This window comes from Dromiciops gliroides, chromosome 4 (assembly GCF_019393635.1).
Source record: "Dromiciops gliroides isolate mDroGli1 chromosome 4, mDroGli1.pri, whole genome shotgun sequence".
NCBI lineage: Eukaryota > Metazoa > Chordata > Mammalia > Microbiotheria > Microbiotheriidae > Dromiciops > Dromiciops gliroides.
The window spans coordinates 128,763,653-128,830,667 of record NC_057864.1 but is presented as its reverse complement, the minus strand read 5'-3'; the positions used below and the strand labels follow the sequence as shown (position 1 = coordinate 128,830,667).

At 40.7% G+C, this 67,015-nt stretch overlaps 3 pseudogenes; 2 read left to right on the top strand and 1 right to left on the bottom strand.

Moving 5' to 3' along the window:
• The first annotated feature begins 25,988 nt into the window (after nt 1–25,988).
• Nucleotides 25,989–26,354, top strand: LOC122726309 (annotated as a pseudogene).
• Nucleotides 26,355–27,024: 670 nt separating this feature from the next.
• On the bottom strand, nt 27,025–44,743 carry LOC122754696 (annotated as a pseudogene).
• Nucleotides 44,744–63,379: 18,636 nt separating this feature from the next.
• LOC122755781 lies at nt 63,380–64,065 on the top strand (annotated as a pseudogene).
• Nucleotides 64,066–67,015: the final 2,950 nt, after the last annotated feature.

Below are 67,015 nucleotides of genomic sequence, written 5' to 3'. Positions count from 1 at the left end.
CTGTTACTTTCCAATAGCTAAAGGAGAAGGTGACTAGAGATATAAATTACCTTGAAGTATTGATGAACTTAGGTGCCTGTTTTGGGAAAGACATGAGAAGAGACTGATGACAGTGTTAGATTAATCTAGTCTGAAACTTTCAGTCGATAAGTCCAAGTTTTGCAGAAGCAGAATGGTATAGTGGAAAGAGAGCTGGCCTTGAAATCAGGAAGACCTAGTTCTGACCTCTGATATGTACTGGTTATATGATCTTGGGAAAGTCACTTAACCATTCAGTTCTCTAGGCAACTATATAAGAATATAAGTTGCAGAGAAAGAGCCAAAGCAATTAGTAGAGGTTGTTTCTTTACCTGGGAGGTCCCTATACCAATGAAATCACAGGTCCAGTCCTGATCCTCTATCCAGTTTTACAGAACATCTGTCAATTGTGCGGGTCCCATAGTATCTCAGCAGCAAGACACGAGGACTAATCTTGAGAAGATAGCAGCAGTCTTTAATTGGCTATGTCCAAAAGACCTTCAAGAGCTAAATCCTTTTCTAGCTTTTGGTGGCTACTCTTGCAAATTTGTTAAGAGCTATCATACTATTGCTAAATCAACCAATGATATAACTTGTGGATTCATAATTTAAAAGAACCAGAGAAGTAGAAGGGCAAGGAAGGTCCAAGTGTTCTGAATCTTGCGGAGCCATTTAGAGATTGTAAGACAGACAAAGGTGAAGGAACTTCACCTTGACTTGATTGTTTCCCACATGCACCAATGCTGGCCCATGTAGATCCAAGCAAGGCTTTTGTCCTGCACGTGACCCTAGGGGGCTTGGTCACAATTTTTTTTTTTGCAGGGTTAAGTGACTTGCCCAGGGTCACACAGCTAGTAAGTGTCAAGTGTCTGAGGTCATATTTGAACTCAGGTCCTCCTGAATCCAGGACTGGTGCTTTATCCACTGTGCCACCTAGCTGCCCCAACACAATTTTTTTTTTACCAAGAGTTTAAACTGATAATATTCATGAGCAGGAGACTGATTGATAATGATAATACACAAACTAGTGCTCTTGGCTTTGATGTGAGATGTCTCTGAAAAGTTAAAAGAATATGTGTATGAAGCTAAATTTCCAGTTTGTACTAACAACAATCCACTGACAGTGGCACCTCAACCAGTGCTGAGTCAGATGCTATGTGCCAGAGATAGATAACAGCACAGCTAACTAGGAATTCAGGATACACTAATATCCAGGGAAAATTAATATAGATGCAGATACTCTGTCCCAAAGGCTATATGGGACTGAAGTTTTTGGTGATACCTAAAGGAATCAAGGCTGTATGTGATACCTGGGAAGCCAAGTCATTATCAAATGGAAGTCTATTCGAGAGTTGGGGACTCCTACCAGACAACATACCAGTAAGGTATACAAACTGTGTTTTATTAAGCCAATGCTTTCTGCTTTTTCCCTTTTCTGTGGATGACTGATGGCAAGAGGTGATGGCTGATGAAGTGAGACCAAAAAAATTATGCAAAAAGTGACACCAGCCAATAAAGAAATGAAGCTAAAGGACTCAAATTCTATTCCTAAGAAGACACTTCACTTATGAGACAGTTGCAAAGCTGTACAATGGAGTGTTGTACCAGACACTAATTATTCCCAAGCATGGTACCAGGAGTATGTCACTCTATGGCTATGAGAGCATTATATGATAGCTTGGCATGTAGGAGTTGAGGGAGACCTAGAGCTTGTAAGCAATAAATACTAAAGGCTTAAGATGGTGCTAAGAGGCAATATGGCATGATACTTAGTGAGCTGGCCTTAGAGAAAGGCTCCCAGTCCTGACACATACTAGCTATGTGATGTTGGGCAAATCACTTAACCTCTCAGTGCTTTAAGCAACTCTCTAATAAAACTGTGAGCTGTAGAGAAGGTGCTGACTTGCATTGTTAGAGGAAGCTTCCTGCCCAGGGGTTCCCTGTACCAATGAAATCACAAGTCTAGTCCCTGTCCCTCTTCCTAAGATGGCAACAGATGTCATTAAGAAGTAAGAGACAGGGGCAGCTAGGTGGCGCAGTGAATAGAGCACCAACCGTGGAGTCAGGAGTACCTGAGTTCAAATCCGGCCTCAGACACTTAATACTTACTAGCTGTGTGACCCTGGGCAAGTCACTTAACCCCAATTGCCTCACTAAAAAAAAAAAAAGAAGAGACGTAGACTTATTATATTCAGAGAAACATGCTACCAACTTGTGCTACATCTTTGAAGAATATAAGTACTAACAAACTTCTGAATTTATTTACATTTTCTTTTTATCTCTGAAAGCAGATAATATTAGCTATGTCTTAGTGGTGACTACTCACTTCACCAAATATGCTTAGGCATAACCAAGCAAAAACTAGAAAGCTTCCATGGTCTTATAGGAGAAATATTTCTCTGTGTATGCATTTTCTCCCAGGATATATTTGGATCAAGGTAGAGACTTTGAGAGGAACCTAATTCAAAGAAACGTTAGCTTTGGCAAGTTACAAGTCTAGAACTATACCTTGCCATCTCCAAGGAGATAAACATGTTAGGAAAACTGAGAGGTGAGAACATCAAAATGGATTCTACTTTGTAATTGATTCCATTGTATATCACTGCTGACATTTTATATAATTGCCTAAGTCACGTTTCTTTGTCTTTGAATTAAATTCAGAAGTTCAGTCTTCCTCTCTGAGTTATGTTTAAAAGTTCAGTTTCTCTACAAATCACTGAATTAAAAGAAACCTGTTATCTCTATACCAATATCTATCCTTGTACAATTAGAAGAAACCTTTTATCTATATAACATTAGTTATTCTTGCAGGTGGATTAAATTAATCATAATTTCCTACCAAGATGGAAAGAGGAGTTGTTGCTAATCCCCATATTCCCAATTTCCATCCATTCATATTGTTCTGCATGTCTATGATGCATCTGGCTATTGCAACAAATGATATTGTCTTCCCCATCTATGATGCTGCCTTCTATTTTTTGGATGCTCCTTTTGTCTATAAAAATGATCCATCAACTCTCTTTTTAGGTCTTAGTTTGCTGAAGAGGCTGAGACCATGTTTATTCACAAATTCACACTTTGCTAATAAATTGATTGTGCTTGAAGTTTGTGCCTCAGTTTACCTTGATTTCAATTGCAACAGTTGGTAAACCATCTAGGAGCAAGGGAGGGAGGCCAGTCCTCAGGGCAATCTTAGGTAGACCCTCTGGAATGCTCCCATAGAACTTTTCACTTAGGGATGAGTGTACTGAGGACCTGACTCTCCCCTCAGGCCCAACTCTTCTGAGCTAAGGTAAAGCCCCCACACTGCTGGGGGAGTTGCAATTTTGCTTGTTTGTTTTGGTGCACTCTTTGTGCTTAGTGTGACTATTTGGCAATAATTGGCAAATAAAAACCTGGGAAATTCCAATAAGGAATGAGACCCTAGGAGATTTTTTTTCTCTTCAAGGGGTGCTCACAGCATAGGTTGGGAAGGATCATATGGTACACACCATCAACACCTCTTCAGGAAAGTCATTAATAGGCCCTAGGAGAATTTTTCTTCAAGGGGAGCATCCAGCTCAAGCCACAGAGATATTTCCCATTCAAGAAGGGGTTGGGAAAGCCTGGAAACAGGGATTCATTCCCAGTCAAAAAGGATGTAACTAAAAATTTAGCGAAATTGGCCAAAGATGTGTAAGAAAAGTCTCAAATCTGGCTTGAAAAGGGACTTACATTTGTGTACACTAAATGATTTGGTGGGGGGGCTCCATCATTGGTGTTTAATGAATTTGAGTTTGTTTTGTGGTGACAACCTCTCATTTCATTATATTTGATTGCTGAAAAGAGAGAGATGGTTTTTGGGTCCTTTCCGCATACTATCCCATCTTAGTCATAAACTGGATACTCATAATAGAACTTAACCTGTCAATAGCCACAGCTATACTGGGGGAGTGTGGTATGATGAGACCAGTTGTAGAAATTAAGAGTCAGTAGGGGCACTCTGCATCCTTCCAGGAGGGTCTTCATTGTTCCAGAAGCCCCAGAATCTCTAGGTATCCCATGGGCCTTTCCTTAAATATAAAATGCAAACCCATCCTAGAACTATGTTTGGCAGCAATGACCCCAACGCTATCTTGAGCATGGTCTTAATAGCAAGGGTTGCCAGCTTGAATACTGTGGACTCTCAGGAGGGATTCCTTGTTAGAGATTTCTGGGCTCCATCTAGATCCATGAGCAAAGGACCAGGTCTGTGACTAAGGCTCCCAAAAGCAGTCACTCCCACTTGGTGAGTTTTACTGAGTATCAATGGAAATCAAGGGCTAAAGGACTCAGACAACCACATAACCCCTTGGAGAGAGGGATTTCTGGGGGATGATTAAAACCTTAGTTAAGCAATCCCCAAAACCATATCTCTATGCAATTAATTATACATATCATTCCATTAGAAATCGAACTAGTGAAGATCTTTGTAATAGAATCAGATGTGTAACTTCTCCAAATTGAAAGGGTACCTTGCCTGAAAAGAGGGTTAAAATTCAGCCCAAATGAAAGAAATAAAGAGTTCTACAAAATCTATAGGCTTATTTCACATAATTAAGTTATCATCAGTGAGGAATCCTCACATCCATTGTCCTGATCAGGACTCATAAGTCCATCAGTTCTGTGCCCGCTTCTGTGTATTTTGTATCTTAATTTTTTTCTATTTCTGTGACCTAATCTGAGAAATGATTCATAATCATGGGATTCCATAACAGCGCACCAAAAGGAACCCCCCTGGAGAAAATCCTTGCACCTGGGACCAGAGGATGCTACTGGTTCATCCAGGAATGACTAAAAAACATTCTATTAGATTATGTGGAATTTGGCCTAAAAGGGCTAGGGAGTCATTTGATAAGTTGTTGGGGCTCTAATTTTGCACCTTTGATTATTGGACAAATTAAAAGCTTTGAGATTGCTTTTAGAAAAAGGTGTGCACTAACTTTTTTTATTAAAAACTTTTCAGTGGCAGATTAAAGGGAAAAAACCTAGCTGGCAAATGCTCTGTGTCTGTCTTGTCATATTGTTTGTGTCTTGTAGACTGACTTTTTTTTCTGGGGCTTGCTCAGCCAAAGGAGAGTGAAAACTTTTTTCTTTAGAAAATCTGTCTGCCTTTCTAAACTCTTGCTCAGTTGGAAGGCTGACAAGAGACACAGATAAGAGGACATCTTTGTTCCCAGGCCACATAAATTTATGGTATTGTAAAGTAATTGGAAATTAAATTTGTGACTAAAATGTAATTACTGGGAATTTCCAAAATGTGGTTTGAATGTTTTTATAAGTGCTGAAATATTTTATTGAGTTTTGGGTAACACTGTAGAATTTGTTTTAAAGAAAAAATGAAAATAAAACTTTTTGAAAGTTACATGAGAACAGCACTTAGACCTTTTGTCACTCTTTCCCTGGAGAGTGACAGATTTATTCTAAGGGAGGAAAGTTATTTGCAGTTTAAATCTATTTTGTATCTAAGAACTGCCTATTATTAACTCTTTACCTGACCATGTAAAGAGAGAAGCTTGTTTAAAACAGGGAGCAATTAAAGAGTAAGTAAAATTTAATTTAAAGAATGTTTTGGGTATTACTGCTATATTTTCTTTTGTAAATAATATAATAGAACTTAATTGTTTAGGTAAACTAGAAGTAAACTGATTTGTGCTTTAAAGCTTTAGAAGATGGAGAGGATACAGCTACTCACAACCAGTAAATCTATCAGCTTAGCGAAGTTGAATAAAGTCTTCCAACCAGCTATGATTTCAATTCAGAAGAGTCCTGACAGAAGCAAACAATAGGATGTTGCTGAATTTGTTCTAAAAGAAATTCAACAAGGTGACAGAGTTTTGTCAAGAAACCTTCATGTTTAGGAAACTCACAAGTTAGTGGATCGATGAAAAGCTACTCTATATCAAATGATTGTTAATACTGGGCAACTAGCCAGTTCACAGAGCACCCACCACTCTCTCAAACTCTTCTATAAAGACAATTAATTAAAACTATCTATTGCCTAGAAGAGAGTTAGTTTGAGGAACAGAAACAATTAGCTAAGCAGACTCTGAACAGAAGAGCCTGCCTATTAGCTGTAGAAAGAAAGAGCCAAATAAAAGATCAGAAACTGTTGTTTCAAGGAATAGGATGGGGAAATAAGGGAAGGCTGACCCCAGATGCAGCACGTCTCCTGCTTAGAACCTCAGCTGTTGAGTCTCCTAGAGTGCAAAGGTAATCCAATTAATTTAGAAATACTTATAGCCAAGGTACATGGGGTCCCCAACAAGTTCAGATTCAGGAATGTGGACCCAGCCTAGATGATCTTAATGATTATGCCATATCATCAACCCCATCAGGTGCCAATGTAGAAAAGCCAGTAGATAACAAAAGAGCTAGAACAACCTGGAACCAGAATGACTTAGGATGTTGCAGTAGAAGCTCAATGGCAATCCTAATGCTTGCCCCTGGAATGCATGCCTTGAATCTAATTGCAAATATAGGTATATTTTTATACATGTGTTAATTACTGCTAATGTCTTGTATTTATTATAGCAAAATCTGGATGCACAATTGCTGCTATTTGCCCATGCACTAATAATTACATGTGTATTGTTGCTTTAAAGGCCTATTGATATTGCTAATGCTAGAATTTTCTCTTTTTGTTGTTTATGATTATTTGCAATTGTACTATGGATGTACATGTACTGTTATAATGTGTGCATGTAAATGTCTTGGGGAGGAAAGTAGTTCTTGGTTATTAAGACTAGGAAGATTCAGGAGGACCTGCTTGGGATCACAGATATTTGGAGGATTTTACCAGGATCAAAGAAACTTTGGAAGATCTTCCCAGGTTATTAAGAATCTTTGGGCATTCAGGAGTAGTAGTTGGTTTTGTAGTTCCTTGATAATGGTTCTTCTGCTTAAGGTCTGGGGTACCTAACAGGGCAAGTAGAGAGGTGAGAGTAAGACATTAGCAGATTGATGTATAGACTAGAAAGTGAGAGGAGAAAAGGTGGACTCCTATCAGGAGTATACCAGAGTTGAGATTAGACAGAACCAGCGGTTGTGGTAATTGGTGAGTATCAAGTCCATTCAAATGCTCCTTTCTTTATTCTGCTTTTCTCAGAGCACTGTGGGGGGTTATAATTGCCCAATCCGGAAGAAAAACCACTGAGGCAAAGCTCTGAGCCAATGGCACTTCATAAAAGGGTCCATAGTTCCCTCTGATGAAGTGGACCTGAGATGCCCCCTTCTTCCAGGGCCTCATTTTTTATAAGGGCTTGATGACATATTTGATACTTAAGCACTCTACAGGGGCTAGACAAGGTACAGAATCACATTGGTTGATGGACCTTACTTTGTAGGCCAATGATGCATCAGCTAGAATGGTATGTTGCAGAGTTGGGGGGAGGTTGGGTTGGGTGAAGCATGGGACATCTCCACTGATCAAGTGGCCATAATATGATCATAAGATGGTTACCTGCTCATGGTGGCCATGAGAGCAAGTGGTCTGGAGGTACAAAAATAAGTTGGGGTGCTTTCCATGTAATTGAGTCACCTCCTTCACGCTGGGCTTGGTCACCATAACAAGACAAAACAAAGGTGGAGGGCCTCTAGTTAGTTTCCTATGATTAAGCAAGTGAACTCACTGCAGAATTGTAGTTCACAGCTCTGGGGCCTAATATACAGAACTTATAGTCACTACCCCTATGGAATCATATAGAACTGATTAACACTGATTGGAATAGAGAAGGGTTCCAAATGAATTATTTCTCAGAGAACAGTGCTGGGAAAATTTCTATGTGGTGCAAAAAATCTCAATTCCTTTCTTTGACAGCTTCTTCTGAGACTAGGAAGAGTAGCCTAAAGGAAGGGAGAAAAAAAAAGGTGACCTTAGTTGACCCCTTTAATGCTTTATTTAAATGTTTATCTTCGGCTTGGAGCAGCAAAACTCACAGAAGAATGTGTTGAAATCATCTTCTAACCAAGAATAGCTTGGAAGGTCAGAAGGAGGGAGCTGCTGTGCTAATACAGGAGTCAAGCCCAACCCCACAGTCACCCTGACACAGATCCAGTCTCAGGAAGGCCTCACCAGAGAAGGAGACCCCCAGAGCCTCTGAATCAGCTGAAGTGCCAGTATTGTCTGGAACTAAGCTCACAGTCTGGTGAGTGGGATGAGTCCTGGGCAGGGGAGAGACTACAAGATTGAGGAAAAGGAAGCTAGGTCATGGGAGAAAAGATTTCTCAGCTTTTTACTCTGGGGTGGGGGCCAAGCTAATTAGAGAGTTTCAGCAATTTTAGTTATTTATTGAGAATATTCGAGGGCATACTCTAAGAGAAAATTGAATAAGTAATCCAGCCAGGAGCTGAGAGTGCTGGGGGTTGGCATGGGTGTCCCTGAATGTTGACACTCAGTACTGACAACTTTGCATTGCTGAAGATATTATGTGATCTCAACTGTTCCCTAACCAATAACATCTTTTTGTTCTTCACTGATTCACTCTGTAACTCTTTTCTATAGTAGTTATTCCAAACTTTCTCATATCTTGCAATCTCCTGATATCACTTTCACCTCTCTCTCTCTCTCTCTCTCTCTCTCTCTCTCTCTCTCTCTCTGCTGAGCACTTTGCCTATAATTTTACTGAAAATATAAAGACCCCTTCTATTTTTTTTATTCTGAATAGAATTTTATTTTCCAAAATATGTGTAAAAACAAAATTTTAACATCAATTTTTTAAAAACTTTGTGTTCCAACTTCCTTTCCCCCCTCCATTCCCATCCTCCACCCACAAGAACTCAATCAATTCAAAATAAGTTATACCTGAGTAGTCATGGAAAAATTCCCATATTAGCTAGTTGTGAGAGAAAACAGTCAAAAAACCCAAAACTTCAGATTAAGGAATTGTCAAAGAGGAAATGAAAAAAATTTTTTTTAAATGTGTTTCCATCTGTTTTCAGATACTATCAGTTCTTTCTCTGCAGATGGGCTGCAATCTTCATAAGTCCCTCAGGGTTACATTGGATCATTGCCTTGCTGAAAACAACCACATGCTTCCCAGCAGATCATCCCCCACTATTACTGTTGTTTTGTATACAGTACATTTCACTCTGCTTCAGCTCATATAGGTCTCAACAGGTTTTCCCAATAGCATCCTATTCATCACAACCTCTATATAGTACCTTAAGCTTGACAGAGAATCTTCTTCACAAAAGCCCAGCAAAGTAGGTACCATACATTTTGCCATTATAATCAATCATCATAACTATTTCCCTCCATCCCACTCCCTTCCCATGACATTTACTCTATCTTCTGTTTACCTATTCCTCCTCAGAGGTGCCTTACTTCTGACTATTCTCTCCCTCGCTCTGCACTCCCTTTTTTCACCCTTCCTTCCTTGTCCTCTTCCCCTCCTATTTTCCTGCAGGGTTAAATAGATTGCTCCTCCCAATTGGGTATGAAAGCTATTCTCTCCATGAGCTCACTCAAATGAGATAAGAAGACCCCTTCTATTTAAAAAAATCAGTATCCTCTCAGCTGGGCTCCCTTCTCCCCAGTACATACCCCCAAACCTCTTTTCTTGCTGCCCCCTTCTCATTTTCACATAAGTCTTTAGTAAAGAGGTGACCAGTCCCTCTGCCTGTGATCTTTTTTTTTTTTTAAGTGAGGCAATTGGGGTTAAGTGACTTGCCCAGGGTCACACGGCTAGTAAGTGTTAAGTGTCTGAGCCTGGATTTGAACTCAGGTACTCCTGACTCCAGGGCCGGTGCTCTATCCACTGTGCCACCTAGCTGCCCCTGCCTGTGATCTTGATCTCATCCCCTCCTGTTTCTTTCTTGGACCATGTTCCCCCTTGATCATTTCCTCTCTTGAGTCTCTCATCTTCAGTCTTTTCTTTTCTTTTTTTTTTTTTTTTTGCACAAGGCAATGAGGATTAAGTGACTTGCCCAGGGTCACACAGCTAGTAAGTGTCAAGTGTCTGAGGCCGGATTTGAACTCAGGTACTCTTGAATCCAGGGCTGGTGCTTTATCCACTGCACCATCTAGCTGCCCCTCATCTTCAGTCTTTATCCACTGGTTCTTCTCTATATAGACACATGTCCCCAACTAAAACAACAAGAACAACCTCACCTGGCTCTATCATTCCCTCTAGCTAGCATACCATATCTCTTCTCCCATTTAGAGGCACACCATTCTCCATCATGGCCTTCATTTCCCCCTTACCTTTCCAGTCTTTCATATTTAACTTCTCTTCACATTCTCTCTACTAACAGTCCTGCTAGCTGTTCCCTGGACACAACTTCCCATCTCCTTGCCTTTCAGAATTTCCAAATTCTTCTAAGCACAATATAAGTAACACCTCCAACAAGAGGCCTTTCTTGATTTCCCCCCATTGATAGTGTTGTCACCCTTTTGAAATTACTTTGCAGCATCATTTTTTCTTATCTCTGCGTATGTGTTGCATCCTCCTAGTTGAATATAAAAGTTCTGGGGTACAGGAACTATCCATTTTTTGTCTTTTTATCTCCAGTGCTTAACCCAGTGCCTTACACATGTTAGACATTTAATAAATGTCTGTTGGATTGAATTGAACCAATGAGGAAATACTCCCCTCCTCTCAATAGAGAGATAGTAGACTGGTCACAATTTTGCAAATGTCAGTCATTTTCATTACACTGGTTGGTTTTCCTCATTTTTCTTCACTATAAGGGGAGTTTTCTCCGCAAAGTCTCCATGCTGGAAAGACTTCAGAAACTGTCTTAGCACATACATCTATTCTCTGAGGACCAATCAAGCTAAGGCTAGAGAGGCTCATCACCAATAGGGGGTCACCAAGTGATGAATTCTTTGTTCATGGCCATCGATAAAAAAGAAAAATTTTAAATGCCCTAGTGTGTGGTGCCTTCTTCTTCTGCAGTGACAGTAGCAGAATGGCAAAAAAAAAAAAAAAAAAAAAGGAAACAGCAATAAAAATCAGACACTTTTGTGAGGCATAGCAAACACCAAATAACATCACAATTATAAAGCTGATTATATTTTAACAGACAGGAAATGACTGGTTATTGATGTGGGAGTCATCCCTACATCAGTTGTTAGAGCAAAATCAAAATCCATAACAAACTTGAACAAATGAGAGGATACTAGATACAATTGCAGCAACTCCAACCTGACCTAGTTTATAAAGAAGACGCTGATGCCAAAAAGTGGAAAACAGACCATTGACAGATCATCACCAATTCCAAAACAACTACAACCTGTGTAAATTAATCGCCATAACCCAGAGACCAAAAGTACCAAAAAATCACTTTAGCCAGAAAACTCTTGGTCTCTTGGCAAAGAGTTATACAAGTTGAGGATAGAAACTCATTTGTAAAATCTAACAGAGAAGATGGTAGGTTGTTATATTCACCTACCATAATTGCTTCATAAAACAGCAAGATACAACAGAGAGAACAGAATTTTACTGAAAGTTGAGTAAGAGCCCCAGCTAAGCAATCTTGTTGAGCACATTTAAGAAGGAAAATGGACAGAGGACTGCCAACAGACAAGAAGTGAATTTTTCTAACAAAGTATTTTCTCAGACTTACACATCAGAGTCCTAGATGTGTCTTGGGAGAGGGAAAAAATGTCACTGAGAAAAAACAATGGGAATAGCAACTGGACTAGTAGACTAAGTTCAGGAGAGGTCTGTGTTAGAGGCAGCAAAATTTTTTGGGCATTAAGGGATCAATTCTCAAGATACCTGAAAGAGGGAAAGATATATTGCAAATGCTGAAAAAAAAATATTAGAGCTTATTGTCATTCCTAGGAAGAGAACTAAGAGTTGGCCTCATCTGCCTTTATGGCTTCAGAGTGCTAAAGGCTGTACCAAACCCCAGGGGAGGCCTGCAGAGCTGCTGAAGACTTTGTCAATATTTACTATGAGACCATAGATAAAAGAAGAGGGTACAGACTACATTGGGCAGCTAGGTGGCGCAGTGGATAAGGGCACCAGTCTTAGAGTCAGGAAGACCCATCTTCCTGAGTTCAATTCTGTCTTCAGAGACTTACTAGCTGTGTGACCCTGAGCAAGTCACTCTACCCTGTTTCCCTCAGTGTCCTCATCTGTAAAATGAAGTAGAGAAGGAAATGGCAGACCACTTCAGTATCTCAGCCAAGAGAACCCAAAACGAGGTAAGGGAGAGTCAAACATAACAGAAAACGGGGGGAGGGGCAGCTAGGTGGCGCAGTGGATAGAGCACCAGCCCTGGAGTCAGGAGGACCTGAGTTCAAATCCGGCTTCCCACACTTGACACTTACTAGCTGTGTGACCCTGGGCAAGTCACTTAACCCTCACTGCCCCACAAAACCAAAACAAAACAAAACAATTGTCCTGAAGAGCACTGAAGTTTTCTTTGTAGAAAACATGCCTGTTAAATACTTTGAAATGGAAATTCTGAGCTTACTACTTCGTTTAAAGGTGACTGTACCAAGATAACAATGTAAATCCAATTGTTCTCAAAAATGGACTGCTTTACACATAATGCCCCATGGGTACTCTCATTAGGTCAGCATAACATCATAGGAGACTGATATGGGATCAATAATATAGAAAAAAAAAACCACTTGCCTCCATTAAATAAACGGTGAAAATTGCCTCAACTTAGGAGCTTTCTAAAACAGGACAATAAAAACACTATTATTACTTGTGTTTTCATAACTATTCAGATGTTATGGGAGTATATGCATGAAAAGATATTCAAATTGGGTTTTAGTGAATTACAGATATTAAAAATCAACATAACTAAATTGTTTTTGAAACTAGATCCATTTGACTAAATGAATTTTAATATATAAATATCATAATTTGGTAGTTGCATGTATTCATCAGCTTTTTTGACCATTCCTATTCACTTTTGGTTTTTGATGGTGTTAATTTGTCATGTTTCTCTGGTTCTTTTCTTACTTGGTACTGTTCCATAAAGGTCTTTTCAGTTTTCTTTATATCCCTCATGTTTTTTTATCTTAACTATTTGTTGATCTCTTTATATTATGGGAGGCTGTTATATTCACATACCACAATCTATTTGACTGTTCTCTTGCAGTTGGACATGTTACTTCCAGTTTTTAAAAATTACAAATGAAGTTTTTTTTAAACCACTGAAAGATTATCAGCAACTTCCAACCCATGTGCCTGTTTTTCCATCTCTACAGATTTTTATGAGAATCATCTACACATGCATTAGAGAAACCTTTGATGAAGGTTTGAGCAGATAGCAGGCAGGCTTTCACCAAATTTGATAGTAGATCATAATCACACAATTGACCAAAGAACATAAAATCCCATTAATCTCAACCAGCAATAAAAGAGGGACACAGATGTCTACCAAAGGTTTTTGACCCTGCCATGGACAATGTCCAGGGCAGAGTACAAATGGAAGAGGAATTCTTCATATATACATATATATACATATACATATATATATATATATATATATACACACACACACACACATACATATATAGATATATATAGAGAGATATACACACATATATAGATATATATACATACATATATAGATATAGATATAAATATCTTCCATATGTTCCTGTTTGTAGATACCAATAGCATCAATCCCCATATGGCTGCAGAGCCTTCTAAATGAGATCTGTGATCACTCAAGAAAGTTTGGCCTAACTATTCACACAGAAAAAATCAAGTGGATGAAGAATGCCTATTCTCAAGACTGTGATAGGCAGTTAGCTGTGTGGACAATCAGTAGTGCTAGTCCATCAGAACAGTAGCTTGAACAAACATTGCAAATAGACAATAAGCTTGGACCCAGAGTTAAATGAGAGGAAGAGAGTGAACAGGTTTGTCTCTGGGAAATTGTGCAGACTTTTTAATGATTCCATGTTTCCCCCTGGAACAAAGACTCATTGTTTTAATATCGTTATTCTTCCAGAAAATGTTATGTGGTCATGAGTCATAGAATACCCCAGTCTTTGAAGAATGAAAACTGAGGGACAACCAAAGGCCAGTGGGGAAATGCTTAGCAGCTGTGAATAGGCTGTAACACATTGCAACCAAAGAAGTGACAAGAGAAATGGTTTATTATAAGAAGAGTATGGCTGGAGAAAAGATAGGCCAGTCACATAGCAAGAGTGAGGGATAACCAATGGAAAGCCTGTTTGCCCAACTCTTGTCTATACCACAGCAAAAGAACTCCCAGAATTCTGGATAGACCCCCTCATGGAATTATGGAAGCACAAGAACAAGAATCACACAGGAGAGGCAAGAATGGATGGGTTACAATCTGTAGAGCAGGGGAAGCACTCACATCAACTACATCATAGATCCATCAAAGTAAAGCAGGGTTCTGTGTTGTTTGGGGTAGGGGGGGTTTATTGAGAATTAACTGTGGTATAAAAACAAAAAGCATCAATAAACTTTGAAAAACCCCAACAAAGATCTAACTCTTGGTAGGTCATGCCTTTGCTCTTTCCAGAACAAATGACTATTTAGATCAACCATGTCATGAAACCATCAAAAGGGTTAAGTTCTATAACAAGTCTTTGATAAGATATAACAAATGACAGTATCTTTATCTGCTCTCCATTGCCTTATAGGACTTTCCTAAGGATCAGTGATGCTAAGTGTCATTTATGTAAGTACCTAAATGCTGAATAAGTTGATTAAAAAAAATCATTGTAAAATTTAGACAAGAGGTTTCTGTAAAATTTGAGTGAGATATTATTCACTGTAAGCAACTCATTTACGATCTTGCATTATGCCAAAGATTGGGCATTGTGGCATATTGGATAGGAGAGATTTAGAAGTCAGGAAGACCTGTGTTCAAATTTGACCTCCGACCTTTTACTGTCTGTATGACCATGGACAAGTCACTTAACACCTCAACCTCAATTTCCTCATCTCTAAAATTTGGACTGTAGGTACTACCTACCTTGTAGTACCTACCTCAAAAGTTGTTGTGAGGCTCAAATGAGAGAGCGTAAGTAAAATGCTTTACAAACTTTAAATAAATGTCCATTATCATTCTTATTGTTATTGCTGTTGTTGTTGTTAGAGTTGTCTTATCCTGAGCCATCCACTCCAGACCACCAAACAAGGCAAGTTATCACAGTTCACCGTTACACAAAACTAGGTCAAATGGAAATCAGGCATCTACATTTGTGTAATTTCTTCCAAACATAATGTGGCAGCAATATATTGCCATAGTTAATATGACTGTGGAAACAGGAAAACCCAAGAAAGACATCAGATCAGCTTTAGAATTCTTGGGAGCAATTGAATAGAAAAGTTATTAGCATCCAGGGATCTCTGTATTTCAGCTGATTTCAGAAGAGATGGTCCAGTCTTCATTTCCCACATTTACAATGCTGAAACTCATACTGAAATAACTTGTGGGGGGCAGCTAGGTGGCGCAGTGGATAAAGCACCGGCCCTGGATTCAGGAGTACCTGAGTTCAAATCCGGCCTCAGACACTTCACACTAGCTGTGTGACCCTGGGCAAGTCACTTAACCCCCATTGCCCTGCAAAAAAACCCCAAAAACCAAACCAAAACAAAAAACCTATTTAAAAAAAATAAATAACTTGTGATAACAGTAAAGGCTTCTATAAGAGGATGATGGGGGGCTCCAATTTTGACTGTAAAGAAGTGAAACATAAGAAAAATGGCATCTCTGGAGAAAGCTAATAGTAACATGTTAATACCCAATTAGAACAAATGTAAATTTCAGTGAATCAAGAGCTCTGAAAGGAATCTTATGAACATTCTGAGTAATCAGTATTGTTTAGCATGATATCCCCCCCTTTTTTGAGGGGCAATGGGGGTTATGTGACTTGCCCAGGTTCACACAGCTAGTAAATGTCAAGTGTCAGAGGCCGGATTTGAACTCAGGTACTCCTGAATCCAGGGCTGGTGCTTTATCCACTGCGCCACCTAGCTGCCCCAATATCCCCTTTTATAAAAAGATGGCTAGCATTTCTACATAACAATTTAAGGTTTACAAAATATTTTATAAACATCTCATTTTATCCTCAAAACAACCCTGGGAAGTAGGTATGTCATCATTCCTATTTTATAGATGGTAAAACTGAGGCAGACAGAGGTTAAGTGATTTGCCCAGGATCATACAGTCAAGTAATTGTCTGAAGCCACATTTGAACTCAGATTTTTCTGACTCCAACTCCAGCACCCTATCCACTATGCCACCTAGATGCCTTTAAAAGATTAAAGAATACTGTACCTGGGGGCAGCTAGGTGGCACAGTGGATAGAGCACTGGCCTTGGATTCTAGAGGACCTGAGTTCAAATCCGGCCTCAGACACTTAACACTTACTAGCTGTGTGACCCTGGGCAAGTCACTTAAGCCCAATTGCCTAACCAAAAAAAAAAGAATACTGTACCCGTAAATGCTTTCTGTCTCTCTCTCTCACCTTCCTTCCTTCCCTTCTCCCTAAACCTTATCAGTGCCCTAGGGAACTCTGTAAGAAGACTATAGTTGTAGGACAGTTGCTGAATTACTTTGATAGTGAGTTTCCTCACTAAGAATTCTATACACCAATTAAATCACAGGTTGAGAACAACAACAAAATCATGGTTAACTCTCCTACTTTCAGTGGGCGGCGGTTCAGAATTGACAGGTTGCTGATATCATGTTGTTCTACTACCCCCTGGACATGTGGTAGCCCCATGCTCTGGACCACCACCCTAGCTGTACAAAGGTGCCCTTGAAGCAAATTTCAGGATTATCCACTGAGGCAGAGCCAAAGAGCTTGATACAGTATTAGGATCTTTTAGTGTGTGTAACTTTTTGCAAGTGTGCACGTTTGCAGCTCAAGCGGTAGATTAGCAAATTGATGATCATCTGTCCACTTCACATTAATAGGACTGTAAACTGCACACTTCATGATTTTGGACAGTATTCCTAATTCTGGTTACTTTCAGTTTTGTTCCCCCATCAAATATAACCTTACTCAAATATCATAACCACTAGTGCTGCTAGGTGGTGCAGTAAATAGAGCTCTAGCAGAAAGTTGAAGAACCTGAGTTCAAATCTGACTTCAGACACTTTGTAGCTATGTGACCCTGGGCAAGTCACTTAACGTTGTTAGCCTCAGTTTCCTCATCTATAAAATGAACTGGAGAAGGAAATGGCAAACCACTCCAGTCCCTTTGCCAAGAAAACCCCAAATGGGGTCATGAAGAGTCAGACACCACTGAAACAACTGAGTAACAACAAAGTGTTGATTTAAAGTTCTAGACATAGAACTCCAACCAAACTTCAGGTTTTGAAATAAGTTTCCAACACTTGGGGGATGCCTGTGTTCAAAGGCTAATTTTGGTGTTTTAATCTAACAAAACTGATGAGAAGGGGGGAAAAAACCAACCTTAGACTAGTTACAGAGCTGGCAAGATGTGGAGGTAGTGTCTATTCTCCCATATGGCTTCTTGGAAGGACCAAATCAAAACACAGTGTTGACTTGATGAGAACCTCCAGATCCATGATATCTCTCTCAAAATGGCTTCAAATGATTTCTGTACTGAAAACGAAACCTAAATTCTAAAAACAAACAAGCAAATAAACAAACTGATTAAAACTTCCATAAACACATTTTCATTTTTGGAACACCTAAGTTATTGTGCTTGCCTCGGCCATTCAAAATAAGGGCTCTTGCCTCCTCTAACTGGCATGAAGTGGAGACTCCCCATGACTTCCTGATGCTAAAGGATCAGAAATTGGCACCACTGGCTTAGGGTCTAAAATCAGTTACTTTGAACAATTCTTTAAATTGACCATTAAAATTTTCAGTTTCTGCCTCGAATTAATTATGGTTCCCCTCCAGCACCCAAGACAGCCCATTAGATTTTTTTTTATTTTTGGTGAGGCAATTGGGGTTAAGTGACTTGCCCAGGGTCACACAACTAGTAAGTGTCAAATGTCTGAGGCCAGATTTGAAGTCAAGTCCTTCTGAATCCAGGGCCGGTGCTCTATCCACTGTGCCACCTAGCTGCCCCCAGCCCATTAGATTTTAACTGAGTTTCAAATTTAGGCTCTGCTGATTCAAGTTTCCATTTAATCCCTTTTAATATTCAGCTTTCTGAATTTCTGACTATTTACAAATATCCTGGAACTCAGGACTCCATTACAAGTTAGTGTTTGTTTATATTGATTAAAGAACTCTCTTTTTGATATATTCCCAATAATTTCTTTCTTTTTTTTTTTTTAGTGAGGCAATTGGGGTTAAGTGACTTGCCCAGGGTCACACAGCTAGTAAGTGTGAAGTGTCTGAGGCCGGATTTGAACTCAGGTACTCCTGACTCCAGGGCCGGTGCTCTATCCACTGCACCACCTAGCTGCCCCCCAATAATTTCTTAAACTTTTGCTTCTCTGTTTTCAAATCACATTTTACAAGTTCTAAGTGTGTTGTTGGTTTTTGCATGTCTGACTCTTTGTGATCCCATTATGAGGTTTTCTTGGCACAGAGACTGGAATGGTTCGCCATTTTCTTCTCCAGCTCATTTTACAGACGAGGAAACTGAAGCAGTTAGGTTAAGGGATTTGCCCAAGATCACACAGTTACTAAGTATCTGAGGCAATATTTGAACTTGTGAAGAAGCGTCTTCCTGACTCCTATCTACTGCACCACCTAGCACATTCCTTTCTCTATTGGGCTTATTCTGTCATATCTAAGTCTTCCTGATTCCAGGCCCAGCCCTCTATCCACTATGCCACCTAGCTGCCCCAAAGTTACACTACTGCTAGTCAAGTCACATCCCCTACTCCTAGTCATGTCACTTTTTTCTAGGATCCAGCTGTTCTACTGAGGGAAAAACAGTATTGTATCTACATTCTCAATTGTGTCAGTCCCAAAGGCCCATTGTAGGGCTTTCCCTTTTCTAAGGGAAGATAGAGCCTTATCAGAAATCAGCTCTAAGCCTGATACACCGAGTGGTATTTAACTACTACATGTCAGTTTCCCAGAGAAATAGCCCCTAAAACTAAGGGCTTAAACCCTTAAAACAGTGTTTGCAGTATAAACACATCATGGTGGTGCAATCACTAGTGCCCATCTTTGATGGATCTGAAATCCCATAGTAGATAGAGCACTGGACTCAGAGAAGAGAAAACCTTAGTTTGATTTTTGCCTTTGATTAACCACCATGCCCTTCTTTGTTGCCCTTTGGATGGTTTGCAACCTTATTTTTTAAGAACCCAAGACCTATAGCCATATAGAATTGTTAGAAGAATGTTGATGTTTAAAAGTACTATTTCAAGGAGAAACTTGAGCTTTTTAAAAGACTACATAGGGGCAGCTAGGTGGCTCAGTGGATAAAACACCAGCCCTGGATTCAGGAGGACCTGAGTTCAAATCCAGCCTCAGACACTTAACACTAACTAGCTGTGTGACCCTGGGCAAGTCACTTAACCCCCATTGCCCCCCCACACACACACACAAAAGACTATATAATTTCCCAAAGGAAACCAGTTTATTCTCCTCATCTTCCTCCTATTTAATGATGGGCTAAATTAATTATATATTTGCAATATCTGTCCTAGATATGTACTGATGGACCAGCTCTCTGGTTTGTCTATCCAAATTGTCTATCTGTTGTCTGGACAATGGGCATTCATTATTTAATTCCTGTCTGGATAATTAGGTTCAGACTTTTGAGAGATTATAGATCCCATTTGGGAAGTTATGCATTGTTCTAGAACTTCATGTAAACCACCCATTATATCCACAAATAGAAACATTGACAAGACCTTAGCATTAACATTCCATGGGTCTCAGTTTTTTCACCAGTTGGTCTAGATGGACTCTGATATCCCTTCTAGCCCACGATCTGTGATTATATCATATACAAGGAACTCTCTCTTCCCTTTGCATTCTGCCCTAGACATGCTGCATGACAATGGCAGAAACCACACATGGACATAGGTCTCCCAGTTTTATGTCTCCTATGATATATCACCAGAGGGCCACTGAACGGTTCACTCTGTTATTTATGTCCTTCAACAAATCTCATGTAATTTGACATACGCAAAGGAAATGCTTTGTTGGTGGAAAGTCTTTAAGGTAGAATTTTGCTTTACCAAATTATTATATAGTCACATTTTTTAAAGTCAACAAATAATAAGCAAAGTAGGTTCCCATATTCTCTGCATCTTTCATCACTTGTGTGGCTATACTCTAGATGGAACATTGTAGGTATTTAATAAATGCTTATTGACTAATTGCCATAGAATATCATTTGTGAAAACCTGCATATTCTTCTTCCATACCTTCACCAAAGATATAACGTGTGTAGACCATTCTCCTAAAAATTCTTGTGGAAATGGAAACAAGTGTATGGAGTGGTAGTTATTGATATTTTCTTATTCATTTTTTTGTAATGATAAGGACTGATATTTTTCCCCAAGCACTGGAAAGTTCTTTATAGAATTTCTCACTTCCTTCTTTCCTAAAGATGATGGCACAAAAGTGATTATGATATCTAGCATTTATTTAGCATTTTCGGTTTTGCAAAAGGCTTTACAAATATTATCTCATTTGATCCTCACAACAACCCTAGGAGGTATGTGCTATTATTATCCCTATTTTACAAATGAAGAAACTGAGGCAGACTGAGGTTAAGTGACTCGCTGCCCAGGCTCACGCAGCTAGTAAATGCCTACAGCGGGATTTGAACTCAGGTCTTCCTGACTCCAGTTCATGATTCTTGTTGTTTTAAGACTCATCATAAAACCAAGGCCATGAGTTTATTTGCCCTTCCACAGAGAACCTGGGTATCATCCTTTGATTTAGCCACAGTACCTTTTTATCTTCTGGCTTCCTTTATAACAAGAAAGGCAAGCTTGGTACAATTTGGTTCCTTTAGTAATCTGTCCATTCACTGGTCACTAGACAGAGTTTGGAGGACTGTATGAATGTTTACAGATGACCTCAAAATGCTGAGTTTCTTTTCCTCCTCCACCCCCTTCTCTACCACTCCACTACTGTCACCTTGCAGTATTTTTCTCTATTTCATGGGTGGTAATAGCTAGGGAATTTTTACTAAGCAGCCAGGCTACTAGTGCTGAGTCTTTCCTTACTTAAGCTTGACCTCCTGAAACAGATACTATCAGATGCCAGGCCCATGGAATGGGATGGTAACATGTTTACCATTATAGTCAAGAATGATAGTAAATTTTACCATGTTAATAATAAATTTATCACATTAATAGTAAACGTTTGCCATTATAGTAAATGCTTACAATGTGCCAGCCACTAATGTTAAACACTCTAGATACAAATACAAAATTGAGACAGCCCCTGCTCTCAAGCACCTCACATTCCAATCAGGGGAGACAGCGCATGAGTTCAGCTGTAGAGCAGATGGAAAAGGCTGGTGGAACTGAAGGAGCAATGGCAGATGGGAAATCAGAGCGGCCTGCCATCTTACCAGGAGAACCACAATTGGTTCTCCTTGCTCCTCCCTGCAGTGTGATTGGCCGTGTCTCTGACTAACCACCTGTGGGAATGAAGGTAGAAAATTTGAGGGTCAGAGTGGAGCAGGGTTATGGGTGGGGATAAGAGGAGTCAGGATTCAGCCAGGACAGGGCACCCAAAGCATATTGGGACTTGGGCAGTGAGGCTGGGGTGGGAGGAGATTTCCTCCTGCTGGGCTGTCCGGAATGTGGGTAAAGGGTGGCTGCTAGCTGGAGCAGAAGAGGAGAAGGTCCACTTACCTGAAGCCTTTCCAGAATAGTAGAGCACACCTGAGCTTGCATTCCTGGACATGGCTGTCATGAACCCAGGGTGGCTTCCACACAGCGATGAGGGTTTAGAGGATTCTGAGAAGGATCTAGGCCCTAGAGATGGGGAAGCAGGGGTTCAGAGTGGCTAAGTACTTGCTGACAGGTCAGTCACATAGATAGTATCTGAATTGGGACTCATATTCAAAAGGCTTTGATTCTAAATCCTGTTAGCCACGGATGGAAAAGACTGGTGGAACTTGAGAAGCAATGGAAGGACAGATGGGAAGTCACAATGATGCACTCTCTTACGAGAAGCACTGTAATTGGTTCTCCTTGCTGTATATAAGTCTGTGTTCTTTCTATTATAGCCAGCTCCACTAATATAATCATTTAAAATAGTATTTCTGCTCTCAAGTGGAGATAACATCTGACCACAGAAATGTTTCCATTTTTGGTAGCACTTTTCCCCACGTGCATGTCCAGGGTCTCCTAACTGGGGAAATCAAAACAGGGTCGTTTCCTTAGGAGAATTTGGGGCCTATACCTTTAGGATCAGTTAGTTCTACCATTTGACCTTTAGAGGGTGCTGTCTGCTTTAGTAATCCGTACCAGCTATTCTACCACAGAACCTTCCTCAGGTCCCGCAGCCTTTGAGCAGGGCTGAGCACCAGAGAGGAGGTTGGGGTAAATGAAATCAACACTGATATTCCTAGAGCATAACTCTCATCGAGTGACTCCGCTGGTCAATAAGGCTTAGTGGCTTCTTTTGGGTCTTTTTCCCATAGAGATCATGGAAGGGGGAAAGGGACCCACATGTACAAAAATATTTATAGCTGCTCTTTAAGTAGTAGCAAGGAATTGGAAGTTGAGGGGGTGCCCATCAATTGGGGAATGGCTGGACAAGTTGTGGTATATGAATACAATGGAATACTATTGTGCTGTTAGAAATGATGAGCAGGAGGAATTCAGAGAAACCTGGAGGGTCTTACGTGAGCTGATGATGAGTGAGATGAGCAGAACCAGAAGAACATTGTACACAGTATCATCAACATTGAGTATTGACCTACTGTGATGGACTATATTCTTCTCACCAATGCAATGGTACAGAAGATAGAAGAGGATCTCCAAATCCAAGAAAAAAAAAAAAAAGAACTGTGGAGTATAGATGCTGATTGAACCATACTATTTCTTTTGTTTGGGGTGCTATTTTGGTTTTTTTTTTTTCTATTTTGAGGTTTTGCATTACTGCTCTGATTTTTTCTCTTATAACAGGATTAATGCAGAAATAGGATTAATGTTATTATGTGTATATATATGTATATGTATATAGATATATAGATATAACCTATATCAGATTACCTGCTGTCTAGGGGAGGGGGGAGGGAGGAGAGGGAGAAAAATCTGAAATTGTAAAGCTTGTATAAACAAAAGTTGAGAACTATCTTTACATGTAACGGAAAAAATAAAATACCTCATATGTAATAAAAAAAAAAAAAGAAATAAGGCTTAGTGGCTTCCTGTTGCCTCTAGGATAAAATGCTCAATCCTCTGTTTGACACTTAAGATCACAACCTAGCTCCACCCTATCTTTTCTACTTTGGTTCAGCGTTGCTCCCACTTGTGTTATAAATATTCCAGACAAATTGGACTCCTGGTTGTCTTGTACACAACATTCCATCTCCTTTCTCCATACCTTTGTCAATAGGATCCCCTATGCTGGAGACGTTTTCTCTTCTTACCTTGGGGCTTGGAATCCCCCACTCCTTTCATATCTCAGCTCAAGTGCCACATCCTTCAAGAGGTCTTGTCTGCTTTCCCTAGCTGTTAATGGCCCACCCACATTATTTTGTATGTATTTTACATTTATCTATGTTTACTTATATTTTTCTCCTCCCTTTCTCCTCCTCTCAATCCACCACCACCTCCTAACACTAAGCCCCTTAAAGGCAGGGACTGACTTGTTTCTGTCTGTCTTTGCATCCCCAGTGTCTAGTACACTGTGCTGCAAATTGAATAGTACTACCTGACAGTGCATCCCAAGGATTCAGCCATTGGTTGGAGAGATTTCTCTTGCATTTCATTCTCTATTCCTGCCAGAGGATCCCTGAATGAAGGTGAGCATACTCCTTGCTCTTTTTTTTTTCAGTTTCTCAATTAAATTCAATATATAATCAAGTTGGATTTATTCAATAAGGATAATTAATCAACCCCTTTTTAGTCACTAGAGAACTTAATGTAGATTTTTGGTTTTTTAAAGTTTAGAGAAGGACTTCGTTTTTTATTTTTAAAAATTTTTTTAAATTAGCAATCACTTTTTAAAATTTAGAGTTCTGAATTCTCTCCTTCCCTCTTGCTCCTCCCCCAGCCATTGAGAAAGCAAGCAATATATTAATAAATGTGAATTAATGCAAAATATATTTCCACATTAGCTATGTTTTTAGCACCCCCCCCCATCAAGAAAAATAAGGAAAGTGAAAAAATTATGCTTCAATGTGCACTCAGGGGCAGCTAGGTGACACAGTGGATAGAGTACTGGCCCTGGAGTCAGGAGGACCTGAGTTCAAATCCGGATTCAGACACTTAACACATACTATCTGTGTGACCCTGGGCAAGTCACTTAACCCCAATTGCCTCACCAAAAAAAAAAAATGCATTCAGACTCCATCAGTTCTATCTTTGGAGATGGATAGCATCTTTCGTCATAAGAATTATCTTTTATCATTGCATTGATCAGACTAGCCAACTACTCATACAAAACTGCTGTTACCATGTACAATGTTCTCCTGGTTCTGCTCACTTCACTATATATCAGTTCATATAAGTCTTTCCAAGACTTTCTGAAATCATCCTGCTCATCATTTCTTATAGCACAATAGTATTCTATCACAACCATATGTCAGAACTTGTTCAGTCATTCCCCAATTGATAGGCATCCCCTCAATTTCCAGTTCTTTGTCACCATAAAAAGAGCTGCTATAAATATTTTTATCCATATAGGCCATTTTCTTTTTTTTTTTTTTAAGTCTTATTGGGATACAAACCTAGTAGTGGCATTACTGGATCAAAGGGTATGCACAGTTTTATAGCCCTTTGGGAATAGTTCGAAATTGTTCTGCAGAATGGTTGGATCAGTTCACAGCTCCACCAATAGTGCATTAGTGTCTAAATTTTTCTACATCGTCTCCAACATTTATCATTTTCCTGATCGGTATGAGGTAGCACTTCAGAATTGTTTTAATTTACGTTTTTTCTAATTATCAGTGGTTTAGAGCATTTTTTCACAGGATTATATATAGCTTTGATTTCTTCTGAAAACTGCCTGTTCATACCCTTTGACCACTTATCAATTGGGGAATGACTTAGTATTTTTATAAATTTGACTCAGTTTAGGGAGTTTTAAACTTGGGCTCCATGAACTTCCAAAAAAATTTTTTATAACTGTATTTCAGTATAATTAATTTCCTTTATAATTCTAGGTATTTTAAGAATTTATAAACATTATTCTGTGAAGGGATGCATAGGCTTCACCAGATTGCCAAAGGAGTCCATGACCAAAAATGTTTAAGAAAACAACCCTGGGGCAGCTAGATGGTGCAGTGGATAGAGCACCGGCCCTGGAGTCAGGAGTACCTGAGTTCAAATCCGGACTCAGACACTTGACACTTACTAGCTGTGTGACCATGGGCAAGTCACTTAACCCCAATTGCCTCACTAAAAAAAAAAAAAAAAGAAAGAAAACAACCCTGGTCTAGGATAATGATATCACAGGTTTTTGTTGTTGTTCAGTTGTTCTTCAGTGGTGTCTGACTCTTCATGACCCCATTTAGGGTTTCTTGGCAGAGACACTGGAGTGAGTTGCCATTTTCTTTTCTAGCTTATTTTATAGATGAGGAAACTGAAGCAAACAGGTTTAAGTGACCTGTTCAGGGTCACAGAGCTAATAAGTGTTTGATGCCAGATTTGAACTCAGGGGGAATAAGTCTTCCTAACTTCAGGTCCAGCACTCTATCCATTATGCCAACTAGCTGCCAATCACAGGTTTACTTTTGCTCTTTCCTTTTGTGTTTCCCCCTTCTTACCTATTCCTCTATGGTACCACTCAGTGAGCTTGTCTTCATCTGGAGACAAAACCCATTTAAAATACATACAGCAGGTAAACAAGGTTTAAAAATAATAAATTTGTTTAAATTATAAAGGGAGCCCTTTCTGCTTCCTCAATCATCATGGCTCCTGTGAAGTAATCTGTGATGAAAGGCGGCAAAAAAAGAAGCAAGTGCTCAAATTTACCCTGGATTGTACCCATCCTGTGGAAGATGGGATTATGGATGCTATTAATTTTGAGCAGTTTTTACAAAGTGAATGGAAAGGCCGGCAATCTTGGTGGTGGAGTCGTAACCACTGAGATAAGCAAGAGTAAGATCACTGGGACTTCAGAGGTGCCATTTTCTAAAAGGTATTTGAAGTACCTGACAAAGAAATACTTAAAGAAGAACAATTTTCGAGATTGGCTCTGAGTGGTGGCCAATAGCAAAGAGAGTTACGAATTACGGTACTTCCAGATCAACCAGGATGAAGAGGAGGAGGATTAAACTCTTGGGTCTGGAAACGTTTTGTATATGATATCGAATAAAACCTAAACCAAAAAAAAAATTATAAAGGGAAACATTAGAAGCTTCCTCAATAAAGGCATGAGTAAGGGGGCAGCTAGGTGGTGCAGTGGATAAAGCACCAGCCCTGAATTCAAATCCGACCTCAGACACTTGACACTTACTAGCTGTGTGACCCTGGGCAAGTCACTTAACCCTCATTGCCCCCCCCAAAAAGAAAAAAAGATCATACACACATTAGTAAGTGGCATAGCCAGGACTTGAACCCAGATCCTCCAGTTCTAAAGCCCGGGAGAATGGTGGTAGTAGTCTCTACAGAAGGCAGTCTCTTGCCTCTATGCCATGCTACCCCTATTTAAGAATCATGGTGGGGGGGAAGCTAGGTGGTACAGTGGATAAAGCACCAGCCCTGGATTCAGGAGGACCTGAGTTCAAATTTGACCTCAGACACTTGACACTTACTAGCTGTGTGACCCTGGGTAAGTCACTTAACCCTCATTGCCCCACCAAAAACCCAAAAAGAATCATGGGAGGGCACTGAAATCTCACAATCCTACCAAAAATAGGAAAAAATAAACCTTTTCTCCAAGAAAACAAAAAAGGTAGGGTGTTGAAGGAAGGACAAAGACACCCAAGCTCTGCTTTTTCTAGCTTAATCTTCCCCAGCTGGAGCAGAGAGGGAGTGTCTGACACATGGATCAGAGTGCAACTGAAGGAAAGAGTGAACAAAGCAGGTGTCAAGCAATGGAATGAAGCCTTGCATCTTGTGTATCTAAAGAGTGCCTTTGGGGAATGTATCACCTTGGCAACAGGGTTTATTAAAAGGGAAAGGGAAAGATGATTCTAGACTTCACTCTGCCACTAACTAAACCTTCAGTTTTACATGGAGAAAATGAAGAGGTTGAATGGCAAAAACCTCTAAAATCTTTTTCAACTAATCTTTTATGATTCTATGTTATAAATGAATTGTTGGGGCAGCTAGGTGGTGCAGTGGATAGAGCACCGGCCCTGGATTCAGGAGGACCTGAGTTCAAATCTGGCCTCAGACACTTAACACTTACTAGCTGTGTGACCCTGGGCAAGTCACTTAACCCCAACTGCCTCACTAAAAAAAATTAAAAATTTTAAAAAAATTTAAAAAAATAAATGAATTGTTAAGGGATTACTGACCTTTGACATACTATTGGATAGTGAGCAGTGATGGTACAGCTTTTCAGGAGCTCCTGGATTAGGCCCTCAAACTCTTTGATCTGAAAATGTAGCATTGTTTGCAGTAAACCCAGTGCTGCCACGTGCTTTGGGGAAACCTTATCTACAAACTGGGGCCTTTGATGTCTCTTCTGTCTAGATAACTCACAAAGAAAAGTAGTCAGGCTCTTGGTGGCAGCAAAACTCTCTCTTGGTTGTAGTATAACCTTGTATGTTTATCTCACATTTCCCTTTGAATCATTCAAAGGTCTTTATAAATGTTTGTCTCCTAAGCTACTCTATAACCCAAAGTTCCTATAGGACAGTGAAACTTTCCAAAGGAGAGCTAACAGTACCTGGTAGATAGAAAGCTCCTTGAGTGGACTCTCTGTCTCTGTCTCTTTCTCTCTCTGTCTCTCCTCTATCTCTTTGTCTTTGTCTCTCTTCCTCCCTTCCTTTCTCTCTCTTCCCTCCCTTCTTCCTTCCTTTCTTTTTCTTCCTTCCTTCCTTCTCACTTTCTTCCATTCTCCCTTTTCTTTCTTCCTTCTTTTTTCTTTCTTGTCTTTGTATCCCCAGCACCTAAAACAATTTCTTGCACACCACAGACACCAAATAAGTGCTTGTTAAATTGAGTTGGATACAACACACTTTGACCAAGAAATATGGAGTCTTTGATGATGCTGGTTAGAAGACACAAGAGAGAGTGGTAACTCAGTTAGGTACCAACTGTATAACTATATGCTTCGTAGTCTCCTCTGTAATGAGCTTTTTACCTGTAATATTGGGGCTTAACCAATGAATAATATCAAGAATCTCACTGGAAAAAAAACTTGTTTTCTTAGTCCAAACTTGTGATTCCATAGGTATGGGGAACTCTGGGTACGTGAACTTTCTCTCACTTCAGATCTGTAACTCCTGGTCTCAGAGAGCACCAAAGGTTAAATGACCCAGATGTATTACCGACTTGGGAATGGCCATTGAGACTTTTTTTTATCGCTTTGCTTTACAATTCTGTCTAGATTAAATAGGTTGATCTTTTAATATGTAGCTAGAAGACAGTGTGTTAGAGGGGAAAGATGGCTGGATTTGGAGCTTGAGGTCTGGGGTTCAATCCTGACTCTGCCACTGATGACCTGTGTGCTCTTGGGCAGGTCTTCACCGCTCTGAACCTCAGTTCCTCATCTGTAAAATTAGGGGATTAGCCCAGAAGACCTCTCAGGTCTCTTTCAGCTTTAAATCTTTGATCCTATGATCTGTTAACAAGTAGCAAAATCAATGGAGTTCCCAGGAAACTGCGTAGAGGCCCGAGCCCAATAAGATAAATTACAAGTATCATCTAGAATTTCCACATCTTAAACCCAGATGAATCCAGAGTCCAATGGCATGTGGGTTAGAGAGAGGATGGGAAAGAAAATGAAGTGGTGGCTGCATATGCTAGTGGAAATACTGATGAAAGGAGCCCTGCACTCAGTCAGGAGGTGTGAGTTCAAATCCCTGCTCTGGTCTTAACCATATGATGTTGGACAATCACTGCAGCTCTTGGGGCTCCAGTATCCTCTCCTATAGAATTAGGGCACTGATTCCAGATCTGGGTGGTGTCCCCCTATTCTTTTCATCCCCAAATCTTTTGCTTACCTTGCTTTTGCCGTGTAACCTGGTTCACTAGTTGTATGGGCCTGTAGAAAGGGCACCGGGTGGGAGCCAAGGGGTCTGGGCTCTTGCCTTGGCTCTCTAAGTACCTCTGTGACTCTGGACAAGTCAGGTTGTCATCCAGGCCTTCAGTTTTACCTATAAAATGAGAGGGTTAGACCAGTGAGATCCTTCCCAATTCTGAATTCTAGGTCTGGGCAATGTCCTCCATCCTGTCATCCCTCCCCTATACATCAGACCTGTTCCTGCAGTAATGGAAAGACAGGCCAAGAATCAAGAGACCTGCACTCTGACCCTGGATCTGCCACATACCAGCTTGGAGACCTTAGGCAAACCATTTTTACTTCTCAACCTCAAATTCTTTATCAAATGGGGAGGAAGGGGAGAGTAGTAGTAGTAGTAGTAGTAGTAGTAGTAGTAGGCCTCTACCAGTCTTGGACGACCATAGATCAGCACCTTGAAGAGCCACAGGCCACAATAAGGGAGCCTCAGCTCCTGAGTGACTTATAACCGGTAACTGTTGTATCTACCCCACTAGGAGTAGCAGGAGTGTCCTCTCCAGGGGGCTGGCCTGGGCAGATCGATTGGAAAACAAGCTGTTGCCCATGCAGCAGGTTTTCCCTCTCCGCGACATTGGTGGATCCAAAGGAGAGGCAGAGCCAATACAGTTTGGCACCAGGAGTTGCCAGAGGGATGTGATGTCCAACATCCAACTGCCTAAGGGACTCCTGATTTTTCCTCGGGGTTAACTCCCGAAGCCTTTCCCATATATGGGCATAGCTACAAGACAGCGGAGGTTTAAAATCAGGGTTTCCTTCTCCTAGGCAGGTTGCCTGCCAAGGCTAAAGAGCCCCACCTGCAATAATAATATGTGCTCTAGAGATGTCACAGAGTTGTTTCAAGGATAAACTGAGATGATGGATATGAATGGTCTCTGGAAAGAGTTAAAAGTGCCCCACAAATACAAAGTCTTATAAGAGGCTATGTACTCTCCTTGCCCTGATGTCTTGATGAAATAGTCTGCCCATCCCGCTCCCCATCAGCTCCTTGTCCAGCTAATCTCTATCATGGCTGGATCCAAATCTCCTTTTAGCCGCCAGGGAAGAGATGTTTGGTTCTATAGCTGATGACAGAAAGGTGGTGTTGCTTTCCCTAGAGGTAGTATGGCATGGTGAGATTATCCCTATTGCAATAGTGCAGGTGTGAGGTGATGAGGGACTGCACCAAGGTCAGGAGGGAAGGGAGCATATATGAGAGATGTAGTGAAAGCAGACTCTATTGACTTTGCCAACAGATTGGAAATGGAGGACAATTGTGGTAAAAGAATAAGGATTCTAGGTTGCCAGCCTGGGTGACTGAGAGGATGGTGGCATCCTAGACAGTAATAAGGAAATTAGTAAGAGAGGAAGGTTTAGAGGAGTAAGAATGATTTCAGTTTTGAAAATGTTGAATTTAAGATGTCTACTGAACATCCTTGACAGATCTAATATGGCAGTTAGCTGGAAATGTGAGACTCTAGGTCAAGAAAGAGGTTGGGCTGGACAAATAGATATGAGAATCATTTGTGTAGAGATGATAACTAAATTCATGTTAATTCACCAACTGAAACAGTATAGAGGGAGAAGAGAAGAAGGCCTAGGATAAAGCCTTGGGAGATAATAAGATGAAAGAAACAAGAATGGTAAATGAGGTAATGAGATCATGTGTGTAAATTGCTTTATCCACCTTAAAAAGGTATATGTGGGGGGGCAGCTAGGTAGCACAGTGGATAAAGCACTGGCCCTGAATTCAGGAGTACCTGAGTTCAAATCCGGCCTCAGACACTTACTAGCTGTGTGACCTTGGGCAAGTCACTTAACCCCCATTGCTCCCGTGGAAAAAAAAAAAAGGTATATGTGAGCTGTCATCATTGCTATTAACACTTTAATTTTGATATCATCAAAAAATAGTTCATTTCAATCACATAATGTTGAAAAGTTTTCTCACAAACAAAATCAATACAAATAGAATAAGAAAGAAACTGTCAGGGTTTTACTTCACATATATGAAATTGAGAAAATTTTATAAAATATGGTGATGGTCAGTGTCAGAGGGATTGTGGGAAGTGAGACACACTATTTAATTGCTGGTGGAGCTGAGAATTAACACAACCGTTCTGGAAAACATTTTGTAACTTTTTGAGACTGTGGAGACCAGGGACAGGTGACTTTAACCCCTCTAGGCTTTGGTTTCTTAATTTGTAAAGTGACAATAATCACTTAATTATTCATCCGTTGACTCTGGGGAGGTCAATGATAGAAAGATCGATCTCATGTGTACTATAATATTCATAACAGCACTTCTGTAGTAACAAAAAGTTAGAAACAAAACATGTACCCATCAATTGGGCTAAACCAACTAGTTTATGAATACAATATGATAACAATAGCTAACATTTATATAATGCCTACTATATACCAGGCACTGGCTAGACATTTTACAATTATTATCTCATTTGATCCTCACAAGAACCCTGGGAGGTAGGTGCTATTATTATCCCCAATTTATAGATGAGGAAACGGAGGCAAACAAGGGCAAGTGACCTGCCCAGGGTCACACAGCTCATAAGTTTTTGAGACCAGATCTGAACTCAGGTCTTCCTGACCCCAGGACCAATGATCTATCCACTGTGCCACCTACCTGTCTCAATATAATGGAATGCTTTCATCTCAGATGGGAAGTCTTGCATAAACTGAGGCAGAGCAAAGAAAGCAGAACCAAGATAACATTGTACACAATGACTAACATAATATAAATGAAGCCACACTAAAAAACAATGGGATCAAATGCAGTAACAACGTTAGTTACAGAGGACTGATATTGGAACATACTTCTCTATAGAGAGGAAGAACATATTTACATTTTTTAAAAATGTTTAAAATTTCATACATATGGGGCAGCTAGGTGGCACAGTGGATAGATTGGTCCTGGATTCAGGAGGACCCAAGTTCAAATCCGGCCTCAGACACTTAACACTTACTAGCTGTGTGGCCCTGGGCAAGTCACTTAACCCCAACTGCCTCACCAAAAAACAGAAAAGAAAATTTCATAGCATGGACGGTTAGGTGGTGCAGTGGATAGAGCACCGGCCCTGGATTCAGGAGGACCTGAGTTCAAATCTGACCTCAGACACTTGAGACTTACTAGCTGTGTGACCCTGAGCAAGTCACTTTAACCCTCATTGCCCCACAAAAAAAAATAAATAGAATAAAATTTCATGGCTTAATTCTTAATATCTCCCATTAGATCCTCTACTTCAAGAGCAACTCCAAAAACATATGCCCTCCTATACTCTGCTATGGTTAGTTTTCATCTATCCTTTTGTGTTGTATGTAAGGTACCTTATTTTAGGAAGGACACTGATAGACTAGACTATATTCCAAGAAGGTGGAGGGATGCTAAAGCATGGCACAGGAGGAGAACTGGTGAAAGGGGCTGTTTAGAAAGAGAAGACTTTAAAAGGATATTAAAAAAAAAGTCTAAGGGCAGCTAGATGGCGCAGTAGATAAAGAACCGGCCCTGGATTCAGGAGTACCTGAGTTCAAATCCAGCCTCAGACACTTGACACTAGCTGTGTGACTCTGGGCAAGTCACTTAACCCTCATTGCCCTAAAAAAAAAAAAAAAAAGAATATTATAGTATTCTTCAAGGTAAGTGAAGGAATAGACACATATATAGACACATGCATACATACATGTATATATGTATGTATTGGCTATGAGGTGATGGCCTGAGCCTGGCGAGCACGAGAACCAGCGGCTTAGGATGATGTATGTTCTCTGGCCTCTGGAAGGTCTTGGTTTATCCCTTGGGACCCATGAATGAAGGGGGGAAAGAGGTGAGAAGGGTTATTCTAAATAAACTTTTTTTTTTTTTTAGTGAGGCAATTGGGGTTGTGAGTTTTTGCCCAGAGTCACACAGCTAGTAAGTGTTAAGTGTCTGAGGGTCGGATTTGAACTCAGGTACTCCTGAATCCAGGTCGGGTGCTCTATTCACTGCGCCACCTAGCTGCCCCTCTCCCAATCTTCTATTGGGGGAATGGAGGGGATATTTCTTCCTCCACCCCCTCCCCACCTTCCATCCCTGCAGTCACTAAGGAAGCAGCTTGCAGATGGCAGGGATTGCATGTGGACATCTAGGTGAGCCCAAGACCTCAGGGCCCTGGAGACTTTTGTTTCTTTCCTTGAACCCAGGTGAACAAACAGCCATCCTGAAATAGATCATGAATTCTAGAGGTCAAAAATTCCTTGCTCTGGATATTGACTGGCAGGTGGACATGGCTTTTGCTACTAAAATGCTTCTTGGAGGAAAAGCTGACCACTGACAGGAGAATGAACCAGAAGAAAGGACGGGAGGTAGATCAGGTAGTGGAGGTGAAAACTGAAAGTGAAATACCTAATCCACAATCCTACAAAATGTTTCAGGCTTTGATGTTTTAAAACATCAACCACCCTGGAGAGTGTTGTTGGGAGTTGTTTCTCCTTTTAAGTTTACTGAATGAGCATAAATTTATGCTCACTGGCCAATTCTCTTTGGCAAAACTAAAACTCCTCCTTTCCCTTTCCATGGGGGCCAAGGAATTATCCCAAAGCCCAAGCCCTTCAGCAGTGAACACTGCTGCTCTAGAAGTGGCCCAGCTCCTTTTTCTTTGTTTTTTCTTTTTAAAATATTTAATATTTTATTTCTTTCAAGTGCATGTAAAATTTACATGTCATTTTAAACATTTGTTCCTTAAATTTTTGAATTTTAAATTCTCTCCTTCCTTCCCTTCACCCTCACTGAGAAGGTAAGAAATTTGATATGTTATACACGTGCAGTCATGCCAAACATATTTCTATTAGTCATGTGTTAAAGGAAAACACAGACAAGAAAAAATAAAGTGTAAAAACATACCCATTTATCTGCATTTAGACTCTATCAAGTCTTTCTCTGGAAGTGGATAACATTTTTCATCATAAGTCCTTCAAGAATTGTCTTGAATTATTGTATTCTGAGAATAGCTAAGTCATTCACAATTAACCATTGTACATTGCTGTTGTGTACAATATTCTTCTGGTTCTGTTCACTTCACTCTGCATCAGTTCATGTAAACATCCTGTTTACCATTTCTTTTTTTCTTTCTTTTTTTTTTTTTTTGGTGAGGCAATTGGGGTTAAATGACTTGTCCAGGGTCACACAGCTAGTTATTGTTTTTTTTTTAATACAACAAAATGTTTAATGAGCAATTTCGTCTTTTTGCCAAATATGAAACTGCCAGGAGAGGGGTGGAGAGAAACATCAACTCTACTACATAAGAAACCATTACGGGAAGGGGACGGGAAGAAAGGCTTTGTGGTCCTGGGCGGGTGGGGAAGAAGGTCAGGAGAACAAAATTGAAAGAAGTTTTGGCTGTAAAATATAAACACGATATGTTGCTACCGAAAGGGGAGGAGGGCCCCCCCCACCCCCGTGCCCTCCCCATCCCCCATCCCTCGGTGTGTGTGTGTGTGTGTGTGTGTGTGTGTGTGTGTGTGTGTCCGCACCCCAGTCCCTCCCCTGCCCAGAGCTTGGGCCTCTCCGCATCTGCCGACGAGGCGCTGCTGCTGTTGCTGCTGCTTCCTTCCTCCTCCTCTCCTGGTAGGGAACGAGTAGGGGGAAGGGATGGGGGGGTCCCCCAGCCAGCTCCAGCCCCCGGATCCCGTCCTCCTCCCTGGCTGCTTCTACCAAAAGTCCCGACGGTGGTAGGAGTCGGGGTCGCAGTTCTTTGTGACAACCACTCTGTTGGTTTATCGTGCTCGAAGGGCTCACCAGCGTTGCGTTCTTGGCTCCCACACTAGCCCTCTGTACCAGTAACTTCTTATCCCCCAGTTGCATCGTGTTCAGCCCCGCGATGGCCTGGTCAGTAACGTTATCCACGTACTCACAGAAAGCGTCTTTGAGCGGCCCAAATGAAATCAGCAAGTCCTTAACCTGATCATCATTCAGGTAGTTGGGGAGTCCCCCAATGAACAGTTTGTGAGCAGAATCTGGGACCACAGTGGACACGACACTGGGCACATAGACAGAGGGGTTTTCGGACGTGCCAGGCAGTGGCTGGTAGTCGTGGGGCCTTCGGATCTTGAGGGATTGGCCCTGGAAGACGATGCCATCAAAGGCCATGGCCTGAGTCGTCTCATCCATTGATCGGAACTCTAGGAAGGCAAAGTTCTTATCCTGGTTAATCTGCACGGCGAAGACCGGGTGCCAGGAGCCTGGGTAAGCCCCGCGAGGCGCATCTGAGCGTTGGCTTCCTCTGTGATGCAAAGGGGATGTTGCCAGCATAGAGTTGACGGGCACTGCCAGGCATCGGGGGTCATGGTTGGAAGTAGGGCGGTGGCTGGAATTTGACCGGCAGCTTGCATTGCTTTGTATTGCGTGGGGGCTGATGTGCTCAAAGCCAGGCGGTGGGACGTCCCAGTATTTACGGATCTTCTTTTTCTTCTCCTAACGACGGGAACGAATTACTCCACCGTGTTCCTCTTTAGTGACTCTGGTCAAAGGTTTGCTGCGCCGCCTTCGGTCCCGGGAAGCACTTCCATGGTCACGGTTGCAGCGATCTCGGCTATGACTCCGACGCTTCCGGTCTCGGCTCCGGCTCCGGCTATGGCTGCGTTTACGGTGACGGTTCTCCTTGTCTCGTTTCGCTCGAGGAGGGGCCCGAGTCGCTTCGGCTTTTCCCAGAACGCTTCGTCCGCCTCCGGCTCCTGCGCCGCTTCGTGCGGCCTCGGCCTCAGGTGCTCCTGGGTTCTGACCGGGAGGCGGCCCCTCCTGTCCAGGCCCAGGAGGCTGCACAAGGCCTGCCGGGGGAGCTTCGAATTTGCCTTGGAGATAGAACGCGGACGGGCGGGTCGTGTTCCCCTGCCGGCCCCCCGCGACCGCGCGGCCCACTGCGGCCTTCTGCTGTTTCCGGAGGCACTCTCAGCTAATTATTGTTAAATGTTGGAGGCTGGATTTGAACTCAACTCCTCCTGAATCCAGGGCCGTGCTCTATACACTGCGCCACCTAGCCGCCCCACACCATTTCTTATCGTACGATAGTATTCCATCATAATCATATACCACACTTGTTTAGCTCTTCCCAAATTGGTGGGCATCCCCTCAATTTCCAATTCTTCAGAGGGCTTCCCTTTTCACCCCACTATAATTTTCCAGCCCAATCACATACTATCTGAGAGATTGTCTATGAAAGTTTCTCCCCAATATTCTGCATTCCTTCTATTCTTGGCTACGTTGGTTTTATGCATACCAGAAATTTTAAATTTAAAATGATAGAAATTATCCATTTTATATTTCAACAATGCCTTCACCTTATAGTTTAAGGTTTGATACTGTTGAATCTCCTTCCTTTACATCTTTTTTCCTGGTTTCTTTGAAATTCCTGACCTTTTGTTCTTCCAAATGAACTTTGTTATTATTTTTTTCTAGTTCAGTAAGATGTTTTTAGTAATCTAGTTGGAATGGCATTGAATAAATAGATAAGTTAGGCAAAACTTGTCATTTTTATCATATTGCTTTACCTACCCATGAATAATAAATGTTACTTCAACTATTTAGATCTGACTTTATTTGTATAAAAAGTATTTTATGTTTATGTTCATATAGTTCCTGTGTCTGTTTTGGTAGGTATACTCTAAGATATTTTATACTGTCTAGCTATTTTAAGTGGTCTAAAATAATATTGAATAATATTGCTGACACATAGTATAGTTTCCCTATTTTCTCTTTTGATTAAATCCATTTTCACTTTAACTTTGTCTGAGATCATGGTTACTACCCATACTTTTTTTACATTAAAAAATTCTACTCCTGCCCTTTTTTAGTCCTTGTAATAGGTTTGATTTCTTCTTCTGAAAACTGCTTGTTCAAATCCAGGAATCTGGAGGAAAGGGACCTCTCTAAAGAACTTTCTCCACTTGCTTCAGGTGAGCTCCTCAGACATGTGGATGCAAACCTACTACATGTATGAATATGTATCTTAAAGTATTAATACACATTATTTATGATTACCTAAGAAATGATGGTTCTGGGAAGCCTGGAGACTGCAGCTTCATCTTTTTCTTCAAAAAAACTAGAAAACAAATTCAAAATGTATGTTGGTTGTTGCCCCTTTACTCCTTCATCACCCCAAGAACCCAGAAGGTGTCCTTACTTCTGACTACCCATCCTTCACATTATATTTCAGCTACTTCAGTTTACTTCCTGCTCTCACCATGACTACCAGCCTATTTCACTTGGCTTCTGCTTTGGCTAGAGGGACAAACCAGGCTAGAATCCTGACTGATACTTAGTGGTTTGTTGATGCTGGGTGGCCAAGATGCTTAACCCTTTGATTTAATGTTGTTTCTAAGGGAAACCCGAGAGAGCTCAGGCAACCTCCTGGCTTCTCTTTGCCATCTTGCACTTAACCCTTTGGAACCTCAGTTTTCTCATCTGTAAAAACAAATAACACTTGTGGAATAGAGCTGTTGGGAGGAAAGCATTTTGTAAACTTTAAGTGCAATAGAAATATGTTTTTTCTATTATATTAGCCACTACTTGTTTTCACTTGGCCTCATAATTCACTTCTTCTATAGTGACCATATTATTTTTCACTTCTGCTATGCTCAACCCTCACCTGCTCCTCTGCTTTGCTGGCCTTGACTAGCCTTAAACACGACTCCATAGTCTTGATGCTTCAGATCCTTCAGGTCATGTTGATTATTGTATCCTTCCTCAAGCCAGAGACTTTTACAGTCTTTCAAGATCCTACAAAGAGATTATCACCATATTTCATGGTCCAGGATAATATCTCCTTGGATAGAGGCCCAACACTGCTGCTTCCCTTATTATTACAAATATAATAACAAAGACTTAATCTTCCCAAATGTATTGTGGTTTCATTAATGCAGCTGCTCCCTGCCACTGTTGCAGATCCCATACTAATTCTATTTGTCCTATGATTCTTTTTTGCCAGTAAATACTCATTTTATTTAAAGTTTTGAGTTCGCAATATTTTAGCCCTCTGTCACTCCCTCCTTCCCTCCCCTTCTTTGAGGCAGTAAGCAATCAGAGTATAGATTAACATGTGCAATGTAAAATATTGCCATATAGTAATTTTATACAAGGAAAAAATGACAGAAAGTGAAAATAGCATGCTCTAGTCTGCATTCATTCAATCTATATGCTATCATTAGTCCTTTGGGATTGTCTTAGATCATTGTATTGCTAAGAATAGTCAAGTTATTCACAGTTCTTCGATCAAACAATCTTCCTGTCTCTGTGTACAATATTCTCTTGGTTCTCGCCCCCCACTTCACTTATGCATCAGTTCATAACAAGTCTTTCCAGGCCTTTTCTGAAATCATCATGCTTGTCATTTCTTATAGCACAATAATATTCCATTACCATCATATACTACAGCTTGTTAGCCAATTTCCCAAACTGATGGGCATCCTGTTGATTTCCAATTCTTAGCCACCACAAAAAGTGCTGCTATAAATATATTTTTAAATTTTTAAAAATTTTGTTTTTTACATATATTTTGGAAAAATAAAATTCTATTAGAAGGGAAAAAAATAAAATAAAATATTTTTTTACAAATAGGTCTTTTACTCTTGTGGGGGAGATGTCTGTGTTATAAAACCTATCATATTGCTTTACCTACCCATGAATAATAAATGTTACTTCAGTGGTATTGCTTGATCAAAGGGTAATGTTTTTCATATGATTCTCATCCACATACTTCCAAAAACACTCAATGGAAAATCTATCCAAAGTGCTAAAGCTCTTTCTCTGGTTATTGGAATATATTAAACAGATCAAACTAGCACTCAGATTGTCCATCCTTTGCCACTCTTTTCAGTTATCTGGGCTCCTGACAATGTCTCTTATTCCCCTTAATCACAGCAACTCACTGGCGATTTGCTCTCTAATGTACTCGCCCCCACTGTATATCTCTACAGTGCCGAGGGTCATCTGTACTTCTTCTTCTGAGATAAGCATTATTTAATGATGCAGCCACAGAGCATGGATGATTCCCAGTGGTGAGACAAACTACAGATGATATAAAAGGGCTATGCAATGTTCCCACGTGCAATCTAGCCTGATCTCTATTCAACACTAAGCACATTGCCTGCATTGTCTGGCCACAGTTCATGTTCAAATATATATCCAATCAATACGTCAATTAATTAGGGTACTTAACTCTCATTGCCCAGCAAACCCCACCACCACCACCACCAAAAACAAAACAAAACAGAACAAACAAACAAAGGGTTAAAACCACAGCAGTCAGTATCTTATAATTCTCCATTACTAAAAGAAGGTGTGGTCTGCTCAAGAAACAAACAAAACCCTTCAAAAGCCTGCCTCTTACCTTCGCATGTATTTGTTAAAGGGATTATAACAAATGTAATTTCTAAATCACAAGCAGATGTTGTGACAAGAGCCCCTGTCCTTGCATAACCTTCCTTACCACCATTGAACCTGTGTTGACCTTGTTCTACTGAAGAAACCTTTTCTGTTTATTGGGCAGATGTTCAATCCCTCCACCAAGTGGGAGAAGATTATAGCAGAATTTAAACACACAAATATACAGGTGAACAGAGTCCTTTGCCCATCTCTCACATGCTTCTTGTTTTTTTGTTTGTTTGTTTGTTTGTAGGGCTATAGGGGTTTCACATGCTTCTTGACTAGGTGAGCCCAGTAGACCCATTCAGCTTCAGGCTGGGTCAGAATAAGGAGGAACAACCCTAAGCAAACCTGGGGTTTTTCTTTTATTGCTTCCCCAAGCCATCCTGGTGTCTTGGAGAACCCAGGCATGTTACATTCCGCCAGCTCTAAATTCTCCTGCATATTCATGGGGTCATAGTTATAGACTTGCAAGGAACCTAAAAGGGCCAAAGAAACAAGGACCCTTGTTTCTTTATTTTTTGGTGGTTGTTTCTAAGCACCTATGGCTTCATTACAGGTAAGAAGAACCAGTCACCCAAAAGCAGATCAGCAGCTTGGGTCCAATTTATATTATAGTTTTAGGAAGCTGCCTGGAGCATTGAGAAAACTCAGTGACTCTGCCAGAATCATAAGGCCCAGGTCTTCCTTACCTCTGAGGGTCAACTTTCTATTATGCACTTCATTTTACTTTGTCAATGATCCTCGAACTTTATTCATCTTAAAATCTCCTCACCAAGAGGGAGATGATGAAGTTCTGGCCCAAAGGCTTAAAATTTAGCAAGCAGGTTTCTGGCTTCTGTGTTGCTTATGACAACTGAACCCCCAAACAATCTCTACCTTGCTATCTATCCTGCTTTCCCCAGCCCAGCCTCCTTCCTTTGCCTAGGGGCTTAAAACCAGTGATCTGATTCTAAGCACTCCACCTCTTATAATCACTCCATCCTCCTCCCACCCACACAGCCATCACCTAGCTCCAAAATTATTCTAAGACTAATTCTGGCTTCCAGTCTCTCCACTCTCTAACCCATCCCCACATCACTTCCAAGTAACATTTCTAAGGCCCAAGTCTGGCTTGCCAACCCAATGAACAAAGCTTTCAGTGGCTCCTTATTATTTCCAGGATAAAAAACAAGCTCAATAGCCTAACATTCACAGTCCTACACAATCTAACTCCTACTTACTTATCCATCCTTATTTCATATTATTCTCTTTCCTCCATTCTAAATTCCAACCAAACCTAATTATCATTTGTTTTCTAAATATAGGACTCAGCTCAGTGGACACATCCTCCTTCATACAGCTTTCGCTGATTCCTGAAGTAGCTATTGCTTTCTTCCTCCTCAAATGACAACCCTCTATTAGACTTGTTAGGGGTTTATACTATTTCCTCCAAGGAGAGCATAAGGCTGTGTAGTCTAGGGGACTTAGATAACAGCAGCAGCTAGCATTTATATAGCATTGCATCTTATTTTTATCCTACAACAACCCTGGGAGATAGATGATATTATCATCCCCATTTTATAATGAGAAAACTGAGGCAGATAGAATTTAAAGGACCTTGCCCAGGGTCACATAGGTTATAATTGTCCGAGGTCACAATTGGACTAGGTCTTTCTCACTCCAGGGCCACTCCAGTGTGTCCACCTAGTTGCCAAGGGACCTGGGCTCAAATCTCCACATATGAGTGTTATAGTATAGAGTAAAAAATACAAAAAGGATGTGTAATGGAGACTATACAAGGACCCTTCTTTTTTCTGGTAGGCTCTCCTCTCCTCCCAGCGGATCTAAATGGTCCTTTCCACATTAAGTAAAGCTCCATGAAGTTACTCTGTTCAAATCCAATCCCTCCTCGTGAGCCAATGGGACTCCCCATTCCAACTCTCATCTATACAGTCTTCTCAATCAATCAGTCAGCACTGATTAGAACCATCCCTCAGCAGCTAGTGCCAAACACTTTACACAGCTTATAGGTGGAGTTCCAATACAAAGGAAAGAACTAAAGTGTATGCTAAGAACTAGGAGACCATCCCTTACCTTGTGATCCAACACTCTTCAAGGACCTATAGAGCCTACAAAACCTAGAGGACTACCCTGAAGGGGGACCCATCAAGGGATAAGGTCAGAGTTTGCTCCTTCATATCATTCATGGATCAATCTGGTCCCTCAGTGCTACAGATCCATCATTCCCTTGGCTCTGGGGTCCTCGGGGTATCATGAGCTCCTCTCTTCAATGTTTGGCTCTCCTGGTTATCCTCCCTAGCAGGAGATGATGCACTGCTGTATTGTGTCATAGCTCTCTCTTTCAGAAGGAAATAAGTCAGGGCCACCTATTTCACTCATGCCCCAAGGTGACAAGGTATGGATGGGGGCAGCTAGGTGGCACGGTGGATAAAGCACTGGCCTTGGATTCAGGAGTACCTGAGTTCAAATCCGACCTCAGACACTTGACACTTACTAGCTGTGTGACCCTGGGCAAATTACTTAACCCTCATTGACCCACAAAAAACAAAAACAAAAAACAAAACAAAAAACAGACAAGGTATGGATGGACCATGACCTGTAACTTTGGGCCTTAGTTTCATCATCTATAAAATGAAGAGCTATGGAGTCTATGACCTTTAGGGTCCCTTCAAACTCCAAATCTAGCATCCCGTTGATTCTATGAATACTCACAGCTATGAGATCATGGTTCCCACACAAGGATTGAAGAATAGCATTACTTCATTTCCATTTCCCCTAGCGGGCTTGACAAAGTACTCTCTACTTGGTGGATTTGTTGGCCAATAAATGCTTGTTGAGTTGAATTGAAGTGAGAGAGATAAAGCTGTCTCTGTCCCCTCAAAGTAGAAAGGGAACATGCTAATCTCTGATTTCTTGGATGCTCCTCACCTGCTGGCCTTTTGTGAGAGCTGATTATTCTCTTGGTTACCTGTCTGCACAGGCCAACACCAATGGAACTTTCAGGCAAGGGCAGTTAAACTGATTGTTTAACTGACAAGCCCCACGACCCTAGGGGGAGAAGATACCAAGGCCTTGTTCCCAAGTTTCTCTCCCTCTGGAGGTCATCTCCAGGCTCAGAATTCCAGCCTGGTTCTCACACCCTCTCTTCAAACCTCTAACTCCATGCTTACCTCCTGCTTTGTTCTGGGTCTCAACTCACTCTGTAACCATGATTCATTTTGTTCCCATAATTTTCTTTCTTTAAAAAAAAAAAGCATTTAGAAATTAATCTTTCCTTTCATCTACACTACCTCTCCCTTATATCAAGCAAACCAAAAAACAAGAGAAAGTTCTCCATACAAGCTGCTTAGTCTGACAAAAAATAAAAATAAAAAATTCCCATGTTAGGCTATGTCTGAAAATGGATAGCTCTTTTTGCATATTTTAAGTTCATCACCTCTTTTCTAAAGAGATGAGTGGCATATTTCCTCCTAATTCTTTTTTGACTGTTTATCATTGCATTGATAGTTCTAAAGTCTTTCAAAGTTGTTTTTCTCTAAATATTTATCATTGTTCAATTGTTCTATTTCTGATCATTTTGCTAAGCATCACGTTCATAAAAGTTTTCCCATTTTCTCTGAAATTACCCATTCCATAATTTCTTATGACATGGTAATATCCTATTGCATTCACATGCCAAATTTGTTTTAGTGGGTCTCCAATAGGATGACCCCTTAGTTCCAATTTTTTAATATCATAAAAAGAGCTGCTATCAGTACTTTTAGGGCAGTGAATATGCAGAGCTTTAGAGTTCAGGAAGACTCATCTTCCTGAGTTCAAAGACAAAAATAAAACAAAACTCTGTCCTTAAAGAGAGATTTCAAGAGGCAGAGGTAAGAGGAAGAACATCCCAGGCAGAGAGGACAAAGGTATGGCAGTGGAGATGGAATGTACTACACAGGCAATAACAAGTAGGTCGTTGGGGGGCAGCTAGGTGGTTGCAGTGGATAAAGCACCAGCCCTGGATTTCAGGAGGACCTGAGTTCAAATCCAGTCTCAGACACTTGACACTTACTAGCTGTGTAGCCTTGGTAAGTCACTTAACCCTCATTGCCTTAGTGCAAAAAAACAAAACAAAACAAGTAGGTTGTTGGTCAGTATTGGGTACAGGAAGTATGGGAATTGTAATAAGTCAGGAAACCGTATGGTGTCAGGAGTATGAATCTCCAAACAAAGGAGTTTATATTTTATCCTGGGGGAAGATGTGAAGACACTGAAGCTTTTTGAACAGGGCCAGGTGTCATGGTCAGACCTTGTGCTTTAAGAATAACAGTTTGGGGCAGCTAGGTGGCGCAGTGGATAGAGCACCGGCCCTGGAGTCAGGAGTACCCTGAGTTCAAATCCAGCCTCAGACACTTAACACTTACTAAGCTGTGTGACCCTGGGCAAATCACTAACCCCCAATTGCCTCCAAAAAAAAAGAAAAAAAGAATATCAGTTTGGTGGCTATGAGGAAGACAAATTGGAAAAGGCAGAGACTGCATGCAGAGAGGCCCAATAAGGAGACTGGTTGCAGTAGTCCAGGTGAGAAGGAAGGCCTGATTCAGATGGTGGTTGTGAAGGGAAAGAAGGGGACAGATGTGAGCCCATGTCATGGAGGCAGAGTTGGTAAAACCTGGTAACTGATTCTATTATGGTGAATGGGAGTAAGGATAAAGAGTGATACCTGGGGCAGCTAGGTGGTGCGAGCAGATAGAACACCGGCCCTGAGGCAGGAGTACCTGAGTTAAAATCCGGCCTCAGACACTTAAACACTTACCTAGCGGTGTGACCCTGGACAAGTCCACTTAACCCCAAATGCCTCACTTAAAAAAAAAAAAGATGATACCTTTGAGGTGTGAATCTGGTTGACCCATAAGAATGGTGGTACCCTTAATAGAAATGGGGAAGCCAGAGGGTAGGTCTGAGGGGAAGGATCATGAGTTCTGTTTTGAACATGTGAGAAATGGTGATGGTTTGATACATGGTGAAATCTTCTCAGGATAACTTGATACATAAGGAGATCTTCTCAAGGAAAGCTTACCTGTATAGAGAACAGCAGACATATTATCTAGTGAATTGCGTCAAACCAGGAAAGAGAAAAATAAGTTTTTCAGGGTTAGAGATAAAAAATTGTTTGAGCTGGCTCTTGCTGGTGTCTTAGAGAGTACATAAAAGGTTAACTCTTGCAAAAAAAAAAAAAAAGGTTAACTCTAGTCTCTACTGTACTTGCTTAATACTTTTTTTTGGTGAGGCAATTGGGGTTACAGTGACTTGCCCAAGGTCACACGGCTAGTAAGTGTTAAGTGTTTTGAGGCCGGATTTGAACTCATGGTACTCCTGACTCCAGGGCCAGTGCTCTATCCCACTGTGCCACCTAGCTACCCAATAGACTTTTTTTTTTAAGGCAATTGGGGTTAAGTGACTGCCCAGGGTCACACAACTAGTAAGTGTTAAATGTCTGAGGCTGGATTTGAACTCAGGTTCCTAAGTGGGACAGCCAGGTGGAGATATCCAGCAGGAACTGATTATGTAGGATTGGAGTTTAGGAGAGGCTACGTGGATATTTAGATTTGGGAGTTGCTTATGTAGAGATGATAATCAAACCTCATAGTATCTAATGAACTCATCAAAATAGAGATGTGAATAGAGAAGAAAAGAGAATCTAGGATGGCCCTGGGATATACACAGGCTCCAGGGGGTGGGGCCTGGATGATGATCTAGCAAAGGACACTAAGAGGAGTGGTTGGACAGGTAGGAGGAAGACCTGAAAAGAGAGCAATGTGACCAGGAGAGAGTATCCTGGAGGTGGTCAACAGTATTAAGTGCTGTAGAGAACTTCAAGAAGAGTTAGGACTAAAAAGAGGCCATCAATATTGGCAATTAAGATGTATTAATAGGGGCAGCTAGGTGGTACAGTGGGTAGAGCACCGGCCCTGGAGTCAGGATTACCTGAGTTCAAATCCGGCCTCAGACACTTAACACTTACTAGCTGTGTGACCCTGGGCAAGTCACTTAACCCCAATTGCCTCACTTAAAAAAAAAAAAAGATTATTAATAGCCTTGAAGAAAACAATTTCATTTGAATGGAGGGGGGCAGGGTCTGAAGCCAGATTGCAAACAAAGTGCTGAGAAGTGAATGGGAGATAAGGAAACTGAAGCAATAAGTGTAAATAACTTTTCACTGGAATCTAAGTGTGAAGAGGAAGAGAGACCAATAATAACCTCATAATCAGGTCAGAATAATGATCTAAATGGATAGCAGGACAAATGAACTCTTATACATGGATGAGATGTAGGCATGTTTGTAGGCTGTAGGAAAGAAATCAGTTAGATAATAAAAGATTGAAAATTAGAAGAGATGATTGAATGTTAGAGCTTACGAGATCTCCCAAAACTCTCCCCTCCAAAGAATCCCACGCTTTCTTTTTGTAATTTTGCTTGTTGTGTAAAACATTTCAATTTATAGAATTTATGAGATACTTAACCCCTCATGGGGGGTAATCTCACCACTCTCAGAATTTTTGTGTAAAAGAACTTAGTTGGTGAAACTGTGAGGTAAATTAACCCAGAGGCCAATCTTTTCCCTTTCTCTGTTCTGTTACCCACATAAACTCTATCCTAGGTCCCTATCTTTGGGTATTCCTAATGCTTGCCTATGGTGGTATTCGGAGTCATAACTCCTCTGCCCTGATTAAAGACTTTAAGTCTGTTATATTGATTGTTTTTTAAGCTTTAGGTTGAAAGGGTGATAGGCTGGAAAAGCATGGAGAATTAAATGACTGTGAGTTGTGAGGCCTAAGAATACCTTTAGGAGGGGTGAGGCACAGGGAGCGATGGAGGAACAGTAAGTTGTGGTTAAGAGTGAGCAATTCCAGAGTTCTGAATCGTGGAGATAGAACATTTATGGGAGATGAGGAGATCAAGCAAATAACCATCCCAGATAAGGAACAGAGATCATGGGAACAGGAGGAGGTTTGAGAAACTAGAAAGAGAAGGGTACTAGGGGCAGTTAGATGGCGCAGTGAGATAAAGCACTGGCCTTGGATTCAGGAGGACCTGTGTTCAAATCCAGCCTCAGACACTTGAGACTTACTAGCTGTGTGACCCTGGGCAAGTCACTTAACCCTCATTGCCCTCGCAAAAACAAACAAAAAAGAAAAAAAAAAGAAAGAAGAGAGGGGGCTTGAAGGGATATCTGTTTGTCCTTTGAAATCTCCAAATTTAAGAGCAGGAGCTGGGAAGAGAAGAAAAAATGAGCCAGGCACTGAATTCCTTGAAAGGGAAAAGAAATGAACTGGAGATATTCTACCACCAGGCTCAGGAGAGGATGATAGATCTGGAGGTGAATCTTAAAAGGAAAAGAGGAGGTAGATGGATGGTCATAGGCATAGCTGGTAAGATAACTGAGATTAGAAGCACACCACCTCTGACAAAGGAGCCACCATTCCTTCCACCCACAACCATGCTATCTTTACAGCTAAACTGAATTTGAATGAGGTAGGAGAGAGAAGGGGAAAGCCATGGTGTCCTGTCAAGAGGTGGTCTAGATCCCTCAAAGTGGACCCTATTGAACAACAGAGAAGATGGCCAAATGGTGTCTTGTTGTTTGGGCCACATCTGAAACCTCAGCTGGTACGGACCAGCTTTGAGTGTCAGGTGATCTGAGAGAAGCAGGCGGGCAGGCAGATGATGGTAGGTGGCCTGTGGGATGACAGGGACATCCTGTATTTTCAGAGAAGAGCAAAGAAAAAAAGTGTGACCTTTTGTCCCTGGGAATGGGCCTCTTGGCCTTACCTCAAAGGAATTTATCCAGCTTGCTTTGTGGAAACCATCCCCAGTCTGCTTTCCATATCCTTTTCTTCCTATAGAAAAAAGTGGCAGGTGCTGTGTGACTTCATTCCCCCCATGGAGGCCATATGTGGAGCCATTTGCAACACCTCCCAATGACTTAAGATTTCTTCCTAAAACGAGGACTGTGTGGGGCCCCCTGCACTTCCTGAACCAATGGGCATAGGTTCCTCTTTCAGCATGTTAGGGAGCCTTGGAGGGAAGATTCTTCCTCCTGGGAGGCTTGTCTCTGCCTTCCATCCCAGCTATGAAGGCTCTATGAGATTCCACACAGCAACTGTCCCCCAAGATATCTGTGGGGTAACAGAGTCTGCTATAAAGCTGTCCTCAAGAAAACTGGTCTTGGCAGTGCTTGTCAACGATTATTCACATTTATACAGCGCTTTATCCACTTTACCATTTCAAAAATGCACCTATTGCAAATGCTGTTACCTTAGTTTTACAAATGAGGTCACTCAGTCTCAGAAAGGTTAATTGTCTTGCCCAGGGTCACACAGTTCGTAAATACTGGGGCCAGAAATCAAACCCAAGTCTCTCCTGACTCCAGTTTTCTCCACTTTATCATAAACTCTTTTTTTTCCTCTTCTCTTTTTTTTGAATAGAATTTATTTTCCAAAATATATGTAAAAACAAAATTTGTAAACATCCATTTAAAAAAAAACTTTGTGTTCCAACTTCTCTTTCCCCCCTCCATTCCCACCCCCCACCCACAAGAATTTACTTCATCGTGACTTCTTCACAGACCACAGAATTCCAGAAGCCCTTAAAGGGCTTTGGAGTAGATATTAATTCCTGAGTAATAAGATGGAGTTGACCATTTGGTCCACCAGGGCTAGCTGCTGGAATGTAAATTTAACAAACTCGATACGGACTTGGACTTTGGATTCAGTGGAAGTCAAAGCACTGGACCATTGGAGCATTGATCTCCAGTATTGATTCCACCATGTAAGAAGGAGGAAGTTAAGTTTATGGTGGAACACTAAGCAGACAGACTAAACTCTGAAGACAGAATTCAGAGTTAGGATTTAACCCAGACCAAGAAATGGAAGAGATTACTCCTCCTCAGTGTTGTCTTCCTCTTCTACTTGGCTAACAATTCTGGATGAATCCTTGACATAGGACTTTGGTCAGAGGCATAAACCCTACTCTGACTGGGGCCATGGCAGGATTGAAGTCACATGCTGGGCAACTCAGGTCAAGCCACAGAACCCACAGGGGGCCTAGGCAGTTGTAGTTGTTTTCCAACTACAAAAACACTTAGCCTCTCACCAGCTCCTTTGTAGATCTAAAGGGTGACAAGACAAATGCTCAATGGAGACCTGGGCTTTGCATTGCAAAGGAAGTAAAAAGATGGTTTCCTAGATGAGTTGAAAGGGTTCCTAATACCACCGAGTAATCAACCCAGAGGGAAGGTGTTTATTCAACAACAAGATCTCCCAGGGAGGATGGAACAGTCAAGTTTCAAGCTAAAATGCTAAAACCAAAAGAGCGGAACTGACCTGAGAGGACAAAGCTTCATGCTGGTGACACAGCGGGTGTGACTGTGTCATTGTTTATTAATGATGTTATTATTGGGCCCACATTCCCAATTATGCTTCTGCCTAGGCTCTCAGAGTCCAAGTCAAAGGGAAAAAAACAACCAAATCGAATTCTCCTAAAAATCTAAATCTACTTCTGTTAGAGGTGAGGGAAACAGACATCCATAACCACGGAGATTAGAAAATGTCAGCCAGTCAGTTAATCAGCTACTGGTGTGTCAGATGTTGGCCTAAGCACTAGGGATATAAAAAAAGGCATCCCTTCCCTGAAGGAGCCCACAATCTAATAAGAGAGACCATATGAAAACAAATATGTATAAACAAGCTGAGATGGGCCTCCAAACTCTGGAGGAAGAAAAACGAATGAGACGCAGGAACCGACGGGCAACAGAGAGCACAGTCTTCTGATGTCCTCGTTGCAGCAGGAGCTGCGGCTCCTGTATCGGACTGCATAGCCACACTGTGGCCTGTGGCTCTTTAAGGTGCTGATCCGTGGTTGTCCGAGACTGGCGGAAGCCTACTATAAACAAGCTGTATACAGGCTAAATATGAAATAATCAAAAGAGAGAAGGAAGGTACTAGAAAAAATTTAGAGGAGTAGTTTTGTTTTAAATATTTTTTCCAAATCTCTAATGTCTAATGTCTCATATATGCTTCTGCAATCTAAGATGTATTATTTTGATTTAAGTATATGAAGAAAATCTGGCCTCATGTAGGAGTATTTTAATAGGCAGATAATATCTTATTACTATTATGAAAAGAGTTTTGACCTCCTGGACCCCATGAAAGGGTCTCAGGGACCCTGGGAATCCACAGGCCACACTTTGAAACTGCTGCTTGAGAGAGATCGGGAGTTTCATGTAAGATCAGACACACTGGACCTATGAATCTCCCAGTAAGGTACAGACAAGAATGTTTAAGCAAGAGGAGGCTCAGGACAGTAAAAAGAAACCTGGATCCTGGTTCTTAGTCCAGACTACCACTCAGGAGTTGTGTCCCAGGCAGATTGTTTAATCTCCCAAGCATTCATTCACTTTTGCTCATCTGTAAAATGAGAAAGTTAGACTAGCTGATCATTAAAGTTCTTTTCAGGAGAGTGAGAGAAGGACATCCTGGTTCAGATTCTAATTCTGCTTCTCTCTTCTACTTCTGGATGGGTCCCCTCAGTTATGTTTGCCACAACTTTCCTTTCTGTAAAATGAGATTTTAGTCCACCAACAAGCATTTAAGTGTACCAGTAAGCATTTAGACGGAAAGAACCAGTCACCCTCTTTGGTCCAAGTGGCGTTCCATCTAGTGAGATGAAAACAATCTACAATGGTTGGCTATCAGTTTCCGGCCTTGATGCAGATGTGTGGTTTCTTGAGCTAGTCTGAGGTACCTCTTTCTTCTTAGAGTTAACTCTCCCCAGGACTTCAGTACGATGACACCGTATTCTGCTGCATCAGCACTGTATTTGATGTGTTCTGTTTATTGCTTGTGTTGTACAGAGTTGTTGACTGGTCCGTCCCTGGAAGCCGGAGCTGTTTGTCTTTGGTTTTGTTTCTCCTTCTTTGTAAGCCTGGCACTTAACATAGGGCCTAGCACATGCAAGTGCTGTATTAAATACTTTTGACTGACTTTGATGTGAGTGACCTGGTTTGAATCCTGGCTTTGATATTTGCAGGCAAAGAGGCCCTGGCAAATTACTGAAGTATTCTGTGCCGTCGGTTTCCTGATCTATAAAGTGGGGATAACAGGGAGCTTTGGAGGCCAACTGAGAACCCAGGAAAGTTGAGTGATCTTTCCAGGTCACTAGATGGTAAGTGGTAGAGCTGGGGTTTGAATTCAGGTCACAATATCTCCGAGGCCAGAAGAAAATTCTGGTTTCCTTGTCACCTGTACCACAATCCTTCCATAACATTTCTACTTCATAGAGTTGGTGTGAAGGAAAAGTGTTCACAAAGCTTGAAGGTGTTATAGAAGTGGAAGCTATTGTTTTCCTCACACCCCAGAATTTATTACCCTATTCAGCCAAGTTCATTAGCCTGTGTTTGATGTGAGTTTGGGATAGGACGGTTTGGGATAGGGGGACATGATTTAGCCCATCTGTGTTTAATTCCCATTCCTTTTTTTTTTTTAAAGTGCAGGCAATGTGGGTTAAATGACTTGCCCAGGGTCACACAGCTCATAAGTGGTCAAGTGTCTGAGGCCGGATTTGAACTCAGGTACTCCTGACTCCAGGGCCGGTGCTCTATCCACTGCGCCACCTAGCCGCCCCCGACACATATATTCTTAAAGGAATGGGAATTGGGGCAGCTAGATGGCGCAGTGGATAGAGCACCGGCCCTGGAGTCAGGAGTACCTGAGTTCAAATCCGGCCTCAGACACTTGACACTTACGAGCTGTGTGACCCTAGGCAAGTCACTTAACCTCCATTGCCCTGAAAAAAAAAAAGAATATATGTGTCTGGGGGCAGCTAGGTGCTGTAGTAAATAAAGCACCGGCCCTGGAGTCAAGAGTACCTGAGTTCAAATCCGGCCTCAGACACTTAACACTAGCTGTGTGACCCTGGGCAAGTCACTTAACCCTAATTGCCTCACCAAAAAAAAAAAATAAATAAAACAAAACAAAACAAAAAAAGACTTTATGTGTCCTTGATTGATTGATTGGTGGATTGATGATGATTGGATGAAGATGGGGATTGCTTGATGACAATGAGGATGGATTGATGATGATGAGAATTGATTGATGATGATAAAACTATGGTACTTTGCTTGGGCTATCATGAACAAATTCTTTGTCAGGTATAAGGTTACTATATAAATGTTATCTCTTATTGTTGTTGCAAGAATTAGCCTCATGGGTTTATTGTAAGGAAATCTCTCTTTAAAGCTGACTATATAATTTAGTTTACTATTAAAAAAAATGATGAGCAGGAACCTATCAGAAAAAAACCTGGAAAGACTTACATGAAAGCTGATGAAACATGAAATGTACGTTATACAAAATAGGAGCAGCTAGATGCGCAAGTGGATAGAGCACTGGCCCTGGAGTCAGGAGTACCTGAGTTCAAATCGCGGCCTCAGACACTTAACACTACTAGCTGTGTGACCCTGGGCAAGTCACTTAAACCCCAATTGCCTCACTAAAAAAAACAAAAACAAAATAACAGCAATGCTATAAGAGTGGTCTGTTGTGAATGACTTGCATATTTTCAGCAATGCAATGATCCAAGACAACTCTGAAGGTCCTATGAAAAATGCAGTCCATCTACAGAGAGAACTGATGGTGTCTGAATACATATTGAAGCATATTTTTTGTTAGTTCCTTTATCTGAAGTTTTGTTTTTGTCTGTTTCTTTCACCACTGGCTAATGTGGAAATGTTTTGCATGATTGTTCATGTATAGCTTATATAGCTTGAGTTCTTGGGTGGGGAGAGGGAGAGAAAGAGAATTTGGAACACAATTTTTGAAAAAATTGATGTCAAAATTTATATTACATGTAATTGGGGAAAATAAAACTTAATGGGGAAAAAAGGAATATAATATATATATATATATATTATATATATGTGTGTCCCCTTTGAGAGTTGCTTTCTGGATCCTTTACTTTTTTTAAAAGGTTATGGGGGGGTAGGGGGCGCCCCAGATCAGCTAGTGACTCCAGTGGAAGAGCACTGGCCCTGGATTCAGGAGGACCTGAGTTCAAATCCGACCTCAGACACTTGACACCTTACTGGCTATGTGACCTTGGGCAAGTCACTTAACCCTCATTGCCCTGCCAAAAATAAAAAAATTTAAAAATAAATTTTAAAAAGGTTATACAGTACAATCCATGTTAGACATATCTCCACATTAGTCATATTATGGATGTAGAGAGCATTTTCCATCAAGAATCTTTTGGAATTGTCTTGAATCACTGTATTGCTGAGAAGAGTTAAGTCTGTCCCTGTTGATCATCACACAGGATCCTCTAGTTTCCTTCTAGGCCTGTAATGAATCAGCATCTGTTGTTTTTTCCATTGTGGAGGGAGGTTTACTAACATGGAAGCCACCAAAAACAAAAGGTGGCAAGCTTCCTCCTCCCCCAAACCAAAGGAAGAATTAAAGTCTGCCCCCAACCTTGGTGTCAATGGATAGGCAGGCATGTGGTAAAGTGGATGGGCAAAGATTTTGCAGCTGGAGGGGGAGCCAGTATGGTCCTCAGTCATGTGACCACAGCTTAGTCTTTATATTCTTGCTGAGTCTTGGCTGTTGTTGAGTGAACACCTTTAAGGGTGAGTGTTCTCCATTGTTAATGCATAAGAATGATATCATATCCAATTCCCATTTTTGTCCTATGAATTCAGATATTAATTGCTCTATAGCTGATGCACGTTCTGGGAACAACCTGTAGGCTGCCATCTTGGCAGATCCCATGACCTTGAAAACCTCTCTCTCCCTCCCCCACCCCTTTTCCTTTTCCATAAAAGGATCCACTGTGTCCATTCATTCAGGATAAAAAGAGAAAAGGGCATAAATTCACTTGGTACTTCCATATAAAAATGTTGAGGCCCCTCACTCACATGTGGTAAGGCCACTTTGAATTTATAGTACTTAGGTAATAATCCCCTTTCTGTTGGATTCCAGACTATGGCTAGAGTTTCAGATTTTGTAAACCAAGGCAAAACGCTCTCTTAATGGAATTTAGATCTCTCTTTCTCCCAGAGAATGCAAAAGCCAGTTCTCAAGATTTTAAATTCCCTTCTCCCTAAAAGGGAAAGTAAGCAGAGAAAGCCAATGCCTGTAAAAATTAAAAGAAAGGTTTTATTAAGCAGGGAAGAAAATCTAACACAATCATGGGGTATTATCCAGTCTATTGTCAACTAGGACTCTAGGTAACAGATTACAAGGGTTTTATTATACAGTTTAAATAAAGGTAGGTAAGGAATTTGGAGGGAAAGGTGGACTTAGAAAGGAATGTAGTCAGTGAGTGACATTCCCAAGGGGAGGGGGGAATGGGGGAATTCCAGGGGTCAAGGATGTGGCCTTTGATACACAAATCAGAAGGTATCCTTGATGACAGCAGTCCAGTTCAAGGCCTTATTAAGAGATTATTACATATCCTGAAGAAATTGTGGGCCAGTTCCGATGAGAATAAGGTTCGACTGTTGCATGCCACCCCCACCCCCCCATTCCCCTCCAAAGTAAAAGTTCTTTTGCAAGTCTTTATGTGAGATAATTTACCCTATCCTACCTCTCTTTTTCCTCTTCTCCCAATGCATCCTTTTCTTATACCTTAATTTATCTTTTTATATTATCCCATCATAGCCAACTCACACCTGTGTCCTCTGTATATGTACACACCTTCTAACTTTCCTAATACAGAAAAACTTCTCAGAGATTATTCCAAAAGTTAGGGAATCGCTGAAGATAAGGTCCAGGTTCCTGCAGTTGGATAAGTTTTTGGCTTCAGAGTTACCTCATTCCCTGCACTGTCTAGCCTAGGTTTACTCTTGGTTACACAAAGGATTGTTGGTGGTTAGCCAATGAGAGTCAAGTCCTCATACAGTTGCTCTGGTTACCCCAGATCATTTGATTGAGGAAGACAATTAAATTTATATCCTAGCTCTGACACTTGCTGGCTATGTGACTAGTGCTTCAATCTGTAGAAATGCCGATGATTATACATTCTTTTTAAATTCTAAAATAAGATCACATTTATTATCACAAGTTGCATAAAACACAGACAGCTTTGTTTGTATGTTTGTGTTTTGCAGGGCAATGGGGTTTAAGTGATTTGCCCAGGGTCACACAGCTACTGTGTCAAGTGTCTGAGGCCTATTTGAACTCAGGTCCGTCCTGGATCCTGGGCCAGTGGCTTTATCCACTGCACCACACCTAGCTGCCCCCACAGACAGCTTTTACAAAAATTATTTTGACAGAAAAAAAATATTTGAGTTTAAGTACATGTGATATTGCAGGAAAGCCATACATTTCTATTGCTGTGCCTCCAGATAAAGCTTCAAAGAAACCAAAACATTTCATAATTGAGATATCCATTATTAGTTAATTTGCCTTAGGAAACACATTATAAAAGGGATTCACTAATAAGGTGCATTTATTTCCATTTTCACAAAAGAAGAAAGAAAAGAATAGAAGGTTGTAAACTTATTTCATGAAAATTTGAAATAAAAATAAAACATGTTCTCGGGGAAAAAAGATATCCATTATTTATCATAACCTGTCTTTTGAGGTAAGTTCATTGTGTTTTCTCAACAAGCTAAATCATTTACTCATTCAAGTTAAATTCCAGGGCTATATGGTCCCTTGGTGTCATTGATATAGCACATCGGTGAATAGTAGAATCAGAGCTTAAACGGGATCTCAGAGATCATCTAGTTCAACCCCCTCATTTTACAAATGAGGAAACTGAGATCCCGAGAAGAAATGATTTGCCCGGGTAGAGCTGGGTATAGAACCCAGGTCTCCTGATTTGCTGGCAAATGTTTTTCTTTTGCCTCTGGACATGAAAAACAAACCAAAGGATGTTGATGATTTCAGACATTCCTTTCTCTGTACTGAGAATTACCCCAGGTGGGGAACAGTTTAAAACATTATAATCAATGGAACAGGATGAAAACCCATTGTCAAAGTTTACTAAGGTCAAAACATTGGCTCAATGCATTCTGTGTATCTCACCAACTGATTATGGAGCTGTAACACAGTGCTCTATATAACAGATGAGCTTTTCAACATTAATCGGTTATTTGGGTAATCTAATACAACTAAAGAACATACAGACATGAAGCCAACTTGATGCTTAGAAGTTAAACAAAAACATTTTTTCATAAATAAGAGCAGCTGGTTCTTAAGACATTTTTGATGGCTCAGAGTGTAAATAGCAATTGTTTCTATTTTGGTCAAAAACTCTGATGGTGCTTCCCCTCCCAGATCTGTTTGTTTGTGTTGCTCATTTATCTAGATATTTGTTTATTCATCCATTTATTTATTTGTTTATTGTTTGTTCGGCTGAGTGAAAGAGGTCATTCTTTACCTCATTTCTTACCTAGTCTTAATCACTGAACGGGTATTGGATCAGGCAAACAGATCTGGGGAAAGACCTTAACTTAAAAGTCCAAGGTCTCCACTGCATTTAGGGCCAACTCCAATCATCCTGATGTATATCTTGCCACTGGACCCAGAGGGCTCTGGAGGAGAGAGTGAGGCTGGTGACTTTGCCCAGCCCTTCCTCAAATCCAATTCACTGCAAGTCATGACATCACCTCCCAAATATCATTTTGCTCTTCTAGAAGGAAGGACAAACAACAAGCGCTTATTCAAATCCTGTCCATCTTTAAATGCTGGTCTCACTATCCCTCTCCATGTACTCACCTGATAACTCTAACACAAATAATAACTGATAACTCTAGACCAGTAGGTGGTTCCATAGTACTAGGCCTAGAGTCAGAAAGACCTGAATTCAAATCCAGCCTCAGATACTTACTTACTAGCTGTATGACCCTGGGCAAGTCACCTAACTTCTGTTTGCCTCAGTATTCTCATCTATAAAGTAGGAATAAGAGTACCTACCTCCCAAAGTTGTTGTGAAGGTCAAAGGAGAAAATAATCATAAAGTGCTTAGCACAGTGCCTGGCACATAGTAGGTACTATATAAATACTAATTCTCTTCCATTCCCCTTCCAGTAAATATTTATCTCTTTGGCTCTCTACCACTATATCATGTATTTATTTTGGGGTGGGGGTGGGGGTGGGGCAATGAGGGTTAAGTGACTTGCCCAGGGTCACACGGCTACTAAGTGTCAAGTGTCTGAGGCCAGATTGGAACTCAGGTCCTCCTGAATCCAGGGCCAGTGCTTTATCCACTGGGCCACCTAGCTGCCCCTATATTAGGTATTTTGATAAATATTCAATTAACATTTTATTATACACTGCCTACATAACATTTTGAATTGTTTCATGTGCATAAGATCATAAGCTCCTTGGAGGTAAGCCCTGGCTCATGTTATTCGGTATGCCAACAATGTGTCTGGCAAAGTGAAAAGCTCATAAAACAGGTCAAGGAAGGCTTGAACAAAGAGTTCATGGCTCCAGTTTCCTGCTAAGCTCTCAGAAGGAAAAAAAAGACCCATTTTAGCACTTCTAGTTTTTAGGAAAATAGTGCCTCCTTCAGGATTTGTAATGATAATAGCTATTGTTTTCATGGTTCTTTATACACCCTGTGTCTTCTGAACCTCACAAGAGCCCTGTGTGGCAGCCTCTTCCCTAGAAGCATCACTAATATTTCAATGAGAATGCAAGTTTTTTATTACCTTTAAAATACTCTAGAAATGTCAGTGTTATCATCCCCATTTGAATAAGATGATGAAACTGAGGCATAAGAAGTTAAATTACTTGATAGAGGCAGGATTCTAGTACAAGTTTCTTTTGAAGTTAAATTCAGAACTTATCCCATTATACCTCCTTGCTTCTCAATAAGTCACTGGATTCCCTCCCATCTACCATGCAAAGTGTTGCTTTCATAGTTTAGTTATTTTATTTTATTTTTTTTTAGTGAGGCAATTGGGGTTAAGTGACTTGCCCAGGGTCACACAGCTAGTAAGTGTTAAGTGTCTGAGGCCGGATTTGAACTCAGGTACTCCTGACTCCAGGGCTGGTGCTCTCTAACTGCCCCCATAGTTTAGTTATTGAAACATATAGTATATATAATTTGCATATAACATTCTCACATTTAGCATATTTAGAGACAATAAAACCTGAAAAAATTTTTTTAACTCAGAACTCATCAGGGAGAGGTTTAAGGTGTTCGAACAATAAAATTACAGGATTCTTAGAGGTGTCTGGGAGGAAAGAAACCCGCCATTTGTATTGAACAAATTAGATGGAGCTTGGAATGAGTTATTCACTAGACAGACTCTTCAAATAGCAAAGCTATTCAATCCAATGGGTCCTTCCCCTCAATCTACCTAGACTTAAGATGCATGAGTCTGGTTTCAGAACAATAGTCTGGCTTTCCCAGGCCTGAGTGATTAGTTTGTTCTGTGATTACAAAGGAAGCAATCAAAAACTCAACTTAAATTTACTGGATTTCCATTAGACAGGAAGGAATGCCAAGGTGCAGGACAAAGAATTGTAATACTTCACTGCTCAAAAAGCTATCATGCTTCATGTGAACTAAAAAAAACAACCCAACAAACAAACAAAAAAACCAACCACAACCAGGAACAGCACTCCTGATAGCAGACAAGACAACAGTCAAAACAAACTTGATTAAAAAAGATAAACAGAGTAAATTATGTGTGCCATAGACAATGTTTTTTAGTTGCATATATGTGTATATACCTATAAATGTGTATACATGTACATACATATGTACATCTATGGCTGTGTATATGTGTGTATTTCTCAAATGACATAGTATTTAAATGCTTAAAGGAAAATTTTTTTTTAAATCATAGCTGGGAAATCTCAATGTATCCCTTTTAGACCTAAACAATTTTTTTTAAAAGATAAGCAAGGGCAGCTAGGTGGCGCAGTGGATAGAGCACCGGCCCTGGAGTCAGGCATACCTGAGATCAAATCCGGCCTCATACACTTAACACTTACTAGCTGTGTGACCCTGGGCGAGTCATTCAACCCCAATTGCCTCACCAAAAAAAAAAAAAAAAAAAAAAAAGATAAGCAAGAAAAAAAGTTAAAGACCTGAACAAAATTTTAGAAAAGGTAGATGGGGGGGGGGGGGTGGGGAGCTAGATTGCGCAGAGGATAAAACACTGGCCCTGGATTCAGGAGGATCTGAGTTCAAATGCAGCCTCAGACACTTGACACTTACTAGCTGTGTGACCCTTGGCAAGTTACTTAACCCTCATTGCCCAGCAAAAAAAGAAAGAAAGAAAGAAAGAGAAAGAAAAAGAAAAGAAAAGGTAGATATGATAGCTCCCTGGCTATTTCTATTCCTTGAATGGGAACAGAAAGGGATATATGTATCTCTCACTTTTGCAACATTGTATACAAAAATTGATCATAGATTAAGGCATTATAAACCTTTATAAATATAAACATAAAACTTCATAAATAAAAGTAGAAAAGCAGAAATTAAAAACATCATTTACTGGGGCAGCTAGGTGGCGCAGTGGATAGAGCACTGGCCCTGGAGTCAGGAGTACCTGAGTTCAAATCTGGCCTCAGACCTTAACACTTACTAGCTGTGTGACCCTGGGCAAGTCACTTAACCCCAATTGCCTCACTAAAAAAAAACAAAAAACAAAAAACAAAAAAAATCATTTACTCATTACAATGCAATAAAAATTATATTTATTAAAGGATCTTTTGAAGAAATGACTAAAAATTGTTAATTGTTGTTTGCCTTTCATTCTCAAAGAGGACTATGATAGACGTCATGACTTGAAGTGAATTGGATTTAAATGAGGGACGGCTGTGCAAAGTCACCAAAGCAAAAACCCCCCAAACAAATCATGGTTTGACAAAAACTTATGAGAAAACTAGAAAATGGTCTGCCAGAAATTAGGTATAGATTAACATCTCACAGCATATACCATAAGTAACTTCCAAGTGGATAAATGACCTACATGTAAAAGGTCACATCATAAACAAATCAGAGGAGCAATGGAGGAACTACCTTTTGCAAGGCATCTGGATAGAGGAAGAGTTTGTGACCAAACAAGGAATGGGGAGGATCACAGAAAACAAAATGGGCAATTTCAATTACATAAAATTGAAAAAAATGTTGCATAAAATCAAGGCAGCTAAAATTAAAAGAGAAATAGTTACATGAGAAAATCTTTATAGTAAGTTTCTGTGATTAAGATTACATATCAGGAGCAGCAAGGTGGAACAGTGGATAGAGCACTGGCCCTGGAGTCAGGAGTACCTGAGTTGAAATCCGGCCTTAGACACTTAACATTTACTAGCTGTGTGACCCTGGGCAAGTCACTTAACCCCAATTGCCTCTCTAAAAAAAATTAAAAAAAAAAAAGATTACATATCGGGGCAGCTAGGTGGCACAGTGGATAGAGCATGGGCCCTGGAGTCAGGAGGATCCGAGTTCAAATGGGGCCTCAGACACTTGACACTTACTAACTGTGTGACACCCTGGGCAAGTCACTAAAACCCAATTGCCTCACCAAAAAAAAAAAAATTACATATCAAAGATACATAAGAAACTGGTTAGATATATAGCAAGAACCAGTGCCTAAAAGATAAATGGTCAAAGGATACAAACAGGCAACAATCAAAGGAAGAAATCCAAGCTACTAACAGCTATATAAAAAATACTCCAAATCACTAATAATATGAGAAATGCAAAATAAAACAACTTTGAAGTTCCACCTTGCAACTATTGTGAGTGAGATTTTCCCCATCCCTTAGTTATAAGAGATTTACTATAGTTTTAAGTGCTTTAATTAAAATAATATTCAATATATTAACACACAAAAAAAATAATTGTGCTTCATATAGATTGCATAAGGTTAGTAGGTCAAGTCCTTTTTCCATGTTTCTCAATTTTCCTATGACATAGTGTAGTAGATCTTGTGATATCCACCCTAGGAAATGTCACAGGGTCTGTAGGTGGTCCAGTAATACTGTTCACACCGCGTTACCACTGGCTACTGTTCATGCCACTTTACACTGGCCTAACAATGATCCACCCTATTGATATCATAGTGCTGATCCTCGTTATTACTCAAGACTATGTCCTAATTTTAGATAATGCCCCCCCGGGGTATATAAACCTATGTAGTTTGTACTTCTGGTCTTTCAGGCCCAAAGCCTGGATGACCGGTTTTGTTGGGGGACTGGCCCTCTCTCAATAAACCTATTTGCTTCAGCCTGGAAACTTTGTTATTTTCATTTTTCCGTCGGACTTAAAAATTTTTTCGTGACACTATAATATTGGAAAAGATGACAAAAAGGAAAATGAGGTGTTTTTTGAGGAGCTTCAGGAAGATAGACACACTAGTGCATCATTGGATGGAATTGTGAATTGGTCTAGCCTTCTAGGAAGCATTTTTAAAATGTCACAAAATTTTATAAACCCTTTCACCTAATAGGTCTATAACCCAAATAGATCAAAGAAAGAAGAAACTCATACAAGTTATAAAAAGTATTACAAAATTTTTTATTAAAGTATTATAATTTAAAAAAGTATTTCTAGCAAACTCTTTGTTGTAGTAAAGAACTGGAAGCAAAGGGATGCCCATAAATTGGGGAATGGCTGAACCAATTATGGTATATGAAGAAATTATGAAAGGGACAGTTTCAAAAAAAAGCCTGGGAAGACTTGTATGAACTGATGCAGAGAGAAGTAATTAGAACAGACAATATGTATGTATGTATGCATGTATGCATGTGTATCTATATGTGTGTGTGTGCCTATTATGTATATGAACACAATTTTATATATATATACACACACACAATTGTGAACTTACTCTCTCAGACTAAGGCCCACTACATCCCCTCCTAGGATTCTAGGGGAAGTATGCCTAAGGTATGGGAGAAGTCTATCTCTAAGTGCTTCTTGGCTTGAGCTCCTATCTGGTATATTTCCCTCCGCCCTACCTCATAACTCACAGTGAAGAGTGCCTAGGCATTTCAGGACATGATAAATAGAGCCTTGGATCTGCAGTCAAGAAGACCTGAGTTCAAATGCAGAATCAGAGACTTATTAGTTGTGTGACCCTGGGCAAGTCATTTAATTTGCTGTCCCTGGCCTTACTCATGCATCTACCTTCATACTCTCCAACACCCTGATACTCTCCATTTATTTTAATCCATCTCAAGTCCCATCTCTATCCTCTGACTCTCCCTGCCCACAATGATCCTAAGAGCCTGAACTCTTATAGCATTAATGGTTTGTACCACACAATTGTTTATTTAATTACTATTTGGTCCAGTGCTATATCACATCTACTAGTCTTTTCTTTCCAACTAGACCATAAGTTTCTTGGAGGCCTGGATCACATTGGCTTCTTTTATACCCTCATAGGACCAAGCATATAGAAGATGCTGGATACTTAATTATTCATGCACTCCCAGTTCCTGTTGAACTGAAAACCAAAAGGCTTTTTTTTTCCTGGCCAAGCAGAATATCTGTGCTTGCTGTGAAGTGGAGGGCTGACCTCTCCAATGCCATTATCACAAACTTCCAGAAGTGGGCTATTCTTTCTGCTCCCCACCTAACCTTAAGCTCCACAAAGGAGATTGTATCAGGAAAACCTCAAGCTAGGTTTTCATTGTCTCCCTGTTACATTCATAAGTCATCTGATTTAGAGCAGAAAGCAATTTTAAAGATCATCTAAGGACACCCCACTCATTTCACAGATAAGGAAACTGAGGCCCAGAGAGGCTGTAATTTGCCCATGATCACACAGGTAGCTTGTAGCAAAGCCAGGATTTGGGACGCAAGTCCTTTGAAGCCAGATTACATTTTCTTCCCACCATACCATGCTGCCTTTTCAAACTGTTCCTGTTTAGGGGCACCAGATAAACATATTATTCATATTAAAGCAATGAACAAGAATAAATGGATAGGGGGGTTGCTCATCAATTGGGAATGGCTGAACAAGTTGTGGTGTGTGAATGGAATGGAATACTATTGTGCTGTAGAAACGATGAGCAGTGAGGAGTTCAGAGAAACCTGGAAGGACTAGCATGAACTTGCATGATGAGTGAGATGATGCAGAACTAGGAGAACATTATACACAGTATCATCAACATTATGTGTTGATCAACTGTGATAGACTTGATTCTTCTCAGCAATACAATGGTACAAGATAATTCCAAAGGACTCATGATGGAAAATGCTCTCCAAATCCAGAAAAAAAAGAACTGTGGAATATGGATGTAGATTGAACCATACTATTTCTTTTGTTTTTGATGCTGTTGTTTTCCTTTTTGCTCTGATTCTTCTCTTATAACATGACTAATGCAGAAGTATGTTTAATGTGATTGTACATATATAACCTATATCAGATTGCTTGATGTCTTGGGGAGGGGGGAGGGGGGAGGGAGGGAGACAAATTTGAAACTAGAAATCTTATAAAAACAAATGTTGAAAACTATCTCTACATGTAACTGGAAAATAAAGAAAATACTTTTATAATTAAAAGAAAAGAATAAATGGACAGGAGCAGCTAGGTGGTATAGCGGATAAAGCACTGGCCCTGAATTCAGGAGGACCTGAGTTCAAATCTGGCCTCAGACACTTGACACTTGACCCTGGGCAAGTCACTTAACCCTCATTGCCCCACCAAAAAAAAAAAAAGAAAAAAGAAAAATAATTTTTTAAAAAGTATGTAGAAGCTAGGTGAGTGGAGCGCCGGCTTTTGCACCACGTCTCCAATCCACCGGGCATCGCCCCCATCGAGCCCTCGGTGTGGCCGAACTGAGGGCCTCCGAGAAGGGTAATCAGTTAAAATGGTGAGGTACTCTCTTGATCCAGAGAACCCCACAAAATCATGCAAGTCAAGGGGTTCAAATCTCCGGGTCCACTTCAAGAATAGCCATGAAACAGCCCAAGCTATCAAGGGCATGCACATCTGAAAAGCTACCAAGTATTTGAAAGATGTCACATTGAAGAAACAATGTGTTCCCTTCCGTCGATACAATGGTGGAGTTGGCAGGTGTGCCCAGGCTAAGCAGTGGGGTTGGACACAGGGTCATTGGCCCAGAAAGAGTGCTGAGTTCTTGCTGCATATGCTTAAAAATGCAGAAAGTAATGCTGAACTGAAGGGTTTGAATGTGGATTCTCTTGTCATTGAGCATATCCAGGTTAACAAGGCTCCCAAAATGCGACGGCGTACTTACAGGGCTCATGGCCGAATCAACCCATACATGAGTTCCCCTTGCCATATTGAGATGATACTGACTGAAAAGGAACAAATTGTTCCTAAACCAGAAGAGGAGGTTGCTCAAAAGAAAAAGATATCCCAAAAGAAACTGAAGAAACAAAAGCTTATGGCACGGGAGTAAATGTGGCATTAATATGCAAATAAAAGTGGAAAACCGCCTTTATCCTTACCATAAAAAAAAAAAAAGTATGTAGAAGGGGGAAGCTACGTGAAGCAGTGGATAAAGCACAGGCCACGGATTCAGGAGTACCTGAGTTCAAATCCGGCCTCAGACACTTGACACTTACTAGCTGTGTGACCCTGGGCAAGTCGCTTAACCCCCATTGCCCTGCAAATAAATAAATAAATAAATTTAAAAGTAGAAGAATAAATGGACATAATTGTTTGCTTTTTTAAAAGCCCAACAAAAAACTGAGCAGAAAGATTGAACTAAGGAGAAAATTCTTGTTTTTGTTCATGTGCTTGCAGTAATCCTGTGGTTCCTTTACATGGCCATAGATAGGCCAAGGGAAATGGAAGCACTGGTTGAAAAATCTAGTTTGGTGCCCTTATTCTATATGCAGGAAGGTCAGGAAAGTCTGGAGTGACAACTTTTAAGCCCATACTGTCCTTGGAGTACAGATGGCTGCTGACCTTCCCTCTTTGATGACATATGGATGGTTTAGTCCAAGCTCCTATTGCTGGGTCCATTATAGGCATTCTATTAATATTGTTTGTTTGAGATTCTAGATATAGTCAACCTTCTCCCTTCTCCAGGTCCCAGGAGGGAGGATCCTAAGTAAATCATAGAATGCTGTATTCAATTCAACAAACATTACAGTCATCCCTCCCACATCTTGATGACTTTCCCCATAGCAATTTCCGTATATCAAGGGTTGGCATAAGAAATTAAATGAGAATTTGGGGGGGGAGTTTTGTGGAAGCTTTAGGTGACGCACAAAAGCCAACAGATGACATAGAGCCTATGACCAAATAACCCAAATTTTACAATAAGGTTCTCTAAACACCTCTTAAAAGAAAAAAAATTCAGACTTCTCTGGTATGAAAGGAAGGCCAGAAAATTTTAATGTGGATTATGCAGATCTCAGGGGCACCCCACCTCAATGTGGAAGTGGAGGGGTGTTGTGGTTCTTAGGTATTCCTCAGTAAAGAATTATACTCTTGCACACAGTCCAATCAGAATTAAAGTGATCTTTTATTTGGCTTTAGGGAAGGTAACCGAGAGGAAGTCAGACACAGCCTCTCAGGAAGGAAAAAAAGAGTTAGAAAGAATTTTCTTCCAAAAGACAGTGGAAAGGACAAAGCTTTTATAGAGGATAGATGGGGTGACTACTCCGAAAGAGGAAAGTTCACTTTTGGAGGTGGGGTGGAGGAAAGCTTGGATGGTTGTCATATACCTGAGAGGTTGAGGGGGATTTTTTTGAAATGATGGTCTGCACCTTGGAGTTATCTCTGGCTCTAGCTCCACCAAGTGGTAGGACATGCCTAATTGACTTTCTTGCTATCGTATTTTATCTTCCCATACTTCCTCAGTATGTCTGTCCTGTTATCTAGTTGGTCAATCTAACTTTACTAGTCCCTTGATTCTTGATATGTCCTGTTCGTGTCATCTTTGGTTTTGCTTCTGTCGTAATATTTAAATATAGTTTATGTATCGGCTGTCTCCTACAAACAGATCAGAGAAATAATGTTAACTTCTCCTACAAAATTAATAAATAGATCAGAGAAATTACAATATCTTTATATCTCCTACCAAACCAGATCAGAGAACATGATACCTGTCCTCCTACGAAACAGATCACAGACAGAAAAACATAATATCAGTTTAATATTTTTTCACGAAGAAGAAAGAGAAACACAACATGATCATGTGGAGACTCCCCCTCCTAAGAGAGAAGCTCAGGGGACCTCCATTTCTGAGGGTAATATGGACTAAAGTCCACTGATTACGGGGCTTTGTCAGTTTCAATAGTATGATACAGAAATCAACCCAGAAACAAAAAGGAGTTTAACAATTTCAGTTATATCAAGTATGGAGGGAGTACAGAAGCATCATGATAAGACTACAGGATTGCAAAAAAGGGTTTGACAAGGATGAGGACGCCCAGATGTACCATACGATAGGGACTTATTATCCTGAGGGAAAAGAAGTCACTAGGTAAGGTCTTTTATCTGCTAGCTATCTGGGTTCAGGTTTGGAGTTCTGTTGAAGGACATTTTGCTCCTATTAACCAGGGTTTCATAAAAAATACTTTTGGATAATAAGGTACCTCCATCAAATCCAGTGATCCATATATTCATTTAACACTTCTCACAGGAGAAACCCCTTCTGATGATTCTAAGCCCATAAGTATAATATCATGTGCAAGGCACCATATGAGGTGCTAAGGGACACAACATGCCCGATGTGCACATAGACCTGAGGAGCTACACTCTAATGGAGGAAAGACAAAGCACAAGGTGGAAGGAAATCTAAGAAGAGGTCTCTGGGAACCTAGAGGAGATTTCTTGGATCTGGCAGAAGGGGGAGGGTGGGAAATCAAATAGAGCCTAGCAGAAGGGGATGAGGCTTCAGCAGACAGAGGTGGAGGGTATGTACGTCTGTGTCTGTGTGGGTGTATGCATGCATGTATGCAGTCTGAGCTGGGCAGGGTGTTCCATTACTGTCACAGGGTAAATAGCATAAGCCAGAATTATGGAGGTAGGAGAAGGAAACCTTACAGATGATCTAAGCCCTAGCTTCTTAAACTGTGGGTTGCAACCCCAATAACTGAATGTGGGGAATCCCAAAAAATTTGGCAACAGTAAAAGGTTTATGTATACCTATTTTATATACCTATATACCCAGGGCCTAGTGAAAAGGGGTTAACTGTGGAAAAAGTTTAAGAAGCCCTAGGGTTTGTAGAAACAGATAGGAATACAGCCTTCCTAGGTCTAAAGGGAGTCCTCTTTTTTATCCTCCCCCACAGGAGACATGAATCACAACAGAGCACAGTGGAAAGGGGGAAGGAATCAGACCAGGATAGGTCTGAAAGGCATTGGTCTGTCCAAAATGGTTCTTGCTCCATGAGAAAAGAATCCCAGCCTGGATTGG